Genomic DNA, 56768 nt, shown 5'->3' with positions numbered 1-56768 from the left:
CATGTCAGAAAATAATAATAATAATAATGAATAAACAGAATTGTGGTTATTTTAAAGGGTAGCTCACCCCATTCTGACCTTGCTCTATATTGTTGAGTGTTAAAACGCTACATTACAACATAATACCAAACCATGCATTAATGTATCTTGAATATAATGTATGCCTTCTCATGTAATAAAATATGAATGCCTGAGATTCACAATAGGTTATGAGAGATAAATTTCAGTTGTAAAACGTGTGTAGTATACAAATCTGACAAAAATATACACCATAAACCTATAAACATTTTTTTGCGTGCATCAATTTGCATTGATATGAGGATAAGACCATTGAGTTCACGTCTATATGCTAAAATAAAATACTTAAGCTTTCATTTAATTTTATGGTCACTAGATGGAGATGTTCTACAATGGGCTGTGGGATAGACTGCTAGAGGACCATATATATATATATATATATATTTTTTTTTTTTTTTTTTTGCTATTTCATGTTTATTATGTGTGGAACTCTTTTTGAAATTTGCTAGGGATTTTTTATGTATTTATTAAATAATCGGAGTCATGAGAATTTTGCGACATGTTGGATTCAAAAACGTGAAAAAATGATTTCAATAATTATTTTGAGCTTTTTGGACATTTAATCTGTTTCTTTTATGATCATTACTTTTAATTATTATTAGTATTAATTAATATAAGTTTTAATTTCGAGTTGTGTGTTTGTAGAATGTTTTGTGAAACTCTTTTGGAAGAGATTGTTACGGATTCACTTTTGGTGGCTCGTGGCCTTTCCAGTATCGCAGGAAATATATCAAGGTAACGGCAACATTTACATGTACGAACATATCGTTGGCTGCATCCGAATACTCCCCTATAGTAGAAACTGAAGAAGGTTTGAAATCGCATACTGTCTAGTAATACACTTGGTTTGAAAAGTAGTCTGTCTTCTATATGGCTGGTATTTGGATGCACTTCAGCTGCTATGTTGTCATTGTCACAGATACCAGCACTGCTTCTCTTCACTGCCCTTCACTTTCAACTCCTCCTCCATCCATGGGATAGTAGCACGAATACTATGAATTCAGCCAAACCATTCATTGCGTGTACTGTTTTTTTTTTTTTTTTTTTTTTTCATATTAAATAGTATGGAAGTAGACATTTAAATGACTGTTTTCAAGTTGTTGTCATATTAAGGATAATAGATCTGAGAGCAACTACTGAACCAATATTGGCTGGAAGGAATGGAAGTGAGATTGAAAATTGAGAGTTAGTTTTTGGCTAACAGTGTAGATCTCATCTTTAGAACACCTCTCTGATATCGAATACAGAGCAGGCTTTTTTTCACAGCTGCATGAGTACCTTTACCATATAACTCATTGTATGTGGCGTGTGAGAGAGAGAATGAGAACAGTTTTATCAGGGCGCACATTCACAAGACGTTCATTAGCAGAGCGTAGGTTGATTTTCATTGCCATGCAGGGCACAGAAGATAAGAGATGCCTTGTGCCACAGAGTGGATATCAGAGAAACCCAGGAGGAGAAGGGAGAGGAGACTGAGCTTAGGTCAGTGAAGCTATGATGAGTGATAGATTTTACCTCAACAAGCTGAGTACAAACAGTCTTCAAAATCAGAGAAGGGCCTATTTTTATATCTCTCCAGGCCTTGCTTGAGTTTTCGCACAGGAGGCCCTGTATCATCAGCATTTTAAATAAGCCCTTTGAGAGTCTTCAAAATAGTTCTCCCAACATTGGTGTCTCCTAATGCTTTCATAAACTTGCATGAGAATGACCGTTGTATTTGAAGCAAATCCTACATAAATCTAGAAAATTACATTAAAAAGTAACTAAATTACAGAGGAGGCATTCAATGAGGTGACAAATGTCTTATGTTGAACTTCATAAGTAATAAATTGATTCTAGGTATCAGTTATTATCATAAGTTGCTTTATAGACTATTATATTGAAGTGATGCATGACGCATATAGAACTCATTATAATTGATGATGCATTGAGCATGCTGTCACTGATGTTTATTATAGCATGCATATAACATATTGGATGTTTATTAGTACTTATAAAACACATATTAAAGGGATACTCCAACCCAAAATGAAAATGTTGTCATTAATCACTTACCCCCATGTCGTTCCAAACCCGTTACAGCTTTGTTCGTCTTCAGAACACAATTTAAGATATTTTAAATGAAAATTGGGAGGCTTGAGACTGTCCCATCGAAGTAAATAACACTGTAGGAGGAGACAGTTGACAAAGGAATTGTTGAATAAAGTCATTATTTTAGCTTTCTTTGCTTACAAAAATATTCTCGTCTCTTCATAAAATTCAGGTTGAACCACTGATGGCAGATGGACTATTCTGACGATGTCTTTCATACTTTTCTGGACCTTGGCACTGTTGTTTATTTGATAGTCTATGGGACAGTCTTAAAGGGTTAGTTCACCCAATAATCAAAATGATGTCATCAAAACATTGTCTTCTCTTTTTGGATTAGATTAGATTAGATTCAACTTTATGCAGACCTCTTCCGGGTCTGTTGTGAGCACGTTCACTGCAGTGTATGATATCCGGTTCGCGGACGAATCATTCGATGTAACCAGATTTTTTGAACCAGTTCACCAAATCGAACTGAATCGTTTTAAACGGTTCGCATCTCTAATATGCATTAATCCACAAATGACTTAAGCTGTTAACTTTTTTAATGTGGCTGACAATCCTTCCGAATTCAAACAAACCAATATCCCTGAGTTATTCATTTACTCAGTTGTCATCCAAAATATCTTAAATCGTATTCCGAAGATGTTAGTGATTAATGACAAAATTTTCATTTTGGGTTGGAGTAACCCTTTAATGCCTCTTTCTTCATGACAATATTTTAGATCCTTTAATCCAACCTCATAACTAAACTTAACTACCTTACTAAATATTAATAAGCAGCACGTTTGTTTTTTTATTGAGAGAAATATTTTTTGTGTTTACAGGATTACCAGAAATATATTTAGAAATGTTGATCCCCTAAAATTCACAGAATAGAACTAGTTTTGGTCAAACTGACCTAAAAGCGTAGTGTTTCAGTGTGTAAACATGGGTCTAAATCAGGGCAGGGTACTGCACATCTATTTTAGATGTTGTCTGAAATCTGAAAAATGAATGGCTGTCTTATCAGATCCTGTACCCTCTCTGTTTCTGTCTGGGTATTAAAACTGTGGCTGTTGCCTTGGAAGTATGCCCTAGCTGATGAACATCAACGTACTGTAAACAGAGAATTTTGTTAGGTTTACTGTAAGCATCCCAAACCATGTGTTTGCATAAAAACACAATCTGCATTCTATTCTTTTATAATGATTCAAATTTGGAACATCCATTGACAGCGTTTCTAGAAACAAATGAAAAGGTGCCGCTTGAAGTATAGGTCTCAACGATTAGGAATACTGGAAATAGAGAAGCATGTGACCTCAGTTTGGCTCGTGCTCAGAATGTCAGTATGTCAGTGAAATGTTATTTACACACAAACACTGACACGGATATAAAGATTTGGGCAAATGGAAAGGAATGCGGTGAGGTCAGCAGGGGTATTTACTGGAACAGCATTAAAAATTGGTTTCTTATATTCAGAACATGAAGGACACCCATGAGCTCTGCTCAGTTTGTAAGTGAGTATGGGGATGCATTTGCAGGTGGTTGTGCATCTGACCCGGAGTGGTTTGTATATGGGGCGGCCTGCTCGTGTGTGTTTCTGAGTAAAACCACATTGTCCTCACTGCTGTCTCAGAAAAGGGCCCAGGTATCTGTAGACCATGCCTCATGTGCTTTTCCTTTTAATTACTGGTTAAGAATAGTTGTAAATGTTCTTATATTTGTACACTTTGAGCTTCCCAGGCACTAGAAAAACCATGAAAATATAGCAGAACTCTAATACGAGTAACCCATGTTTTATACCTACTTCATCCAATTGATTAAGCATGTTATAAATAATTTTTTGATAAAGATAATTGGACTTAGACACCAGTTTTAACCAATACATGATACATCTTTTCATATAAGAAGTGGACAATACAAATCTCCTCAGATCACCCAAGACAGCCACAATGCTCACACTTGAACTAATACGCAGTTTTATACAAAAAGATACCTGAACATTTTCAATACACTCCACTGGTTCAAAACCTCTTATCTCAGATCCATAATAAAGTATAGGTGCAACCATGCGATCAAACAAACACAAAGATTGATTGCAGCTCATTTTATGTTTAAGAACAAACCATAGCATTGCTTTCTTGCCTTGGCTTGCTAAAAGTTGTCGGGGTTTCCACCATGACAATTTTGGTTTAAACCACATACCAAGATATTTGTAACAATGAACCACTTCAATCTGTTCACCAGCAAAATTCAATTTTTCATCTTTATTTAGAGAGCCCCCTCTTCTAAAAACCTGTTTTTTTTTTACTCAAATTCACTCTTTTTAAGTTTTCAATCTGTTTCTGTAACCCTCCAATTGTATCTGCTATATTAGTCATATCATCAGCATATAACAAGGTCTGTACTTCTGTCATACTTTCAAACTGAATACCTTTACAATTATTCTTCAACACTGTTATATATTCATTTAAGAAAAGATAACAAAAGCGGACTCATCAGGCAGCCCTGTCTTACACCAACGGGGTAATACTCTGTTAGACCATCGGTTCCTTTCACACATGATTTAAGTTTAGAAAACATAGATCTCAATACACTAAAAACTTTTCCACCAATGCCGTTCTTAATAAGCGCAAAATAAAAATATGATCTATTGTAGAATACCATGACCTATACCCTGCATGTTCTTCATAAAACATATTATTTACTTCTACAGAAGACACTAATCTCCCGTTCAAGACATTTGTAAAAAAAATTACAAAGCACATTAAGCAATGAGATCCCTCTATAATTTCACACATAATTTTTATCACCACTCTTGTATAGCGGAAAAATCATAGCCTCACACCAGATCTCTGGAAAGCTCCCTGTCTCTAATATTTTGTTATATAAAGAGAGCATTATAGGACATAACATATGTTATATGTAATGATGCCATCTGGTCCAGGCGCCTTTCCATTACTCATTGACATAATAGCTTTATAGATCTCATAAAATTTCATCTTCATTTAAAAATACAACTTCATGATTACTAAAACAAACTGTGACAAAGTTTTCAAAATCAGCATCTATATATTACATTTGGAATCGGATAATAACTTTTTAAAATATTCTAGCCACTTATCATGTGCTATATTATTAGACTGCAAATTATTAGACCTTCGATAACTTTTAATTTTCTTCCACAACTACTGTTTTCATATTTTCCTGTAGTATATTTCCTAAAACAATTAAATTATACTGTTTATTCTTTCTATTACATATTTTTTTTAAAATGTTAATTTCTCAAGAATTTAATTGTTCATAGTCCCCACCTGTTCTTCTGATTTAAAACACAATTTTTTTTGGTCACACTTTATTTTAGGGTCCAATTCTCACTATTAACTAACCATTAACTATGACTTTTGCCTCAATTAACTCCTTATTTGCTGCTTATTAGTAGTTTATAAGGTAGTTGTTAAGTTTAGGGTATTGGGTAGGATTATGGATGTCATGCATTATATGTACTTTATAAGCACTAATAAACAGCCAATATGTTAATAATAGACATGCTAATAAGCAACTAGTTATTAGTGTGAATTGGACCCTAAACTAAAGTGTTACCTTTTTTTTTTGTTTTTTGTTTTTTTTTACAGTTTTTTGCAATGAAATTCTTCAATATTGTGTTACTCCCTAAAAAAAGTAATTAATTATGTTACTTAATTACTTTTTATGAGAAATGTATTGCGCTACTTTTGCATTACTTTTTTTTCATTTGGGTTGGGCTCATTTTTCTCTTTTCAGCCAAAAAAAGAAAAAGCAAACACAAATATAATGTTTATCTGAAGTAATTATTGCTTATTCGTGTTGTTGAATTGGATCGTTTAAGGTCAGCAGCAAAGAAATAGTAAAATAAAATGAGATTAAATGAATAAAGAATATTTGTGTTATTTAACATATTTAAGTATTGCAGATTTGCCTCATATTCTGAGTTTGCATTTCACTGTTTTTTATTCATTTTGAGGAACACTACAACATATTCACACGGTGCACACAACACCTGGGCACCTGCTCCTGATTTCTCTCAACATGAGGACAGGAGAGCTCTCTGTCAGTACATGGGAAAACAAAGTAATTGAAAAACCTACTCAGATATCCCCTTGTAAATTAAAAAGTAATGCTTTACTAGTTATAATACACGTATATACTAGGTAATCTGATTACATAACTCATGTTACTTGTAATACTTTACCCCCAACACTGGTTATCTCTCTTATGAGAAGTTCATGAATCAGTCAAATTATGTTGTGCATTAAATCTTCTGATATCAAGTGGCTTGCGTGGGTTAGATGTGAGGTTGAGGTTTAGGCTTCGCAAATGTCATCACGGCTAAATATAAACCATTGCATCGATGAGATGTCCTTATTTACATAGAAACGAACATGTTTGTGTTGACGATTGATCGTGAAGACCGTCCAACGGAAATGCACAGCTAATCCTTGTTACAATTGCTACTTGCCCTACATTTAGTGATATTGTAAAAACTAGGGGATATCCATCATCTGCATGCACAACTTAGGGATTTCAAATGAAATCATTGATAAGTGCATTAGTAGAGAGAGGCAAACCACTGTTGATGTAGTGAGAAGAGAGGAAGTTCAGCAGGAGGGGCTTCAGGGAGGGCAGTGCGAACCTTAGTGTAGCTGGATGTCACTCGGCAAAATCACACTTTTGGAGTACGCTGTAGTGCAGGACCAGTGTTAAATGCAAGTGCTTTGAATCTAGATTTGTGTAGTTCTGCTTTTCATTGTGTGATGTGCACAGCCAGAGAGAGCAAATGCCATGTTTTCTGTCTTTTTCAGATGAGAATTTGATGCCTGGAAACATATGAGAGATAGAAAAAGCTATGCAGAGGTGACAGGTGAGAAATTCTTGTGTGTTTAAACTTTATTTGCTTTGTTCGGATACCATGTAGAGTTCTGGAATTTTGCATGAACTGCCACATCACTTTTACTGTAATATTATAGTAGTTTGGGGGATCAAATGCAATGACATATATTCATATAGCTAAAGAAAGATGTGTAATGAAGCAATCCTCATTATATTTAAATATTGGTCAGGTTAAAAATACAGACTTTGTGTCTTTTTGTGAATGTTTTTTTTTATTAGTTATTAGTCTTTCATCATGACAAACAAAAATATATCTAGAAACACACAAATCACCTAACCTGCTATATGTGACTTAACAAATGACTGAAAGACTAACTGTGAGTTTTGCACTTTTTAGACTTTCAACTAGTTGTACTCATTAAATTGTAAAGGAGGGATAAATAAAAGCTTGTAAGCTCCAGAACTTTTGGCATTTAGACATTTCTGTCCTTTGGTGGTTTTGGTAAAATGAGTTAGTTCTGCTTTGAATGATTTTGATTGAAATGTTTGCCAAGAGCTATTTAAACCAAATATAGGTCGGGCAAAATGTAGGATGAGAATAGCATACTAACCTTACATAAATCACCCCTAAATCAAACAAACAAAATCTAATTTTAGCTCCAGGAAGTGGACGGGTTTTAATAGAGCACTTCCTTGTCAGCTGGAGGGTTATAGTGATCCAGGCCAGATTGAGTGCAGCATGGTTTCTGCGGTAGAAGAAATGGTGATGATGTTTCGCTATGTGTTGAGTTCATAAGAAAAAATTAAAATGCGGAGGATGCCTTCTCACTTTAGGGGAAATTTTGTGAACTATTTTTAACTATATTGTTTTTTTTTTAAATAGTTTTTTTGGAATATAAGATAAGCCCTGCATTGCTCTCAAGGAAGGGATCCCATATGGCAAAAAAATATTGTAAATAGTGAAGCTCAATTAAATATATTTTAAAATTGAAAATATATTTACTTTCGACCTTCATATACCTTCATTTATTTCAATATGTATTTCAGGGTCAATACATTTACATTTTCACAGGAGCCTACATTTAGCGTTTATTCACTACATATTTTTATTTAAAAGTGTAATATATATTCACACGTTATAGACAAAATAAAGTTATTTTTCTTTAAATGTTACATGTGAATGTATTATATTTTCAGTGGAGGGCAATATTTATATTAAATGTCTTTAAAAAGTATATTTATTTGAAGTTAATTTTAGTAAATACAATTTGCCAATTTTTTTTTATTATTATTATTTATTTATGTATTTATTTTTGTCTGCTTTAAATGAAAGTGATATCGAACTCTTCAACTCCTAATTCAAAAATAATTTTATTTGAAAACAGCAAATAAGTTATTATAAAAATTAATTAGGTTGGATAATATCTGTGTGTGTTACATTCAAAAAGTACACTAATTGTTGTATAAATGTTATACTATATCTGCTGATCCAGATGAAAGCATTTCTGTCATTTAACATGCGCTAACATGAATTCAAATTAAAGGATTAAAAGTACAATCAAACACTAACCATAATATTACTGTATACTGTGTAATTGAGTGAGAAATATCGTTGTTCACTTGTGAGTCAAATGCATTTGGCATTCTTGACATCCAGACAGTGCCATTGATCCACATAATCCACTTGCAGCATCTGAATCTCAAACTCTATTTAAAATTTCAAATATGATATGGGTATCTTACAAAGACCCACACTGGTGTTAGCTCGCATACTGCAGTGTAATTCCAGAACACTCTGCTAGTCTTTCTGGAATCATTGATATACAATATTACAGTTTCAGAACTGACTCTTTTTTCTCATCCTCATTATGCAGATGTCTGAACATCAGCACAAGAAGCTTGAGAGAGAGAGGGAGAGCACACAAGAGGAAAAACATCCATTTAATCAGCTTTTGAATATAAAGAAGAGTCAACAGAGTACTCTCATTGCTCTCAAGTTTTTTGTTTTTTTTTTCATACAGTTTCAGAAATGAACTTTTTTTTATTAAGGGGTGGTGTGTGTGTGTGTGTGTGTGTGTGTGTGTGTATAACAGAGTGTGTTGTCCATTTATGTCAAAAACTAATTAAATTGTAACTGAAATTCTCACTATAATGTCTGAACTCATACAGGCCTAGAATATTATGAATTCAAATGTCATATTAAAAAAAAGCCTCTGACATCTGTGCATTTTTTCACCAAGCCTTGGTTCATTTCTGACCCTGTTGTATTCTATTATTTCATAGGGTGTTTCTAAAAACTCTGTCTGGACTGGTTTAATTGATAATTGTTGTGACTGGCAGGTTCCGGTGCCAGTGTCTGGGTGAAACGAAAGCTAAATCAGCATATTTGCAACAAACACAGGTTGGAAACGATAAAAACCTGCTTAAACTTGGATCTAAAGTTGCATTTTGATTGTAGCGTTAGAGTCATTTATATTTTCTGTTGTTCAGGAAATTTAAACCTCAGGATCCAACCCAAGTCCGTGAATATTTGGAGAAGGACAATCCATTAAGAAGAACATGTGAGCTTGTACACATACACAAGTGGAAATAAGTAGAAATCAGAAGAACTTTTACATGATTTAATCGATGGTGGTCTTCACATGTTTATACTTTAAGCACATTTGTGTTTGCGTATGCTTGTGAGAAGCCACAGATCCATTTCTGAAGCTAAGACCAAAGAGAATAGCATCGGGAAGACAGAACCCATTGCAGTGTGAAACCAGTGCGCCCCCTGCTGTCAGAGCATCTGACTCTATGGGTGTGTAATAACTTAACACCGTTGTAAAATGAAATAAAGCAAAGATATAATACATTTGTATTTAAATGTAAATATTTGTTATTTTGTGAATTGGGTGGTCATTTTGGTCATCTTTAAGACACTGTAGTGACCTGGTATGTGTATTTTGTAGGGGGATCTTCCAGTTCTACTTCACTATCCATAGTAAATTCATCACCAGATAAACAGATGAGCCGTCAAGAGCCACAGATCCACACATCAGCACCACACGAGGTCTGTAACTGGTTTCTCTCTGTCTCTCTCTTTATATACACTTTCTCATGTGAGTAAAAGATGGTTAAGGGGTCCAGGCAGAATATATTTTGTAGTTAATGATTCAAGACTGTATGTTTGTAAGGGAATTTTTTAATTTTAGTGACATTTTAGTTTTTGTATATATATATATATATATTTTTTTTTTTTCAGATTTTCAATTGATTTTCAATATATATATATATATATATATATATATATATATATATATATATATATATATATATTTTTTTTTTTTTTTTTTTTTTTTTCAATTTTCAGATCATTTAATGTACATTTATAATGCAATTTTTTTTTATTTGTCATTAATTTATAAAAACTAGTCAACACACTAGTGCTGCTGAGGGCATTACTGTCAATTTGAAATCTCTCTCTTTTCTAACTGATGCAATGCGTCTCTTTTTTTTGTGGAATAGTGAATTTTTTCTTTCTTTTGATATTTGAATGAATGACAATATTCTATAGTTTATTTCCATGCTCCTAACACTCAAGTGTGAAAAGGGTCCATTGCAATTGTTTAAGATTTTTTTAAAATGCTACATTAAACCTAAACCTTGCTCATTCCTGATTGCAATCACATTAATCTACTTTTCTTCAGGATGAATCTCCTCTACATGTTGGCATTCAGAACCCCATGCTCTGGAACAGCAAGGCACAGCCCGTCTTTACCTTGCCTCCAACTGTTGTTCCAGGTATCACACATTAACTAATCTGGAGACCAGAGATTACTGTAATTACTATAAAACTTAATTTGCTATTTCATTTTGTCTTTTCCAGCTTCTAGGCAGTGGACAGTGATGCATCATCGGCCTTTGAGCAAATCCCAGTCGGTACCTTCTTATATCCAGCACATCCAGACTCAGACTGTTATGATTACACACCAACAGCACTGGCCACAGGAGACATTCCAGCAACACACTGAGACAAATGCACATTTGCAAGCGATCACACAGAGTTCTTATTCACAGGCTCATTGTAAGGCACCTTCTCACATGGTGCGGCCCATGTCTTCTTCAGTGCTGACAAGAGACAGAGGGAGAGCAAGAGAGGACTTACGCATACGGTCCCAATCGGTGTATATAAACCGTCACAACAACGGATATCTGCCTTTACATGTTTCCTCCTCTCTAGCCCAAGATGTCAGGAGAAAACCAAACTATACCACAGGTAGGAGGAATGAGGGTGTCACAACAAAGTTGGCATGATGCTTTTGAGTGTAATAATAATAATAATAATAATAAAAAAACATAATTAAGTTTGATTTAGTTTTTTCAGTGCAAAAATTGTAATTAAATATGTTTGAGAACCTTTTTCACTAGTGGTCGTAGACCTTTTGGCTCCACTGTTCATATTTATATTTAAGGAATATCACAAGAAATGTCAAAGTGCAGTTTTTCATTAGTATCTCTTCTAAACAAAAGTTCCAAGTTGCACTATATATAAATACACAATGTGTCGATTAATTAATTGAATGAATCGCACATCAAATTTGACTGAGAAATTACCTGCAAACGATCATTTAAAGTCATTATTGAATTCAATGAGAAAAGCTTCAAAATAGCATTAAAATGTAGCTTTATAAAATAATTAATTAACTGTATAATATGTTCTGCTGTGGCTTTATACTAAATATTTTTATTTGCAAAATTGAGCAAAAACGCACAGTATTGTGTCTAAAACATGACATAATATTAACATTAACATGGTAACTCTGTAGACTTAATATATATTTATGTTTATTTTAAAGTGTATTTGTGTGTGTGTAGGTTTGGTGTTGGAATATAAGATGCTGCAACATGAGTGTAACGTTAGAGATGTGACCAGCTTTCATACGGAGTATGCTGGCAGAATTCAAAGTATCTGGTCAAGATTGCAGCAGTGTGGCCTCAAGAGTCAGTGTAAGGTAAACAATGAACAGCTCATAAAGCTCTGAATATTATTGCAGCGGTGAGAATTTACTTCCATGTGTGTGTGTGTGTGTGTGTGTGTGTGTGTGTGCTTGTCTCTTAGTTGGTTAAAGGCGGGCCGGCCACGTTGGAGGAACTACTGTCCGTCCATTCAAAACAGCTTATTTGTTCATACTCTGGATTTTCAGAAAGTACATCTTTCATGCCATATCAAAGTCAAACAGACCTTGATACAGTATTGAATAGTTCCTGCAGTGCAGCACTACTGAAGATGTCAGTGGGCAGTGTGATTGAGCTGGCTGTCCGTGTGGCTAGAGGAGAGCTAAAGGTGAGATTCCCAAAGTCCACGATTCCTCTCCTATAACCACAGAGCATTTACCAATTCAGATTCATACTTCTTCTTCTTACTCATCCTCAGAATGGGTTTGCTGTAGTCACACCTCCAGGACACCATGCATCACATTCTCAAACATTGTGAGTTTCACTTAAAACAATTGCAGACACGACTTTTACATTGTTACAAAAAATATATTTTATTTTATTCTAATCTACTGTATACTAAGCAGGGCAACTGTTTTCAAATTGATTAATTGATTGCTAAGCTCCAAATTAGCATTACATGATTTCTGAAGGATCATGTGACATTAAAGGCTGGTGTAATGGCTGCTGAAAATTCAGCTTTGAAATCACAGGAATAAATGACATTTAAAAAATATTTAAAAATAGAACTGTTATTAAAATTTCTCAATATTATAGTTTTACTGTATTATCAAATGAATGCAGCCTTGGTGAGCAAGAGTCTTTTTTTGAAAAACATAAAAAACACTTGGTAGTGGTAGTGTATGCAGGTAAATAATGCTGTGTATTTCTGTTTATTTATTTATTTATTTATTTCATGGTTTTTTTCTCTTACAGTGGTTTCAGTATCTTTAATTCTGTGGCCATTGCTGCTAAACAGCTTCAGGAGCGATTAAACGTTAAAAAGATCCTTATAGTAGATTGGGTAAGACACACACACACACAGTTTTTGCCTTACACATATTTGCAAATACTGATAAAGGGTATTGACCATAAGTTACAATTTGTATGGAGTGGAGATAGAATTTATATGGAGTGGGGACAGAGTCTTGTATAAACAGGCCAAATACACACTGACAAAGAAGATCAGAGTGGCTAAGAAAAACTATTCCGAAAAGCTGAAAAACCAGCCAGTGACCCTGCATCAGTGTGGAGAGGACTGAAAGACACCAGTTACAAGACACCAAACCCCAGCACTGTGTTGTATCAACAACTGGCCAGCGATTTGAAGGAGTTCTGTTGCAGGTTTGAAAACCCCTATCTCACAGCCCACATCCATTCTGACCTTCTCTCCTTGGATCTGTTAAGTCCTCCAGCAACCCCCCTCTCCCCCACTCCTGCACTTCTGGTTTGTGAAAGGGATTTGTGTCAGGCCTTCCGGAAATAAGATAAGAAAAGCACCAGGCCCAGATGCAGAGTTGCCAAATTTATGTATTTTACCCAACTTTTATTTTTTGTTAAGTCGTTTAATAAAATAGCGGGTTGCGTTTTTTTTTTTTTTAGCTTATCTAAAAAATATATGGTTGCTTGTTAGGAAAACCTGACAAGCAACTTTGTTTCTTTACATTTATGGTCGCTGTTTTTTTTTTTTCAGTATATTATTAACATTGTCCGCTCACAGATAATAGCCAATCAGTGTAATAATAAAAGTGCTGTAGCATGATTCTTCATCGCATTTAACATGCAGATGTGACATTGTAATCCAAGTGATGATGGTTAGTAGATATAAATAGACAAACAACGCCACCAAAATAGATGTACAGAGATGGAGAGTAAACATGGGAGCAGGTGAATGGTACAAGGGAGGAAAGGGACCTAATTCAATTTGTAAAATATTTTTATAATGCATTAATCATTAAATAAATAAATAAACAAGCAGTAGGACTAATAGTGGATACATGTGGTTCGAGTTTATTATCATCAATATGTGGCTATATTAAAGCTCTCCTTTAGTGCTCGTCTTATTCTCCTTTTCCATCTCCAAAACTATTCTGCTCGCAGGTGATCGGAGGACAGTGTGTGCACTCCCGCTTTGTTACAGTTTGATGATTTTTGTAAATCAACTTCTGTTTTTGCTCTTCAAACTGAAACTGGTTTCAGTTCACTATGTTGCAGGCTTTTTTATTGATAATAAATAATATTGATGACAATATAATAATATTGGGCTTGTTTTTGAAGCTGTGGTTGTTTATTTATCTTGGCAACACTGCCCAGACGTCGTTACACCAGCCTATCTGAAATCTTTTGCTGACCAGCTGGCCCCTATCTTCACACAGATCTTCAACAGATCACTGGAGCTGTGTGAAGTCCTTTTCTGCTTCAAGCCCTCCACCATCATCCCCATCCCAAAGAAATCCAAATTTCAGTCATTTGAAAGACTGGTGCTGCCCACCTGAAGGACATCATTGGACCTTTACTGGACCCCATGGAGTTTGCTTACCGAGCAAACAGGTCTGTGGATTATGCAGTCAACATGGGACTGCACTACATCTTGCAACATCTGGACAGACGAGGGACTTATGAAAGGATCCTGTTCATGGACTTCAGCTCGGCCTTTAACACTGTCATCCCAAACCTCCTCCTGTCCAGATTAACCCAGCTCTCTGTGGCCACCTCCATCAGTCAGTGGATCACCAGCTTTCTGACAGACAGGAACCTCACTCAGCTCTGGTGCCCCTCATGGATGTGTTCTCTCCCCGTTGCTCTTCTCCCTGTACACCAACAATTGCATCTTTATAATTTTTATTGCAAACATGTAATACACAACACTATTTATTCATTTATTTATTTAACACACCATACTTTACCTGTTCACACAAATACCATATTTTGTATATTTTTGTACATTGTGTATTTTTTTATTTTGTTTATTTGTTATATATTATTATTTCATATTTACTTATTCTATTTTTACTATCTGTCTTGTCACTGTAATCTGTTTGTGCTGTTGAAGCTTCTGGCACAAACATTAAAGGGTTAGTTAAAAAAAAAATATATTTGTCCATGTTTTACTCACCCTCGAAGCATCCTAGGTGTATGTGACTTTCTTCTTTCAGAATAATCTAATCTGAAGTATATAAAAATTGGTCCTTTCTCTTCCAAGCCTTTCAATGGGGGTAAGCAGGTGTTTGTTGTCAACAGTTTAGAAGAAGTGAAATAAAGTGCACGCATCTGTAATAATACATCCCTCACACGGCTCCAGGGGGACCTCTATATCGAATCAATGCTTTTTTGTGAGATAAATATCCAGATTTCAAATGTAATAAACACGAAAATGTAGGAGCAAAGGAAACAAAGTTTCCTTACTTTAGCAAAGGAAAACCAGTCTCCTCTTGGCTTATTTCGAATTCCTCCAATGTTTTTCTTTATAAAACCTTGTTTTGTGCTTCTAATCAGTGACCAGCTTTTTGTTTTGTTCTCTGTGAAAAGTGTTTATTACGTTTGAAATCATCTTACAATAATGCATGGATTCTCTTTAGGGGGTCTTCATTCACCCCATGGAGCCATGTGAGGGACATTTTATTACAATTGCGCTCACTTTATTTCACATCTTCTGAATTGTTGACAGCAAACACCTGCTTAGCCCCACTGAAAGACGCAAGAACAGTTTTTAATATCATTCCGATTAGATTATTCTGAAAGAAGGAAGTCACATACACCTAGGATGCTTCAAGGGTGAATAGATGAAGGACGAATTTTCATTCTCAAGTGAACTAACCCTTTAAACATTTTACCTTCAACCATTTTTTCCCCTATAAATTAGTAACATTTTGAAAGGTTTGTGTGTGTTTTTCATCACTTATCATTGCACTCTGCACTTTTGTCAGGATGTTCATCATGGTTCTGGAACTGAGGAGATATTCTACACAGATCCTAGTGTCCTCTATATATCCCTGCATCGCTATGACAATGGTTCTTTCTTCAATGGAAATGGAAAACCCACCAGGGTTAGTTTTGTGTACATCCCTTTATGAATGTGTGTGTTTGAGATTTGAGCATGACTGTGCATTCTTTAAGTGTCAAATGACTATATATGTAAATTGAAGCTTTATGTATGTTACAGGTAGGATCTGATGGAGGGGAAGGCTATAATGTAAACGTAGCTTGGTCAGGAGGCCTGAGTCCTCCAATGGGTGATGCAGAATACCTAGCTGCATTCAGGTACTATTCTGATGTCCTTTTAGTGTCTAGTGACATTTTAGTTTTACGTTAAAGGGATCATTCACTCAAAATAAAAATTAATTTATCGTTTACACACCGTCATGCCATTCCAAACCTGTTACTTTTGTTTTCTTCAGGGAACCTGTATGCAATTCTGTCTGGTGCCACTGTTAACTCTACATGAACTAAATAGCTAAATATTCTGTCTTTCTTTATAGAACGGTTGTTATGCCAATTGCTCATGAGTTTTCCCCAGATGTGGTCCTAGTTTCAGCTGGTTTTAATGCAACAGAGGGCCATAAAGAGGATCAGGGTGGATATAGAGTCTCAGCAGAATGTATGTATTAGTAATACAAACTGTGACAACAGAGTGTCTACAGTTTTCAAGTTATCTACAATATTTTCTAAATATTATTCATATTCAATAAGCACGAAGATAGAAAGCACATACAAATAATTACTGGTTAAAAATGCATTTTAAAAATGTATTTTTTGTTGATCATTTTCGATTTGCAAGAGCATTTAGTTATATTATCTGAGCCTGAGAGTGTTTCTGTTATTTCTGCAATTTTCTTGCTCTGTAGGGTTTCCCCTTAGAAAAGTCCTTAAAATACTGCAAATGGAAAGCAGAAGAGCTTTTAATGACTTGGCAATTTTGATGGGATTCAAAAATCATGGCCATGTTATAGTCATCGTGAACTGTTCAATCACTAAAATGCCTCCAGGACTTTTCTGCGAGTGAATGCCATTTGTGTCAGCATGGCGTGTGTCAATGACCAAATATGCAAATAATCATTCAACGTTTTTTTTTTTTTTTTACGAGGTTTTGGATTCTTGACCCGGAATTTAATGGAGTTGGCTGAAGGTCGAGTGATGATGGTGTTAGAGGGAGGTTGTAACCCCATAACCCTCTGCAACGCGTTGCAAGCCTGTCTCAGCGCTCTCGTGGGAAACGAGGTGTGTGTGTTTACAGATCCCTACATGCAAACTCCATCACCTTAAGTATTGTTTGAATGTTTGAATGTTTTTCAGCCTGAGCCTTTAGATGTGAAGGAATTAATGAGGAAACCCTGTGACAATGCAGTTGAGTCTCTGAAGACAGTTCTACATGTTCAGAGTGAGAATCGTTCTGTTGGCATTGTGCATGTCCATTTTCTTTGGTCTTTTTGATCGTTTCATAAATCTCTCTCTCTCTCAGGCAGGTACTGGTATTCAGTGAGGTCTATGGTAGACACTGTGTCTCTGTCCTATGTGAATGCGGAGATGAGATACTCACCAGCCAGTGAAGCTGCTTTAGACCTGGATAGCCTCCATATGACGGTTCCAAAAAGAAGCTGGTAAGACGACAGTATAGAGTTAAAAATCCCATCTATTTGTTTTATAGGGGAACTGATTTTTTTGTGACAAAAGAAAGACTTGCTGTGAGCTATGAGGTTGTTAATCGATGGTAATATGCTTTATGGTATAAAGCCATTAGTTCACATTGTGATCACATTGTGTTTAAGCATCAGAATACCTGGTGAAAATTGACATTACTCATGATTCTGCAAAAATACCCTACCAATGAGAGTGTCACGGCAAGAAAATTGTGCCAAAAAAGCTCTTCAGTGGTCACCCACTCCCATAAAACACTGCAAATGATGAAATCATCATCAAAAAAATAAAATGAAAAACATTTATAGCTTCAGTTTGTACTGAAGTTAAAGTTAAAGTTCAAAGTTTGTACTGTTCTAATTCACCTTGTAGCTGGTTGTCTTTTTCATGGTTTACAACATTTTAAGACCTTTTTTTTTTAATCCCAATGGGAAAAATTAGTTAAAAAAAATTTTAAAAAAAATCTTCCAGATCCAACATTGCAGAAATGTGGACTGCCACTGTTGCATCAGTATGCTAACAGTTTTCAGTATTAGCATATTGATGGACTAACGTGGCAAGATATGGACTGACATGACTATTTAATCCATATATGTTCTCTGCTCTAGTTTCCCAAATGAGCCAACGGAGCATGATGAAGCTGAATCGGTGTAGAAGCAAGTCTGTCTGTTTTTCTGAAGGACTTTATTTCATTCCAAGCAACGGTCGGACATCCAGTGCTGTAACAGACTGAAGTTACTATGTCTTTACACAGTCTCGTGTGAGACAGGAGACAGTTCTCAGGGACTAGGCTGAACAAGAGAACTTCACTGTCAATCTCATGTGATTTATTCAAATGCTTAGTCATTTGTTTGATAATAATTGATTTTAATTCTAGCTTGCACATGAAGCCTCTGGGCAATGTCAATGTTTTTTTTTACATTCAGCAAGGATGCATTGCTTTCGAACTTTACCATGATATCAGCATTTGCATATATTCCACTTTTTACATTGATGTTTTTATAGAATTTCATTTCATTTAATTGTCTTCCAAAGGTTTTGCTGTTCTCAAAATGTAATAAACCTGTATTTTTACTTGTTAAGTTTTGAAATTAAGAAACATGTGTCAGGTTATTTTATTCATGTTTCACTGACAATTACATAAAGTATTTTTTTTTTCTAACAATACAATGGCTATGCTCACAAAAGTGCAGGAAATGTCAGGCAAAAGCAAAAATCACATTCTGACAGTATAATTGTTTTTGAGTAAATATAAAAAAGTTCAACTTAATATAACAAGACAAATGCATGCTGTATTATCTGAATGAATTTATACTAACCAACACTCGGTCATATAACGGGTGGTGGTAAATCTTAAGATCTCTAACCATGTTTGTCTTGTGGGGAAGAAATGCTACAAATATAATTCTTCAAATGTGTGCTGGATGTTGTTATCTAATGCTTTAGGGTCATGAAAGTATAAACAAGTATATAGCATATCCCTCGCCAGTAAAGCCTCGAGATTCCCACAGGAACAAGGTTTGTGATTGGTTATACCACATTTTAAAGACAATAAAGTGCTTATTTAAAAATCAATCGAAAGTTACCTAAATACTATGCAACAGCAGGAGAAAACGTCCTTTGAGTTACATACACCAGCTTAATAAAAACCTGTCACTTTTCCATTTATCATAGTAAGACTGCAGAAAAACAGCAGCTGGAGAAAGACAAGACTTGATACTTCATTTAGAAATGCACAGTATAAACCATACATACCGAAAAGAGAAAATGCTCAGAAATGTTGATCAAACATATTAAAAAGTCCAAACATTTAAAATCACTGATGATGAAATCTAACATGATCCACAATAGACTGCCCAGACAGACAAGTAGTAGAAAGAAGAGAGAAGTGGTGCACTGATGTCTTCTTCTGATGCACTGAAAAGACTAAAGCTTCCTTGCTCTCCTCATTGAGTAGTCCTGCTCCATTATAAATGGTAACTGCTGCATGTTTGTCTGTGGGCACGAATTGTTGTTATTGTGTGTACATTTAAAAGTCACTGAGGATGGAGATGTCTGCAAATTCTTTGCGATATCGATGAGAATGGAGAGAAAGCAGGAACGCCCACTTTAAACTCATGAAGCTCCACACACATGACAGGTACAGACTGGTGGGATCTGTGAGGGCTGTACACACACACAAGGAAAAGGAAAACCGTTTTTAAAGTTCAAACAACCTAGTTTAATGACCTAAATGTTATAAATACAATTTCATTTCAAGCATTCATGAGTTTCAGAACAGATCTCTACTCACATTCTTTGCGGGAGACGGCGACACAGAGGAAACAGATGAATGCTACGATGGACAACACAGAGAAAATGACTCCCATAACCAGGAAAAACTTCAGTCCCTTTAACCATGTTCTCCAGTAGTCCTGAAGGTACATCAAGTGTGTGGCCAGAGCCCATAGAGCCAAAACTCCTGAAGAAATACATAAACACAATGAGCAATATGAAGTTCAAAACACATCACTGACCATTTTCATTCAGAAAAAAAAAAACATCAAGCAAACGGCAAGTAACTTTGAATTAAAGGAAATCTGAAACTGTATTTTCTGGTACATTATATATATATATATATGTGTGTGTTCTTGTTTTGCATGCAAGACTGAATCCATGACTCTGCATTCATTATTGCTTTGTCATTCTCACGTGCATGTAAACTGCTGTGTTCCTGTTTGATACTTTTGACAGCGCTGTTTTCTCTCAGTTCTGCATGTGCTGTTAGATTAGCAGAAGAGAATTTTGTGATATTACACAACAAAGTAAAATCTCCCTGACCAACACAACCATATTTCCACTTTAAACCCAGCGGTTTATATGGGTAGGGTGTTTACTAATACTAATGCTATAAATAAAAGGTTAGTTCATGTGAAATTATTGGCAGTGTGATGTGCTTTATAGTTCTTGTATAATTATTATCATCCATGCTGTTTTTGTGCCCTCACACATAGAGGAGTTTTTAAGTGAACTGAAAAAATGGTGATTTAAAGCAGTGAGCAGTCACAGCATCTGAAATATACTTTCATTTATCATTTTTAACTTAAAATGTGTTGAAATAGTTAATGGACATATGATTGGTCAACCAACAGACCAAAATTCTGCTAAATCTTGCCATTTATTTGTAGCAGAAAATAGCCTGACCAAAGTGTAAGACTCAAAGAACAGCACAGACTCTGCACAACTATATTGCTCTCTCTTGCACAACACAAACTCAAAGACTGTTGAAGATGACAGCGATGGGTCAAAGTGCACTGAAGAATGGATATTTAGTGAGGCCAGAATCTCAAAGCTTTTGCTTGTATTTGTAAAGGTAAAGATGTCATACCCTCTGCATCCCAAACACCATTATATTGGACAAATATGATTTAGATAGGGAAACAGTTATATTGTCAGACCAACTTCTAGGAAGGCAGCTTACCTGCATTTGAAACGCTACCAAAAAAATGTAACGTTACCTGATAATCCACCCATCGCGGCTGTCCACGGCTGTCTGTAAGCGATGTTCCACACTAGAAACGCCGAAAGTCCCACCAACATCCCAACACACGAGTAGCCCACGCTTATAAACGTTTTATTGATCGCCATTCTTGCCGTCAAATCTAAACCTGAATGAATAAGGACAAATATTATTTAGAAATCCCCAAAACAGCAAAGAACTATCAAATAGTTGTTGGAGCATCCGCTCTTTTGACCTGGAGACAGCGCTGATCCAGCTGCAGCAACAGCTGATGAAAGGTCATTCACCGCGGTTTTATGAAGGAAAGTAAGACCGCCTCAAACGATCAATACACATTTACTGCCCCATGACCCAAGGATAGACTCCCATAACCCGCCGTGTGTTATTATTGCTCTAGTTCGCCGAGGTAACGTTAAAGCACAAGAGAATTTATCCATGTTTAACAGCGACCTCTACGGGCATGGATGAAAATGACACGTCTTTTACGACAGATTGATGAGAGGATAAATGTGCAAACCCTAAAATACTATATTTATATTATCTAAGTCTATTTTTTATTTATTAGCCGTAGTTGTATCAGTGACAGAAATGCAGTAGTGTTAAAACTGAAAGTAGTAGTGGTATTAATATAATTTATAATAGGTGGGACTTGGAAATATAGCTAGTGGTGGAAAAAGCAGTATTTTTAAAAGAAACTTCAGGTTTATGGTAGTTTTTATTTATTCTATTAAATAATATATTTTTTTTACACTTTTTTTTCATATACTCAGTTTGCTAATACTATTATGCCCAAAACTTTGTCCTACTACGTCCAAAATGGATGTGTATATCATGTTTTTTCAGTAAATTTAATAGACCTATTCACTTCTTTAAGTCCCAGGCTCAACAAAAACTTTCTTAAGCTATTGCTACCATGAGACAACTATTGAAATTTAGTACTGTCATACACAGTTTCTCATTCTAATTTATTATGGTGGTACAGTAGTATCAGTACTAATACAGCAAGTAAATTTGACTTTACCTGTTACTTAAATAACCTAGCTTTTTTCCCCACTTTGAGCACTGGACAAACAGAAATCAATATATAACTTTTTTTTTTTTTCATCGATCAACTTTATTGTAGAAAAACAATAGATTTTCTCTGTACATTTAAAAAAACGGTTTCACAGTAATACTCAACACTTTTTTTTGGTTCTGTAAACATTGTGAAAACCTTGGTAGTCAATCTTTAACACTGAGATATGTGAGAAACACAGACATCAACATTGGCTGACACACATAGAGAAGAGACTATTAGAACAGCCACACTAAAAAGTGTTTTAATACTCATTGCTTAGAAAATGTTTTTTAAAATATTATAATAAACACTATTTTTCTTCCCTGATACACAATATGTGGCTACATTCATGTGAAGGAAAGTTAGGACACAACTGCAGAACTATGAACAATGTATAAATCTAGTGATCAATATTAAGATCTATAAAAGCCAGAATGACACAGAAAATCTGAAAACAGAACTAAGACTGTGCAGCTGTCAGGAGTCTTGTGGCTGCATCAGGAAATTTTAAAGACATTGTATACTAAAAAAGTCAGAATGTCCTTCATGTCTAATGAAAAGGGCAGACAGAGAGTGCATATTACAACATCCAGTAACAAGGGCATTCAGACAGGCACGTAAGGGACATCTGGTTCACATGCCATCCTGCGTCCCCCACTTCATGACATGTCTTAATCAGAGGTGATGCGCTGGATCAAGGCTTCCTCAACAACACCAGAGAGAAGTGTTAGATCCTTGTACTGGATCCAGTCCTGCTCTCTCACGCCCCATACAGAGTCCTTCGGCTGCAATATAATATTTCCACAACATTACCAGAATGATGATGAGCACTAGATTACAGACTGGTTCATTAGAACGAACAATGAATTATTCATAAAAGCTAATAATAATAATAAAAAATGAAGAAATAATAAGAACAAATTCATTAAAAAAAAGGACAGAGAAAGCAATAATGTCGTCCATATGAGCTATACATTGATAAACTTCCTCACATCCACAAATAACTGTCTCAAATCATATTTCAACATTGCACAGCACACTAGGTTTGAAGGCAAAGCCTAACACAACTAGTTTTTTTTTAGATTGAACGTGACTTGCCAAGTGTGAATATACGAAAGCATGAATGAGCCATAATGGAAAGCAATTAATCGGGTAATAAACCTGGAAAGAGAAAATATATTATCTATCTATCTATCTATCTATCTATCTATCTATGTATGTACACGCACACACACACACACAAAAGGATTTCAGGATTCCCTGGTGTATAAAAGGTCCAAAAGATCAGTATTACACATAAATATAAATAAAACAGTTAAAAAATAATTAAATAACACTGAAAACTCTCTGTACTGCCACTTTTGACCAATTCACCCATGCTGAACAAAAATATAATTTCTTAAAAAAAAAAACAAAAAAACCTTACACAGTGGTTTACTTAATGGTGTTAGAACCACCATCCTTCTTATTTCAAGCTCTGTTCCCAGCTGCAAGTAACTCCTTAAGTTAAGAAAACCCTTAGACTGCTATGCCTTACATCCTTATATTGCAAACTTTATATATAACTCACCTTTTCTTCTTCTTCATCGATGTATATAAGGATCACATCTCCCTTTTCAAACTGCAGGAGCACACCTTCATCGGAGTCCTGACTCTGCAGAGCAACAGCCTAAAACAAAATCAACACAGACACATAGGATCACCAACACAAATACAAATCAATGACGGTCTCAACCTTTCCAAAGACACTGTACCTTATAGAGGAAACCAGGAGGATTTTCATACTCTGTCTTTTGGACTTTCACATCTTCGCTGCATCCCGTGGTATTTTGATCAGTCTCTCCTTCCTTTTTCTTGGAGGTGCTAGATCTCCGAGGGTTTGGAACAGGTGGAGTTTTGTCTGTGGTGTCTGATAAGGACTTTCCCTCGTTGTCTCCATCTGTAGATGCTTGGTGGGTTTCTTCTGACGATGCTGCTGATTTAGTTTCCTCCTCTTCTCCGTGCTCAGCGGACACTGAATCTTGACGTACCAGGCCGTTCGCGTGCACAGACTCATCCTTGGTTGTTTCTGATGTGTTTTCAGTGGCTCCCTCAGACCGAACCCCTTCACCCTCGGAACACAAAGACTGCCGCTTGGGTGTGTTGGGCTCACTGTCAAAAGAGTTTGACTCAAAGTCTGATATTTCAGACGCTGTGCTTCCGGTGCTCTTTGAGGGAGTGTCTGAGCATGTGTCCGTGTGCGTGAGGGTGCTGGGAATGCTGGGCATGCTGAGCTTGCTCATGGCAGGATGATCAGGAGGGAAGGCGGTGTTACAGGGGATGGGTGCAGAGATCGTAACGGACTTTCTCTTCTTTGATTTAGAGCTAGACACAAGAAGAATAAAACAAAAGCACATAAAAAGACAATACAAACCATGAAAATTCTTAGATTTGCCTTTAATCAGTATAACATCTTCCTGCTTTTGAGTACATGCAATATTCAGTAGTCAGAAAAAGTATTTATTAATTTTACGCAGGGCTCAATAGTCTAAACTTTGGGGCCACTGTAGGTCTTTATAGAAATGAAGTACTTGCAAATACATTACCTGTCAAGGCCTTTGATGATGAAGGGTTTGGTGGAGTGCTGATCCTCAAGCTTCTTCATCATATTATAAATGTTATGATTCAACTGAAACATGACATTCAATTTTCAGTCAGCAACAATGTATTCATTAAACGCTGTTACTTGAAAAGCAATATCATGAGTCACTTTGAGGTATAGTTTTTAAGTTAAATCCATCCAGGAAGTACAGCTGTTGTGATGGAAAGGAATGAGCATCACAGTAAAATAATTCACAATCACAAATGATATATTCATACCATACTCATTTCTTTGTAGAAGACATCGCGTAGGTTTGAGATGTTCTGGAACATGGTGACATAGCAGCTGATACGGCTGAAAGCAGGAAGGGAGTGTAGCCAAATTAAGATACATAATCATTAGTACCACCAGGAATTTTTTTTTCTGGTGGAGACCTCAGTGACAGGAAGGAGCTGTCTTAATGCATTTATCTCCTTCATTTCATTTTTGTTAATAAAGCTGTACTAACCTCTGATAAAGAACAGGCAGCTCCTCTCTCAACTCTTTGTTAATGTCTTCAAATACCTCCTGCGCTTTATTGAACTCCTCCTCAGCCTGAAAATAATCAGCATCAATAGTCATACAATTTAGTTCAGCTCTAACCATAATCCATTTCTAAAATGGGATATTTAAATGATCAAATGTTGGCTGACTTTTGATATTTTGGCCTCATCTCTCTTTTTGGAGTTCTGTAGCGCCTCCAGATGATGTCGAGCTGAATCATAGTCAACCAGCTTCCTTCCTCGTTTAGCCACTCTTTCCTGCAAGATCACAATATTAGAAAAAAATTTAAAGCAACAGTAACTTTTTCAAAATTACATTTCAAGTACCATGTAAAAACCATGTGAATTTGCTATTAATTTAACACACTGATAACAAGATGACATGGCTGTAAAGCTGTAACTAATTAATATATAACTTAAGTATTTTCAGTATCAAAAGGCATGAGAAAACTTCAGCTAACACCTAACTTGTCAACGCTAAAACTGTCATTAAATACTAACCCTGACAATCTTGCAAAAACACACTGAACAGATCAAGACTATAGATAGTGAATAAATAATTGCAATCATTCTAGCTTATTCAGGTCTGTAAATAAGCAATTGCACAAACTTTGACATCATTGAACTGTCCGGTATAATTCTCCATTGTTCGAACAACTTGATCGCTCAGCTTCTCCTCGTAGTCATTCCACAGGAGATCCTCACTCTGTAATATAAAACCAGAGATATGGTGAAGACAAGGAGGGCAGAGATTATTACTATTAAAGGTCACAAAAGAGGCCTGGTTACCTCCATTATGACAGTCAGATCTTCTACACCGTGCCAGTCCGGTTCATAGATTTCTTTAAGAGTCTGGGACAGGCGCTTGGACGATTCATGCATCACTGAGAAACAAGTAGTGTACAACAAATTCTTTTTAAACCGTTACACATTCTGGCAGTAGTGCATCTACCCCTGACAAGTCATTACAAGTTACAGAGATGTGACTCTATTAGCAAGAAATTATGAAATCAACCCAAGAGTATCAACAGCATTTTACAGTAGAATCATAGAGCACTGAAAAGCATACACCATTTCATTGAGATTCCTTAGATTAATAATTCTATTCAATTAATAGTCTAAATTTGATCTTTATACACATTCTACGAGAATCGAATCTTTAGCATTAATATTACCATGTTCTACCAGTTTAGATACAGAAAGATACTCTATACTTCCAGAAACACTATTCCATGGTTTAGTATATGGATGAATAATAAATTAAGTTCTCTAGTAGTTCCTTTTAAACTTTTTAGATAGCAAAATTCAGAGAGGTAGCACTGATTTTAGATGTTGACAACCAATTCCTCCATTGAGAACACCTGGGGGGTAAAAACACAAGCGGTGACTTTGGATTCCATGGTTTTGAGCAACAAGACCACAAACTTCTTGAGTCTTCCTCAATCTCAGTCTCTCCTTCATGTTTGTTTAAACCTCTGCAAACTGACATCTGGGCAGTGCGCCCACAATTCAAGTAGGAGCATCGACTATTATTATAGACATTTACACAATAAGCATTTTCAGTTCCATTAATATGAGACATTCACTTCCCCAAATGCTGAATCAGAAAAACCCAACCAGAGCTATCTTTGTCGATTTATCTTCTCATGCTCAGAACAAGACACCATCTCACTTTTACTTTCACCCTGCAGCGAACAGGCCAACCACAATGATTTCTGAGGAAATTGTTAAATGTGCTTTTCACTGAATCTGAATCGGTTTTTAGAACAAGGATCAAGATTCAAAACAAAATTCCATTTAAAAAATAAATTTCAGCATATTTATTAAAATAAATGGCTGTGCTTGATCAGTTAATAGTGAAGTACCTTTAACAGCATTGTGGTAAGCTTTAACATCCTTATAGAGTCGGATGCCATCTCCCTGGGAAGAGAAAAGAAATCACTTGTTGCCTAAAGGCAAAAGGTTTAAGTCTTATTATTTTAAATATTTTTTGATGAAAGCAAAATATGCATTAAAGACCTTTAATAGGCATATTTGGGAAACGGAACATTTTCAGAATCAAAATAGAAAATGTGTAGGTGGTTAGGAAATGAAAGCTGTTGTAAATGGTTCTTTAAAAATCTAAATATATTCTGTATACTTCTAAAAATAAATTTGTATTTTTTTTATTTATGGTTTAAAAAGTAAGAAAGTTCTTTAATTATTAGGTTCATTAAAATGCACCTATAGAGTGTAAACCCATCTACCATCATTAAACAAATACAATATATTCTCAGTGAAGCAACGCATTCAGGACATGGAATAGAATGCAATGTTGCCAAGTGATAAACTAGGTCAACGCTAGGCTAATATGATAAACGTTTGTTAGTGTTAATAATGAAATGTGCTAGCAATCCAAAATAGCATTTGAAAAGGTCTTCCTGGGGTTGGTTGAAAGTATAAACAGTATCAGAAAAGAGCCAGAAAAAGTCAGCTTCTGCTACTATACATGCGAAGAGCAGCAGTAACATAAACATTTTCTAAAGGTGGAGTTTCCTGTGCTGTTTTCAATGATGATTCTGTCAGCGTTCATACAACACAGTTCACCCAATGCAGTCCTGTTAAATTAAAATCTAGGTGGGTGTATGTTTGCCTTTCTCTCAGACATATACTGCTGGAGTACCTGCTGTTTGTTCAAGTTGGCAGAGCACTCCTCAAACTGCTCATCTTTTGTCTCCATGGTTTTCCCCAGTTTCTGCAGGACCTACAACCCACACCATCATGCTGAGAAGACTCACGACTGGTCAATCATTTTAAATGAACAATCAAACATGATATCAGGCAGAGGAACAGGAGTTGTCACTGCATGGCCACTGAAATATGACTCGCCAAGCGGTTCCACATTTATTCTTGAAATATCAGTTGCAGGAAAGGTCAGAAATGCACAAGTGAAGTATTTAGCAAACATCAAAAAACAGAGTGATTTGAAGTTAGGAAATACTACTAAAGTGTGCATTCTACTAAACAGTAAAATCTAGAAGAGGAGGTGAGCCTAGAGAGGAAGTGAATGAGGGCAGGAAGTGGCAATCTTTGTGTTCACACCAATGCATTTCAGACAGCTCTACAACTCAGAATATTGACCGATCTTGTGAACATTTGTAGCAGTTTTCTTTAGGGCACTAAACATTTTGGAGCAAATGTATTGGATACTCACACACAAAATACACATTAAGTGCAGCATGACATGAGAGCCAAGGTCCTGAACTCACAAACCCCCCACCTACCTTCTCTTGTGCTCGGTTCATTGATTTCTGAAAGCGTTTGGCCAGGATGCCTGCTCCAGTGCCAATGTTGCCCCCAATGTTGGCCCCTTTTCCCTCTGCCATGTTCTCTTCTGATCTGCTGTCACACGAGCGATCCTTCTCTTCTCTGTGATGTCTCAGTGCTTCCTTCTATAAACTTACGGTTCCTGGGCGGGGTGAGCAGAGCGAGCGGAGTGGGTGTGTAAACCACAGTTTATGGTGTAAACGCGTGATACAGTTAGTTTGCCCTTGAGCAAAGTAGTTACACTAGACGCTGCGTTCTGGTTTTAAAGACTAAAACTTATGAAACCCCACGTCACGGCGGTAACAGTTACATTAACTGATTGTGCAACATAATTCATTCCCCATCTGCTCAAACGTGTTTGTTAATAGTCATCGACATGCGACGGCATCATCAAGAGGTCAACTAGTCGCCAGTGTTTCCTAATAAAAGTGACGGCTACGTTTGGATAAATTCATGTCAAACTAAAAACCTCTTCCTGCAAACATAGTGCTTCTATCTATGAGTGCTGGAGACTTTGAAACAGTTAATGTTATCACACCCGCTATTTATACAACAATATAAACCTCCATATTAATTGACTAACGTATATACAGCCTTGTTTCTAGAGTGTATCTTGCACGAGTTTAAAATAGAATTCGGAAAAGCATATTTTTACCATATACATTTATAGCAGTTAGTTTAGGATGTTAGTACGCAGTTTGTAAAATATAGAAAATAAATAATTAAATATGTTATAGTTAACAATATAAAAAGAAGACCCGGACAGTATGTTTGGTTTATATTCTTTCTTTCAAGTTCTCCTGTTTTTGTTGTAGCCTACGAGAACACTACTCTGTTGCATTACAAATCCCATAATTACCACTCCGTATGCAAATGACAAGCCAAAGCTGACATGATGTCTATATTAAACTATTTGTTGTAGCCTAATCTACAAGAAGTATAGAATTTCAGCTGTCATTTAGGCTAAGGAACTCTCTTGTTCTCTGTTTCACTGAGCTGAAACATCATTCTGATTTCACACTATATCCCAGGAGAACAATATTTGTAAACATAGACTCAATAAATATTAGCAAACATAGACTCAAATTTTACCATATCAGTACAAATAAATATTTATTTGTTTGAAAGTGGCTATTAATAGTGGCTGAGCATTCTGGGTCTCAGAATTACATAAGCAGTATTATATAAGCCTTAAACATAGTCAGCTTTTATTTAAACTGCTCAGGGCTTACATTTTAAATTCAATTTGATACAGTATAGCAGCTCTATATTTACCCTTTATTCTACCTATTTACATTTACTGCTACTGGGGCTCTTAAAAATACTGTATTGAAATATTTCAAATTCACAGGATCAAGTACTGTTCTAAAGCCACCACAAGGTGGCAGTGATGGACATCTTTAATCGAATAATTTTAATAATTTGGGTGCTTAATTGACAAATCACACACTCTTACTCTGGTGTACTCTCTCTTTAACTATTCTCTGGCTGCGTGTTTGGTTGTATTTAACATTTGATTCAACAGTACAGTGTCCATCAACTGTTTAATTTTCCACTTGGTAATAAGAAAACCTGTTCCTGTTACCTAGAAGCATTCAAGATACGAGACAGAGAGAATGATGAGTCGGGTTGGTGTATCAGATATTTCACTTGGCACAGCTTGTTTTTCTCCTTTATGTTTTCTTGAGCCTTAAAGGGTTAGTTTCAATGGAGGGACAGAAAGCTCTCGGACTAAATCTAAAATATCTTAAACTGTGTTCCCAAGATGAACGGAGGTCTTACGGGTTTAGAACGACATAAGGGTGAGTCATTAATGACATCATTTTCCTTTTTGGGTGAACCCTTTAAGCTCTAAATAGCAGACAGATCATTCTTTGCCTCAAACAATCCCATCTGCCCCGATTACTCCTGCTCTTCAATATCACGTGCAACTGACAATGAAATGTCTTTATTGTGAGATTGGACACTAGGTTAGACTCAAAATCAGCAGAACTGATATTGTCAAGCTAGACACCCAGGTGTTTGGGTGCTGGTGTGAACAAAATGTCCTCTCACACATGACTGCCTAATACAATAGAAAACAGGAGTCTATGGAGGGTGATTGTTTTGTTTTAAGAGGGATTTATCTTGTCTGAACTGATTAGAGTAATGTTGCTGTTTGTGGTATCAGATGACAAGTTTTTAGTAGGTGGACTTTGGTAATCAAACTGATGTTTTGTCTGTCAAGACTGAATGTTATGACTAAGCTTAAACAAATACATCTAGTATTACTGAAACGCTTCAACAACAAATACATTTAGATAAAAACAACTATTTCCAAATGTAAATATCCTGGAAAGCATTGATAGCAGTCTGAAAAATGATCATCCCATTCTTATAAAACCTGTAAATAAAACAGAGTTGGGTACGTTACAAGGAAATACTAGCTTCAGTCTTACTTTTGTAATTATTTGTGAAATTTACTAGCAATTTCTGAGTAAAAACTTCAGTGTCACAAACATTAAAACACATGTAGTTTATGTTTTTACATGGTTTATTGAACAAAATCAACATCAAAACAATGAAGGATGACACCCAAATGAGTGAAGCATCCGACAGCTCTACTGTGCTTTATGCCAAGTCAGTTCAAAAAAAATATTCAACATTTGCACAACAAAAAATGAGCACAAAAAAGTCAAAGTCTGTAGAAGCTAGTTTAGCAGAGCAGCATCATACAGTGTCAGAAAAGGAGAGGTTGCATAGCGTGCGCTGTATGGTCAAAGTTGGAAAACAAGGAATACAAAGAAAAACACAGACCTTGAGTAAAAGAAATTATAGAACAGGAAGTGAGCTTCTAATTAAACTCAGTTCACTCTACTCAGTGCAAGTGCAATCTAATACTATGGTCTGAATGACTGCTATGACAAAATTCTCTGTGTTTATGCTCTCTGAAACATTCAAACTGAAAAGAGCCCCAATTAAGAGGAATAAAAAGCAAATGCAAAAACATTAACAAACTCTCTCCAGGATTAACGGACACTCATAAAAGATACAATCATTTAAATTAGGGGGAAAACGAAAGTGGATTTAAAAGAATCACAATGAATGTTCACAATAAAAATGAAAATAATTAGCTGAAAAGTTGAAAACATAACAGAACATAAAAAGTAACAACACTTATTGTTCCCAAGGGAAGAACCATGCGGTCCAGAATATTACAGCTCAAAACACCTTAAACCTGAGGGTGATTTAATCTTAGAATAAAAAAAGATCTTGATCTCACCAGCCTCAAGTTTCTTCTACAGTAGACAGCAAAAAGCGGTCACAAATGGAAAAAAGGAAATAAAAAAGTACAAAAAATGCTTGACACTGCAGATTACTACTACTACTACTAATAAAAAAAAAACATTAATAAATAAATCCATTTGAAAAATATTAACTAGTCTCTCCAAAAAACAGAAAAAACTGTTAGTTAATTTAGTGAATTAGTAACTAAAACACAAGAATGCTGAGGTAGAACTATAGCACACACAGACTGTCCGGCAAAATCACATCTGGAAACACACACCAATTACTTTTCTATGAAGAATTCAGACAAGAGATGAAAAGCAAAGGTACCACTATTGAGCTCCCATCCTGCTTTTGAGAGGATCAAGGAGTCATTTAACAAAAAGGAAATGTTGGCTTTTAAGTGGAAATGCATTAGTAGAATTTATTATGTAAAACACAGAGCACTCACAGTCTTTAACTTCTCCCTTCAGTCAGAACTAAATCAATATCTTAATTTGTCAGATTCGAAAACAACTAAACCATGAAACTGTATGAGTGTGCATCTGTGCACAAGGGTTGTTCACACCATTTTTTCATTAGTGACAGCAGCATTGTAAATGGGGCACCAGAATAAATCATTTTTTGGCCAAACGGTAATCTCACACAATGTAAATACAAGCACCTGAATGGGTAAACTGCACATGGCTAATTTATAAAGTGTTTAAAGATTAAAAGCTTGGAAAATGTACTGCATTTTTTAAAGATTAAGCTTTAAAACAAAACAAAAACATACAAGAGATCTCACTTATATCACTAGACTTCAAGGCACCAGGATATATCTGCATTCAAGGAGAAAAAAATCTCTCAATATTGGTTTTAGGCTTAAGATCACGAGCATTTTCACGGCAAATGAAAACCAAGTTCTAAAAGTTGGTCTTGAAATTTCAGTTATTGTACTGTGTAAGAGGAATTTCTAAGGAGTTTTATGTTTAACTCAAGTAAGATTATGTTAATTACATGATTTATGACATGTGATGAGTGTATGTTGTAAAAATGCAGAAGCTCAAAATGTAGTCATTATCTTGTGTATGTCTTTGTACTGTAAACAATGTTTATACGTGTAAAAGCAGTTTTCAAAAAAAGAAGCCTAATGTGAACTGCTTGCTTACTAGAACTGAAAGCTTCACTTCTCATAAAACTATATAAAATAAATAACTAGAATACATTTCTTTGTTCGTTATGGCAAGAGATTGTTTTGAGAAGATGAACAAGTAAGTCTCCATGAACAGAATTTGAAAGTCCCAGTCCCTCAGTAGGACTAATGAAGAGCTTGCTTGTTTTAGCTTGATTGTACTCACTGCATCAGAACATTGTTCACTCTTAGTGATGTAACTGCTGATTGAGTTAGGCTGAACACTTCTGGACTTGCTGAATGATTTATGTAAATTACTACTGTGAACAAAAACAAAAAAAGTGAACGATCAGATGAAAATCTTATTTGTGGCAAACTTTGTATTGGTCTTCAAGTTGAGAACTTTATACTCTCCACGTTAAATCAGCAATGGAAGATTCACAGTTTTCCAAGCAATGTGGTCCCTTCTGGTCTGGTATGGAAAGGGAAAACCTAAAACAAAATAAAAAGTCATTAGAGTTAGTACCTGAAATTTGTTTTAAACACATTTGACTACATTTAGTGAGAACATTAAAACACTTAAAAATGCAATTTATAGCTAATTTAAAAATAAATCAATTCATTTTCAAAAATCTATTTCCAAGCCTTTTCATGATTTTTCCAGGTTTTCCACTGACCGTGGGATCCCAGAAGAGAAAAAGCAACACTGAATGCAAAAAAAAGAAAAGAGGGGCCATGTATTTTCTAGCATTTTGAGTGACGGTCTGAAATGATGTCATGCGGCTGGCGCGGTTATATAATGCTTGCCTTAAATGAGTCCAAATCTCAGATTGCTTGATAAGTAATCAGATTTACATGCTCTCAAACACAACACAAATAGAAAAAAAAAACATTTGCAGGCTATGTCATTATTCTGCATGACTGCTGCTTGATCTCAGCTGCATACTGTATTAAGAGCTCACCCCTCCTCCTCGTATCCTGCGGCTGAAACTATGTGCTGAGTCAAGAAGAGCTGCTAACGCCCCTCTGCAGTCACTCAAACTACACAACGCACGCTGCAAACCCACCCTCTTTCACGTCCCATACATCCACACCAGAGAGAGAGAGCAAGTAGTCAGTAGTTTAAGGGTAAGTAATAGAGCGCAAGTAATTTATGAAAATTATCATTTTTGGTTAAACTATACCTTTAAATATTCTATAATCTATTAAATATTGATATATATATAAACAAATCTAGTTTTGGTTGATAACTGAAATTGAGAAAATACATTACCCACCCCAAAAGCAGTAATACTTTTAGACTAAACTAATCTTTGCAAGGAACTGTCAGTTATGTGTGGCATGCCAAAACAAAAAATCTTTCCATTTCAGGACTAGGAAGAACTCCCAGTCACCTTGTCTGCCTGATGAGAGTTGTCCCCTGGAGCAAAGGGTATGGAAAAGAGAAAGAGGCAAAGGGATGGGGAGTGTTACAGGAGGGGTGGTGGTGAATGTGTGCGGTTGTATAACAGCTATCCCAGCATGCACTTTTAAAAACAAGAGAGGCTGTTACAGCACGCAAACAGAAGCACTCTGTAAGTCATGTCATTAAACAAATCATATGATGATAGAGTCCTAGCAGAGCACTCATAATAACCATGAAACTGATATGGTCAAATAAGACACTAGCAATAACACGATAATATCAATTTGTCCTTTACTGCAGTGGTAAAGATAATGACGCTGTTATCCAATACTGATAATAGAATGAACTTGAACTATTTATGCAAAAAAAGTGCATGGTTTCACTTGGATTTAAAGCTTTATGTTCAATCTCGTGTCATATTGTTTTCCACTCGCCACCCATAAGCTTCCTCAAAATAATCAACACCCCTGGGACGGCTGTATTGAAAAACACATGATGACTAATGTAACTATGGATGCACGGATATTGAAATTCTGGCTGATATGTAGCGGGTAATAATAAATGTTATAAATGTATACTGCTTTGTTAAAAACAACAACTTTAAAACACTCAAAATTAAATTGCACACTTCAAGAAGTAGTGCTTTGTCGATAACAATTTCAATATCACGGCAAAAACTAATACTATAAAAAAAATTCTGCAAGTAAACTTCGAAAACAAGTAAACTGTAATAAGAATGAAACCATTTCAAACAGTAGGACAAACAAAAAAAGTTTCTAAAAGCGGTCAGATTTCTACTGCGAATGTGCTTGTCTTTCAGAGATATTGAATTGCACCCTTATCTGTTACCAGCTGCTATTACGATCACTGAAAACATGAGCCTTCACATAAAAAACAACCAGATCTGTACATTTATGGAAGGTTCCCTGACAAAGGCTCACCTGTGTGGGCATTTAGGTCAGAGTTCACGCTGCGTAAGTGACCCGTCCCATCCTGCTGTGCAGTTCTAGTGCGTCTGGTCGGTCCTGAGGATTGACTGCCAGCATGTCCTGCAAAAGTTTCCGGATTGCCTCAGGCATATGCGAGCGCCTGCGCTGGGGAATACTCAACACCATCTTTGGGTTCTCCAGAAGTGCCTCTCCAACGGGGACGATGTCAGAACCCTGCCGTACATACGTCCCGAGAAGCTCCCGTTTTGAGTCGGCGTCAACGAATGTGATTCTCTCTATCATGGCCCAGATGATAATGCCTAAAGCAAAAATGTCTGCTTTGGCTGTGTAATGTCCTTCCCAAACCTCCGGTGCCATGTAAAAGTCAGAGCCGCAAGCCGAGGAAAGCCAGAACTTATTGATGTTAACGCTGTTCTTTTTTTCGTCCCGTCCCTCCTCTGTGTCCTGTACTCCGGCAGACAGACCAGCACACACTTTACTAAGTCCAAAATCTGCCACTTTCAACACAGGCATGCCAGAACGCTCCGAGATGAGGATATTATCTGGTTTAAGGTCTCTGTGAACAATATTGTTTTCATGCAGGAATGCCACAGCACTACTGAGCTGCATCATGAAGCTGGCATTGGTGTGAGGATCGGGCCGTCGTGACAGGATGAACTGATTCAGATCCCCTCCCTCGCAAAACTCCATAACAAACCACAGGTAACAGGGCTCATCAGGACACGACAATATACGTTCACCTAAAAATACACACACAAAAACAGATGCAGATATGAATATAGTTTCATTTGAATGTTTTGGAGGTGTTAGGATTAGTATGAAATATTAATAAAACAATAACTAATAATTATAAACTGTCTCTGCTAAATTGGATCTGACAGTAATGGTGCACCACAAAAGTGTAAGAATTTTTTTTTTTTTATGTGGTTACCATTGCTCTGTTATTACAGATAATTTGCTATGTTCTGAATATTTATGTTTTTTACCTAAATCACAGCAGCGTCCATCTATGAAGGATACAGGCTATCAAACATACACAACTTTTAGCCAATCATTGCAATGGGTGTTTACTTCAGAGTCTACAATCCGCCTCTCCTACTCAAACAGAGCATTCAGATGAGGGCGGTCAAAACAAAAATAGTGTATTACTTCTAAATTATGATGTTTTTCTAGTAAAAAAATCTTGATAACATTATAAGTGGACCTCAGAGAACAGTATGAAATAAAGACATGACCCCTTTAACTGACCCAAGTTAGATTACAGTATATATGATGTTTAAAGTAGGCATGAAATCCGAATATGAGATCTGATTTTTGGCTTTGATGTCATTGATATGCTAGTGCACTCATACAAGTCGCATGACAGCCTATCTGAAGAAAAAAAACAAACAAACAGATGAAATAAAACTCTCTATAAAAAGAGAATGTCTTTTGCCCTGATATTAACTTGCCTCTGACTAATATCAATGAATAAATCATGGCTATGATAATAAATCATGCCTGGGATTAGCTGCTAGGGGTGTTAAAAATACGGCTGTCAAGTGAACCAACTTGCCTTAAGCGGACTGTGAGGTAAACTAAAGTATTTTTTTATAAAGGGTTTGGCCCTTCAATATGCCATTCCCTAACCTTCAGCTTTAGGAAAAAAAAGAATCCCTGACAAAACCTGTTGCATGTAACATTTTTGTGTTATAGCTGGTAAACATACAAGATTAGAGAATGAGAGCAACCAGAAAACCAGTGGAGTAAATGGAAAGAATTGTGTTTGTTTTTTTAAAAAAGGGGTGCTGCTCTGATCACAAACCACACAGACAGACAGTGTCTAAAGCTATATCAAGTTGAAGATTTTTTTCAGACTATGAAAAATACTTTAACTAATGTTAACATCAAGGAAATTGCTTGAAAACCATTTAAATCTGCGACAAAGTAGTTTCCTTTTCATACAAAGTAACCTAAAGTGTGCAACATTTTTTGTTTAGTTTTAGCTGCCTCTAATTCCATTGGTTTTAAGCGTTATGCTAACACCCATTGGCCCGGATGTATGATGTTTGTTTAGTGTTTTTGCCATGTAAACATCACTGAGTAGTGAGTACTGTCCGGAAGCACTACATTAAGTTATTTTGCCATTATTGTGTTCAGTTACTGTGTCAATGCATCACACAGTCGCTCAGATTTTGTCAACATGTTTGATTGAAGAGATTGGACTTTTCAGCTATTTCCACATAACCAGATACTTAAAACCCCACATTTCCAGATATAAATTTACACAAAAATTGTTCACTATTACAACATCATTTTATATCAGCTTTCAAGCAAATGCCTCTAGCAACACTTTGAATATCATACAGTAGAAAAATGATGATCTGGAAGATGCGAAAGCAGTCACACAAACACCAACACTTTGAGATTAATGAGATCAGATTGGCCTCGATTATCTGCCCTAAATCATCACGGTCTCTTTTTCATGTTACGATAATTTACACAGTTGCCATGTAACGTTAATGAATGACAATCTTTCTTCATTGTTATCATCACTTAGTATAGCTGGTTTGGAGGAGGTTTGACCCCAAAACCATCAACCGAAGGAGGGCGGGGGAGAGCAAATCTGACCGACATGTGTCACAATTCTTACATAAAATGTAAACAATCTTAATGTAGAACACAGTCATGCGCAGTATCAACGTCCGGTGTCATCGGTGAAACGCCACATGACTTACTGCCAAGCAATGGATTCTCGCAGTTTTGTTTCAGATTACAACTAAAAACAACATTACGTAGATTTTGAGTAACCAATATGTCATTGTTACCAAATGAGTGAACTGTCACACACACAAAAAAAAATCATAGAAAAATAACGTTTTATTTTAGTTCATGACAAAGCATTCTTCCACCGCTGACCTTCCAGAAACAAATGCCAGTGCTTGAATAAAGACATCTTACCTTTTAACGAGGTCTCCACCAACCTCAAATACTGCTTTGAACGCTTATTGCCATGGCTCATTTTCTGGGCCATCCCGTTTCTTTGGAGCACACACTCCTCCAACTGCACCACATTCTCATGGCGTTTCTCCAGACTGGTCAAAGCCCAAAACTCCGCCAGCGCCAGCTCCACATTCTCTGGCGCGTCACAGCGCAGCTTCTTCACCGCCACTCTCGCACCTGATTTACGGGCAATGGCTTCATACACAACGCCATAACTGCCCCTGCCAATTTCACGGAGCAAACTGTATCGCGGTGCAATGAGTCGCCGTCCAAGAGTACCATGTTTAACCAGGTCCAACTCGCCTGCCATTGTCTCATTATCGTCTATATTGTCGACGCCGAGCGAGCGCAGGACACTGGTGCCTTCGGTTCTTTTGCAAGCGCTCCGTGTCCGTTGCCGCTCTCTATCCTTTGCATCCATCGTGCCCTCTCACGTTTTGTGCATGCGTTTGGAAACACCTTCCGCGTTCATATTCCTCTAGACTAGAGCTTGAGGAAGTTCAGCAGCGCTTGCATATTCGTTGACATCTGCATTTGTTTTCATTCAGCGGGGTATAGTTATTCTGTTAACGTCGAGCTTCTAGTCTGAACTGAACAAACCTTGAATGAAGTGAAAACTTTAATGGATCATCCCACTTCCCTGTACAAGGGGGACTTACCTATGAGGACACGCGTACACAACAAACGCCTCTTGGGACCTTATTAAGTTATGTTAAATTAGTGTTGTTAAAATGGTGAGGTGAACCAAATATGAGAAATGAACTTCTTGTGTAATCATGTTTTTAAATAAAAATAACTTAATTTGCTTTATCTATTTGTAACATTCGAAAATGCACGCCTGTTTGTACCAATTACACATGAAATCATTGTTTTAAAATAACAATTGTTTTCAAACATATTTTAACGGTCTATTTATTTATTTATTTCAAATATCATGATTCTTTGACTATTAAGAAGCTGACCTGAACACCAACAAACAATCAGTAACAGATAATGACAATAAATATTACATGAATAAATGTACATTTAGGAATTAAAAACACATTCATCATAAAAAATTATAAATCATAAAAAGAGTTGCACTTTTTTTACGTATTTTGAAATATAGAGGGATAATGCTTGTATACATGTAGGCCTAGACTACTGCCTCCTATGTTCTGTACTAGAATGGTTTAGTCCTTTCACCATGAGCGTGCATGTGCGCGCACACGTGTCCTGATGTTTATACAGTCTATGGTTCTGACACGACGGAGAGCATCTGTGGCTTTTGAGGTTACTCATTAGTGGAGCATTAATGAGAAATGTTGTAATTTTAATATTGTAATTATTTTTTTTTTCACCGTCCTATCTCTGATTCATATACACATTAAAATTATTATTTTTTATTTACATTTTATATTTAACCATAAAAAAGTGTTCATTAAAAATGTGCGACCAGTGAGGGAGAATAAGTACAAAACCAATATTATCCGGACCACAACTTTTCAAAGTTTATAATTTTATTATTCTTTGCTGGTTATTAGAAGAGGGTATGCTTAGAGAAGACATCAACATTCAAATAGACTGGATTATTCATGGATTATGTAAAATGACAGCATTTGAAGCAGCTGTTACTGCTCACTATCTCCCTTTAGAATAAAAAAAGCAACACGGCCTTTATTCAGTGATAAATTATGCATATGTTTGTACAGTTAGGTATTTCTATGCACCTGCACATAACAGTGATTTGATAAAAAAAAAAGACCATCCTGAAACTTCTAAAATGACCCCAATTGTCATCATCCATCCACATTCACAAACAGGCATGAGGGCATGTCTGAATATGCTGCCAACATCAGTGGCTCACTGCTTACATGGGTCAGTGTTTTGTTTGTTTCCATACAGTGAGGAAAGTATGAAACTGCACTTTGTGTGGGCTAGCTAGTTAAACAAAGCCGTTTCTTTCTTTTGGCAGCTCTGCTTAAAACTTGCAGCTTGCCTCTAAGGAGAATGCATGTTTTTCACTAAATGTTTTCACAATTTAAATTTTGTAAGTGTTCTTCACACACTTTTAATGTGCACCAATTAAACATATAATATAACTTAGGTTCCTGACCAGCTGGCATGCCCTATTTGGTTATCCCTGATCTGACCATCCCAAACCATTTCTGAAGAAGAGGCAGAGAGTAGTGAGAAGTAAAGTAAAGATCATGTTCCATGAAGATATTTTGTGAATTTTCTACCGTAAATATATGAAAACTTCATTTTTGATTAGTAATATGCATTGAAAAGGACTTAATTTGGACAACTTTAAAGGCGATTTTTTAAGTATTTTGATTTTTTTTTTTTTTTGCACTCTCAGATTCCAGATATTCAAATAGTTGTATATCAGCCAATAATGTCAAATCCTAACCATAGGCTATATAATTGGAAAGCTTATTTATTCAGTATAAATGTATAAATCTGAATTTTGAAAATTTGACACTTAAAATTGGTTTTGTGGTCCAGTGTCATATATACATAGAGACTATCACTATTGAGACACTATTAAGACATCATAATTTTTTTTTTTTTTTTTTTTTTTATCACATAAGTGATAACTTACCTAACTGTACACAGGGTTGCCAATTTTGTTTGCAAAGTTTGTTTACCTGGCTTGAGTGAGATAATTTACAGCTGTGCAATATAATTCAATTTAAAGATCTTTTTTTTTTTCTTTCAAATGTGCCAAAAATAGTGTATGTGTGCGTGTGTGTGTGTGTGTGCATGTGTGTGTGTGTGCATGTTTTTGTGACATATCAGGACACAACTTTGTATAATGACATGGGTATGACACAGGTATTACAAGGAGAGGGTGACTTATAAGGACATAACCCTTTAAGTACTTATGTACTTTTAAATAAGGTACAAAGGTATTTTCATTACAAAGGCTTTTGTCTTTTTTGTACTTTAGGATAACCACTCCAGTGAGAGTTTTGTACCTTTTTCTTTTCTTAGAGTCTAGCTATTGTTTTTGACCATTTTTATTTTTTATTTTTCATAAATAAAATTAAAATTTCACTATTAATGAAAAGGTTATCAAATATGACGTCGTATGATTTAATGGTTGGAACTTTTATAAAGACTGGTAATCTGGAATGGCTTCAATAATAAATAAAAATCTGTATGTACTGCATCAACACAAGTTGTTAATCTTTTTTGCAGATCATCCTGTAGATGGCAGTGATGTTATTTTTGTATTGGTCCTTCTGAAAAAGTGCTGCGGTCACTGAATGAGTAAACATTGAATAAACCTTGAATCCTGTTCATGTGATAAATAAATATTTGTAGGATTACACGAAACATTTTTAAAGTGAATACATTTTTAAAGTCCAGAGCAGGATTAAACGATATACCGTAGTTAAAACAACTGACATTCCTGTTTACTGAACCTTATTTTTTTTGTGAAGGATCTTGTCCTTCACCAGTAACAAAAGATCCAAGGTTGTATCTTGTATCCTTTTTTATACACAGATACAGCTAATATCTATTATACTTATATGTAAATATGCAAAGCAAAAACAGCTCTAAGTTATTACAACCTTACTGCATTGCATCTCTACAGGAAAGAACATATTGCATCACATTATGGCTGAAGACAGAGACCCGAACAAGTGGTGTAGTAAATTAATGAGTGGTACAATAGGATTTTGTATGCTGCTCTGAAGTGGGCAATAGGGTGCAGTGCTCCTGCTTTTGTGTGGCTGCCATGGAAACTTAACAATTATAAAGGCCTGCTACATTTCTGCATGTTTTTGTGAATACTAACCTCTTGAGAAAAAAATAAAAAAATAAATTAAACAATAGTTTATTCTAATAATCGAATATAATGGCCAAGTCCCGTTTTAATTATTCCTTCAAAAATAATTAATTTGAATACATTAAAATTATTTTTAAACCAATTGAGCCTTGCCCTGTCATTGGGACTTCATACTATAGTATAGGCAACAAGCTTGTGCTTTACACACTCACTTGATATCAAGCTGTTAAGAGAATACCCAGATTCATACCCCCCCCCCCCCCCCCCCAACACACACACACAGCTCTCATTCTGATGGCACCCATTCACTTAACAGGATCCATTAGTGAGCGTGTGAGGTAATGCTACATTTCTCAAAATCAGTTCTGATAAAGAAAAAAATTCATCTGACCTGAGGGTTAGGACATTTTCATTTTTGGACGAACTATTGCTTTAACATATTACTCGGAGAAGTAAAAAAAGAATCACCTTTAACTCTGAAGTGCCTAATTTCCCCATTTTATTTATGTAAATGAGGGTTATTATTTGAAAGATTTCTGTGATAATGGAAAGACACGTTGCTGTGCGGATGTTAACGGATCTGACTTTGCTCTCGCCTCTGTCCACCCCTTCAGCGCTCCTCTAAGAGATTGTTCAAAACACAATCACCAAAGGAGTAATCAAGACACAAGAAGAAGAGAGAGGCTTGATGCTGATGTCTAGGATTAGGGTTACACACCCACCCACCTCCACACACACATCACTTCACTGCAATTACTGTCCTCTTGAATTTGAAATGCAGAGCGATTGGCCTGATTACATTCATTCCTTCGTAATTTTACCTGTATCATTACTGGAGGAGGGTCGGGGTTCTTGTTGGCCTCAAAAAGAGTTAAAGACCTCTGAGTTATAGAGACATCTTTTATGTCTGTATAAATCATCTCCTTTGGCAACTAAAGTTACGATTATATTGTGTAGCTTGTGTGAATACACAATGAATGTCTGAAACAGTCTCCCCATCCCCCTGCCCATTTTTAATATTTCAATATAATGTGACATTTCAATGCTATATTTCTTAGACACACACACACACAGGATGACATTTGTTAGAAAACACAATCCATTCATGCTCTCCTAAATCTCATTCTAATTTAGATATTCATTCTCTGTGTTGTGAAATCCAATTGATTTTCAAAGCCTTAACTGCCGGCTAACTCTTATGGGCTCCTTTTTGCTTCTGTGGGAAGGTTAAAGCAGATGAGCATCCAAGCCTTATGGTTGCTATAGCAACCTCTCATCACCCTAAGAACGCTGTTGTCGTAATCAGCAAGTCCATCAAATGAGGGAAAGCTGTCAGACTGAGGTTTGCATGGAAATGGCAAACGCCAAAACACACAGGTGTCCCATTGCAACAAAAATAATATTAGATCTCCTAATTCTATTAAAGAATGAATAGTTCTTGAAATGAAATAGTTTAACCAAAAATGAAAATATGCTGAAAATGTACTAATGTTCCAAAAATACATTATCAAACTGAATACACACGTTCAGTTTACATGGGGTTTTAAATCTGTTGATTGCAGCCGGTATGTGGGTATTGCTATCATTTGTCATAATTTGGAGTGAAGCTTGTAACACAAATCTGATTCTGGTTTCAGGTTTGCATAGAGCACACTGGAAAAAAGTTTTAGTAGTGCACAAGATGAAAGCCACTTTATAGCTATGATGAGTGAGTGAGCAAAAGAGAGAGACAAAGATAGGCCGACCGAGGAGAAAGATGTGTTTAGAGATAGTGATTACCTTCTTGGTAAGAGGCTTTTAACTGAGCTGAACGTTTCTGTACATGATTTCCAAACAAACACTGTGAGACTATGTAATAGTTTTATTATCATCATTAGATAAATTACCTATAAAGATATAATTCACCCAAAAATTAAATTCTGTCATTTACCACCCCTAATGTCGTTTCAAACATGTATGCATTTCTTTGTACTGTTGAACACAAAAGAAGACATTTTGAAGGATGTTTAGTTTTGGTTCCCATCGATTTCTAATGCATTTTTTTTTAAATGTCAGGAAACACTGGCATCTAAGAATGCCTTGAAAAAATAAAGCTATGGAATAAAGTTATCAAATAAGCATGTGTCCTATTTTGTGTCCTAAACTTCATAAAGGGATAGTTCACCCAAAAAATGGATGTTTATCTGCTTACCCCAAGGGCATACAAGTTGCAGTTGACTTTGTTTCTTCAGTAGAACAAAAACCAAGATTTTTAGCCCAAACTGTTGCAGTCTATCACTCTTATAATGTAAGTGGATGCTATCACGGCTAAAACATAAAAAATAATAATACACAGGCAAAACCAAATTAAAACCTGTGGCTTGGGATGATGCACTGATTTGTAAAGACACGAAACGATCGGTCTGTTTAAGAAACTGAACAGTATCTTTATTGTTTTTTTACAGCTGATTCATGCAATGGCTGAACTGTTAGAACTGTCCTGTTTTTTTATGTTCTAGCGATGCATATACAGTATATACAGTATACATACATATATATACCCCTGAACCTACCCCTTTAGATACATGCAAAACACTAGAGTAAAATATAAAAATAAATTTAAAAAACATTTATTTAAATGTTTTTTTTTAATTTAAATCTAGTGTTATCTGTGAGGGGTAGGTTTAGAGGTTGGGTTAGCTGATAGAAAATACAATTAACCTAAAATAAAATCAACAGTCTATGAAGCATCTTCACTAAGATAGCAAAAAAGTTTGTATGCGTGTGAAAATATTCAGATGTATGTATGATATGACTGGCTTCTACAGTGAGATGAAACTAAAAAAAATTAGCTTTTTAACAGCAAACACTCAAGATGGGTTTGATGAACACAGAGATAAAAGTACCCCATGTGTACAATGAAACGCACTGCTGTATTTTTAATGTTGTGCGCCTATATTTCTTGTTTAGACACATGGCATCATGGATTCCATCAAATACCTAAAGATAAAAAATCAGTACGTTACTGACTCTTATAATTGGCCATGTTTAGATCTTCCAACTGTACAATAATAAAAAAACTCAAAAACAACACAGAAGTGGGTCACTGAGCTCAAAAACAAGCTTCTGCTATGGCGATTCCAGTCCTCTGACCTGAACCCTATAGAAAATGAGAGGAGTGAACTGAAGAGGAGAAGCACCAACATGGAGCTGGGGATCTAAAGGGTCTGGAGTGATTCTGGATGAAGGAATGGTCTCTGATCTCTTGTCCGGTGTTCTCTAACCTCATCAAGCATTATTTAGAAGAAAATTTAGACCTGTTAAACTGGCAAATGGAGGTTTCAAAAAGTATTAAATAAAAGGGTGCCATTAGTTGTGGCCAGTGAGTATTTGAGAAAAACATTTATTTAATAATGATATTTCCCCCCATTTTAAATTCTTATAATCCAATGAAAGGATTAATTTTTGTGAATGTCTTAAATAAAAGATCAGAAGCATTAACAATGCAGATGAATTTTCACAGCCTTCTCTGATCATATTTACCAAGGGTGCCAATATATATATATATATATATATATATATATATATATAGAAAGTAATCAATGGACAAAATGTGTATTTTAGATCAGTTACACACTACTTAATACAGGCATCCACTAATGAATAAATAGGTCCCAACAGTGACTGGAATAGGTGTTGACTTAATCTGTGTGTAAATACCGGCTGCACTAGCAACATTGCATTAAGCATCTCCAGAAATGACTTCAGCAGGGTTTATTTAGAGGTATTATGCAAACAGTTATCCAGCTAATTATGGAACCTGTGTGAAAAGCAAATCAGCATTCGTCCACTCTATGACATCGTAGTCATAGTTGCGTGTTTATAGACAGATTTTATTAATGCAATTTATTTATTTTTGTAGGTTTGTATTACAATAGGTTACATCACGGTGTTTCCCCAAAAGCTGCAGCAGAGACATGCTAACTCTATCATTGGATGAAAAGCTTTGCTACAGCTGAGCTGAAGACACTTGAGATGGAAGAAAAAATGACTAGGCTACAAGGGCTGCATTGCAGTAAACAGATTGGTGGAAATTGATTAGTTTCTGACTGAAGCCTGTGCCAGATATTATTTTATATTCTATTTGTCTTCCTCTTGTGAATAAAAGAAGTGTGGAAAAGTGTAGTTAGTGTAGTACAGTTTACTTGCTTGTACAAAATTGGTTTCATGGTGTGAATACATTAATACATTAATAAAAATGGAAAATACACAATCACTCAGAACTCAAAAGTGTGTCTTTCTAGATTTTCATGATGTTAGAACAATCACTGATATAGTATTTTATTTAAAGTTATGAATTACAAGGATCTACCATAATGCTTCTGTGATACCAAATATCTGATTTTCATATTCCAAATATAAATATATAAAACATACAGATATTCAGTGTTATCTTTAGTACAAATTTTATAAACAAACGTGTAAATGTGGGGATAATAATGTGAGACAATTACAGTTATTATTTAATGAAACTAACTACAACTACAGCTTGAATTCAGATGTTGTATTTTGTATTTACTTAAGATTAGATCTTATGGAGATCTGTGACAGATGGCAGATGTTAAAGGGCAGCTTAGGTCTTATTAGAAAAATTTAGAAATATGCCTTTGGCAGGTGACATGGTGTTGAAAATTATGTTATCATTGCAAATGCTACTATATATTATATTGTTTGTTTATTTGATATATCGGTTTCTCTCTCGCTCTCTCTCTCTCTTTCTCTCACTCTCTCTCTCATCAGGTCTGGGTTTTCATTCTGTAATTAGCTATGGTCCTCTTTGGTCCCAGTCCAGTTCAGTTTAAATAAAAAAATAAAAAAATTAAAAAAGTAAACCCATGTATGAAACAGGCGCTATGTGAGGTCAGTTCAGTTTAACTGGTGAATACAAAGTACTTCAATGGCTAAGGCCAAGAAAGAGTATTAGGTGGCTCAGATAGGTGTTCAGGCCTAATCTGGGATTAACAATGGAGCTCCGCAGATTGCCTCAAGGATTTCTCAGGTCTCATTAGCATGGCTGGGACGACCATATGATGTCAGAGCTGGTGATATCAGTACAGTGCCACCAATGCTTGCCACTTTTCAGTGGATCACTTATATCTGAAAGTGCTGGTTCATCAGGACAAATATACTGCCTGGCAGAATAGAAAAGGTGTTCTCACAATGCAGTTGTACACTCGTAAATAAATTAAGATAATAAATAACATATTTTAACATTATTTTCAGAATAAAAATGTGAAATATAGAATGTCAATTTTTTTTTAATGATTCATATAAAAAGAAAGGAAAAAAGTGCTATTTAGAAATAAATATGTCCTAAAGACAAAAATAGAAATTATATGCATAAACGTAACGTTCCAGTCTGTTTTAAAAATTACCATTTGTCATTGCTAATGAATATTAATGAGGAGACGAACACTACGCTCCGCCCACGTCCACACTGAAGCTCGGAGCTGTCAGTCATCTGAGGAGCTGAGGACTCCTGGACGCATCCTTTAGCTGTCTAATAAAAATTGGGACATCTAAGAATCACACATCTCAGTCTAACGAAGATTGGTAATGACAGCAAAAGTGGGTGAAACCTGACGGCCAAAAATGCAAAGTCGATATAGTTCTTTAAAGATGGGATTTTACAGGTTAATACTGAGAAGGATCATCAACTGCTTCAACCAAAGAGCAACTTGAACAGGAATTTTGTCTGATCTGGTGCCCAAAATCTGTTGGATTACTAAATATTGTTGCTTCACAGGTAAGTTTAATACATTGAATGGTTACTAGATAAATAGTGTAACGGATATAAATATATAAATTATATGAAAGTGTAAGTTTCCCATACGAAGGCTTAGTTGTTTCACTGTTGTTTATATTTGCGTAAATTGATCGATGAGACGATAATAAGTTGTCAAGATTCTGAAATATTGTATAGTGTATTAATTACTAAGGCTCGTGACATATGTAAATAAGTGAACAGGTTTCTATCTAGTCAGAGCGTTTCACTGCGCACGTGCAGCAGTGCTCAGCTTTCCAACTAAACCGTTTAGTGAAAATAAACCAGTCCAGATTGTTATTTGGGGAAAGAATGATGCAATAGTGATGCTTTACATTACAGTGGCAACAATATATTTACTGTAAAAAACTGCCACCTTGACCATTAGGTACTTTTTTTTTTTTTTTTTACATTTCTGTAACATTTTAAAACAAGAAGTAAAAAGACTATATATTTATACTTCACGAAGAAAATACATTACATTATTGTAGCCTACGATTCATTTAACAATAAATACGCAGTTAATTTCCCCTATGATTTAGCATAAACACTGAACATTCACAACAAAAGGATGAACAGAGCTGTGTTAAATGATAACAGTACAAATGATTGAAAGAAAGACCACACTTTAGGGTGGGCATTGGGGCCTTCAGTTCCTCAGATAGCAGAACCCTGGTGGGTAGAAATCAGGCAAGAAGTTGCTTGGTGCCCTCAGCATAAGCATCGTTCTGGATTTGGAATAGATTACACAAATAGCATTGGTGAGTTAGTCTAATTACATTAATCTTCCTCCAACAATACGATAAAACTAAACATCATTAGATAGAGAAAGCGCAGCATCGTCCTTTTAGACAAAGACGCTGAAACCACCAAGCAATAGTTTGGTGTATAACCGAATTGGGAAATTTCTTGCCACATGATAAAATAAACTTTTTTTTTTCACTCAGTTTAACCGAAAATCTGTATAATGCCAATCCCTGCTATATGCAGTCACACTTTTATTTAAGAGTTCTTGATATCAGGTGGCTTTAAAGTACATCTGGGTCATGATCTACCAGAGAGATGGGCCGCTGATCTTGTTTAGTGTTTAAGCAGCGAGTATTTTTAGGCGATGTGTTCAGCTGGCAATGCTGTCAGTGTGAAAATGAGTTTGCAGAGGTTAAATCAAAAACAGGTTCTTGTAATCTCTTCAGATTTTAATCCCACTGGTTCAGCTGATACAACATTATCATCAGCAATAATTGTAGCCCACTGAAAGCCTCATTACATTAAGGATCAAAAACATGCTTTGAATTTTTAATAATTCATGGCCTTTTGTTATGGTGTTGTCCTTTGTTTGACATGTATTGTCAAGCGCTGGATGGATGGATGAGAGAAGAAAGACAATGGCGAAGATTTGTACAGAGCAGTCCTACCCATCCCAACACAGGCTTTCGGTCCGAGCCTCTGAAGATGAACTGGACCGGACTGAAAATGGCGCAAGCAGGTTAGAATAACAGGAGGATCTTAAAAGGGTCATGTTGTACATTTTTATCTTTTGAGCATCACATAAAATGTTCATGATTTTGTACTTAAGTCAACAATGAAAATGGATTTTCAGACTTTATTTTTTTTTACTTTTTCCTGAAAGCTGCCAAGTCTGTCATATATATTTTTGACTCCTCCAATTAGTTTATAACACCTTTTTAAAAGATTAGATTGAAATGGTCTGTTATTTTGTTAAAAAATAGACTTAGCTAAAAATCTGAATGCTTGGATTCTTCAGGAAGATATGTGGAGCTGCAAGTGCTACACTTTGTTTTGTCTGGAGAACTCTCTTGCATTTTATTCTAAGTTCTGGTGCTTTGCTGCTTTGTTTCAATAGATGGTCTTTTTGTAAAAAAAAAAGTAAACATAATTTACCCCCAACTTTTCCCAGGGCACATTCTCTATGTGAGGACACTTCCTCTGACATGCAGGGGATCATTTCTTCTGCAGCCAGCCAGTTTCAGGAATCCAGGAGAAGCTCTTTCACAGGTGCTGGGGCTATGGCAAGGTAACATCAAATCAATCCAAACCAAAGCTTTAATGTAGTTTACCATGTGAACCATGATTACAACTAAGTGAAGTCAAATGCACACTCAGCATCGGTCATTAACACATTTGATTTGACCATACAAGCTTTATGAAGGGAAGTGAAACAACAAAACTTGAAACTTAAAAATGTTAAGTGTGGATTTGACATGGCTTGAACAGAAAGCTACATACTGTCTAAAGAGTTTGGAAGTGTTTCTGTTTGACATCTTTCGGTCTCCCAGGCTCACCCAGTTTCTGGTAATGCTGAGGAGCTGGGCATCACACAGGCTTCACAGAGAGGTTGAGCGTCCCGACTCCTTCTTGGAGCGATTCCGTGGACCTGACCTCAAAGACTTATCTAGTCGAGGAAGTAATGCCCGATCCTCTATAGGCCTTCCTGACAGGACTCATAAGAGGAAGTAAGTCAAGAAAAAGATTTTCTGTATACAGGCAGAAATGCCTTTGGTATGGTGTCCTTGAAAATGAAAGGATCATGCAGAGAATCATACAGCATCTGTGCAAAAATACAGTAAATCCGTACTGTGTGCATATGATTCATAAAACAGATCACAGAGCTGAGGATTGATTTAATAATAATAATAATAATCAAGAAAACTGGGTTGGATCAGAGGTTAAAATCCAAAAACAGTATGTAGATTTCCATGTAGAAACCCCATTTAACTAAAACAGTATCATAATAAATTGTAGAATATAAACAGATGTTCATTATAGATAATAAATCAGCAGTAATTAATTCTCCCAGAATCAGATCCCTCAAAATGTACTCCACGATCACAACAAAAACGAATGCCTTTTGCTCCTTAAGAAAAGCCAATCACTGGCCGCTGGCAGCTTACAATATGAACAACTGCAACAACACAGATGAGTAAGTACCATGTAGAAACAGCTCCTTCAGATATAAACCCCTATATAGTGCATTCTAAATTGCATAATAGTGTGGATATGATAGATGCTAGACTGTAGAATCCTAAATAATAAACTTATCTCAAATATGAAATTTATAACAACAGATGATAGTCGGATATGTTTAGTGCATTGCCTTATTAGTGTTCAGTGAATATTGGTGCTGCCCTCTGCAGGATAACATGAGAGTTTACTAGAAGTAGTTCCCACTAGTGATTTTTAGATAGCGGGCTAGTTTACTAGCTAATTCAAATAAAAACAACCCCAAATGTTACCTTAAGCAAAAAGGAGGACAAAAAGGAAGAAATAAAAAAGATGAAGACAAAAAGGAAGAGAAAATAGATGAAAAACAGGACGAGAAAAAAGATGAGAAAAAGGATGAGAAAAAAGACGAAAAGAAGGATGATAAGAAAGACGATAAAAAGAAAGATGCTCCTCCTCCGCCGTGAGTATGCCACAAATTTGATTTTTAACGATAGTGTAGTTTTAGTATTATTAATCAGACGGTGAAATTGATTACTCATGGATGAATGCTGGGATTAAGTACGTGTTCATTTTTGAAAGTGGCCAGACGATAATCTAATGTGTGTTTTAGGAAAGAAGTGTGGATCATGGATCCAGCCTCAGACAAGTATTACAGATGGCTTTCAGTCATAGCAGCCCCAGTGTTTTACAACCTGATGATGCTGGTGACAAGGTCTGAATCTCTCATGGAATCAATAACTTTAGATGTGGAGAGAGATGTGGCACGTGCTTCATTGTTTCTATTTCTTCAGGGCCTGTTTCAATGAGCTTCAGAACTCTTACACAGTGCTTTGGATCATCATGGACTATACTTCAGATGCAATCTATTATGCAGACACGTTTGTCAGATCAAGAACAGGTAGGGTGACTTTTCAGAAAGAATGAAAATATTGTATGAATAACATATTTGATATTTACTATAAATGTTAATGTTAATAATATTGATTTAATATACCCAACATATAAAAATATTAAATAAATATATAATACAATAACATATAAATGCAGTTCTTGACATTTCTATTTCACAAAGAACCCTGAAAAAATAAAAAAGTATCACATTTCCAACATACTGCGGAAGCAGTACTGTTTTCAAAGCTGATACTCAGCATATTAGAATGAACACTGAATACTTAAAGAGTAAAGGCTCCTGAAAATTAAGGTTTGCATCACAGGACTATATATCATATTAAAATGTATTATTATAGAAAATATTGTAGTAATATTTTAAGCTAACTCTACTAGATACTACAAGCTTGTCAAAATTGTATTCTTTTTATTTTTACATTTTTATTCGGTCTTTTTCAGGCTTCTTGGAGCAGGGTCTCCTCGTCAAAGACGCGAAGAAGTTGATGGATCATTACAGGCAAATCCCCCAGTTTAAATACGACATGATTTCAATGATCCCGACGGATTTGTTAATGCTGAAAGTGGGATTCAACAATCCTGAACTTCGCTTCAACCGCCTTTTCAAAATGGCACGTCTCTTCGAGTTCTTCGACCGCACAGAGACCCGAACAAACTATCCGAACATTTTCCGTATCAGTAACCTTGTACTTTACATCCTGATTATTATTCACTGGAACGCTTGCATTTTCTTTGCTATTTCCAAAACGATTGGCTTTGGGACTGACACATGGGTATATCCAAACATCAGCCACCCTGAATACGGCCGCTTGGCCAGAAAATACATCTACTGTCTGTACTGGTCCACTCTGACTCTCACCACCATCGGAGAAACGCCGCCTCCTGTTAAAGACTTCGAATACTTGTTTGTCGTTATGGACTTCCTCATCGGAGTGTTGATTTTCGCTACCATCGTCGGTAATGTCGGCGCCATGATCTCCAACATGAACGCTTCCCGTGCTGAATTTCAGGCTAAGATCGACTCCATCAAGCAGTACATGCAGTTCCGGAAGGTCAGCAAAGATCTGGAGGCCAGGGTCATCAAATGGTTTGACTACCTTTGGACGGAGAAGAAAACTTGCGATGAGAAGGAAGTCTTGAAGAATCTCCCAGACAAGCTCAAAGCTGAGATAGCCATCAACGTCCATTTAGATACCCTGAAGAAGGTGCGGATCTTCCAGGATTGTGAAGCTGGACTTCTCATCGAGTTGGTGTTGAAGCTCCAGCCTCAGGTGTTCAGTCCTGGAGACTACATATGTAAAAAGGGTGACATTGGCCGAGAAATGTACATCATCAAAGAAGGAAAGCTTGCCGTAGTTGCCGATGATGGCGTCACGCAGTTTGTGGTGCTCAGTGACGGTGCTTACTTCGGAGAGATCAGTATCCTTGGAATCAAAGGCAGTAAAGCCGGAAACAGAAGAACGGCCAACATTCGTAGCGTCGGCTATTCGGACCTCTTCGCACTGTCTAAAGATGACCTGGTGGAAGCGCTTACTGAATACCCAGATGCCAAAAAAGCCCTGGAGGAGAAGGGAAAGGCCATCTTAAGGAAAGACAACCTTCTTGATGAGGCAGTTGCAGGTGCTGGTGCTGATCCCAAAGATCTGGAAGAGAAGATTCACCGTCTAGAGCACAACCTTGAAGTCATGACTGGTAAATTTGCCAAGCTTATGGCTGAATACACATCCCATCAGAGCAAGATGAAACAGCGGATCACCAACATGGAGAACAAAGTGAAAACACTACGGGTAGAAGATCTGTCGGAAGTTGTCGAGGACAAAAAAGAAGAGGAGAAGACGACAAAATAGTCAATAACATAAATAACATAGAGACTGGGCTTAATGGGGTTTCCTACCCATGTACATATACAATACCTTTAAACTGTTTATACTTATCGATTTATACATTTTACATGACATTGTACCTATTGCCATATATATGTGTTAAAATGTAAAGCTGATGTTGTATTTATGCAATATGTGCAGTAAGAACAGCTCAGATTACAGAAAGCAGGGCATTCAAAAGCATGGGGTCAGAATTATTTTTGAAACCGTAATATCCAGAAATATTATCTGTTTTAAAATGTACTTCTTGTGATGCAAAACTGAATTTTCAGCATCATTACTCCAATCTTCTGTGTCACATGATCCTTCAGAAATCATTCTAATATGCTGATTTGGTGTGCAAGAAAGATTTCTTATTATGATCAGCATAACCAAAAAAAGTCACTTAATCACACTGTATGAGGTCTACATTTGTAGTTCAGAAGAGGAGGAATAATACTCCAATTGTTCATTTGGCACAAGTATGAGAACATCAATTCTAAATTAATATTTAGTTCCTTTGATGATGTTCTGATCCTGCTTATTAAACATTACATTATTTAAATATGACTAATAGCGTTGCTCAAAAAAAACAACTTGATAAAATCATTCCATCCAGACACAAGCCAAAACATTTTACTATACTATCCAAAATTACCCAAATGTGTTCTTTAATAAACATTCTAACAAATGTTGCTTGTTGAAAGTGTTTTAAATTGTTTAATTTTAGTAAACCAGAAGATGAACTAGAAATGCTCAACAGAGTATGTATTGTGTGTGTGTGTGTCATGTTAAGGGACCACAAACTGTACTTGTAGATATCATCTGGCATAGAAAAGGTGAAACTGTGCATTTATAAATTACAAAAAATTTCAGGCAAACAAATCCTAAAGTGTGTAAAATCTGTTAGTTAATCTTAGAGATTAATGTAAAAAATATTAATGCCTTTGATATGGTGTTGAATGTAGGCCTTTCATGATAACATTTTGTTGTTCGATATATTGCCCCAGAAATAATTACGCCAATCGATATTATTGTGATTTTAAAAACCATTTTATGCCATGAATATAAAATTATAATGTAACAGCATAAAATGCAAGAGGTCTTACACACTTCTAAATGACAACAAACTTTTCATTTTTGAAAATATTTAGATTGTAGAAATTATCTAATTATTAGTTACCTTAATAAATAGTAAATAAACCTTTTTTTATTTTTAACCCAAAAGTGCAAAGTAACGAGTAGAAAAAAAAAAAAAAAAAAAAAAACTTTTATGGAGATTTTTCCATCTACAGATTTTTCCTGGATATTCTTTTCTCTGCACATTAATGTTGAAAAACACAATCACTACTTAACAGTCAGATGTCAGTATGCACAAAAGCACAGTTCCCCTAAACAAGCCAAATCTGCAGTTTAAACTTTTTTTTGTGGAAGCATGTTTTAAATTTTAACTAGCTCTTCACAACTACACCACATTATGAACGAGAAGCTGGAAAAGACACAGGCGCAAGCGGAATTTATAAAACATGATGACACATTTAAGTAAATATAATGGGCAATATATTGCAACACTAAAAATGGTTGAGGTCATGTACATATATTGCATGATAAGTCGATATATTGATTATTGTGACAGGCTAAGCTGTATTTGTTCAAATGGACATGTTTGTAAAATTTGTATGCATTTTACATTATAAATGGTTTGGTGTAAACTCCTGAATTGGGACACCACACAAGATCCAGAGGTTGAAACCACACAATCTCTTCATCACATTTGGTTTGTTTTTCAGTTTTGAATTTATTTAAGAATAACTTGAAACAATCAAATGATGTCATTCTCAATATCAAGTTCTGTTTCCCCCTTTTATGTTAGCGCCATCAGCAGTGGAACAAACCACAGTCACATTTAATAAGCAAGAGGGGAAAAAGGAAAAACTAAAAAATGTAGAGGGCATCACTAAAGTGGGTTTCCAGCTATGCCTGGACAAACCGGAGCGGCGATTCTCAGCATATACGTTTGGCACGACAAGATAGTGGTACAATCTGTGCCAATTTTTCCATCATTTTCATTATAGGGCCAGACACTGTACGGATCACAAGAAGAAGAAAAAAAAGCTACTAAAACAGAAACAGTTTCTTCATGGGGCACTGTCAATTAGCATTCACTGACTAAAAGTCTGCCATCTTGAATTAAAACAAGACAGATAACAAAAGAAAACACTTGTAGGAAGCCTTCGAGAGAGGTTTATGGGAAGGTTAGATCTCTTTTTTTGTAACACTACTTGTTTTTGTCAGCAGTGCACCATGAAAATGGACTGATTTTAACAAACAGATCAATTCTGTGTAAGAGAGAAAGAGCAGGCTCTGAAGCGAAATGCAGAACACTGGCCATAAAAGAGCAGCACAACTTGCCAAGCAGCATTACAAACAACGCACTTCTTCAATAAATACAGATTCCTGTACATGAAATTGTGACTGGAGCTGCTCTGTACCTTTGAAAGCATTGCTGCAAATGCAAATGGACTAGGGAAGACCTATGAAACACAAGCCAAAAAAATGTCAAAGGGGACACCTCCAACCCCACCATAAAAAAAAAACAAAACAAAAAAAACACCAAGAGACATTCTGAATATTGAGTTAAGTGCACTTTCACAGTTCAGCCATAACACATCAATAAAGTTCCACTTTCTCCTTTTGATCTTATTAAGTGAAGATGGTGATCAGTCCTGCAGGTGTTGAAAACTTCTAACCGTCTCTCCTTTTCATGACTACAAAAGCAAAAAGTGAGTGGACTTCCTGGCAGACATGACAAGAGATTTCATCCCCTTAAAATAAATAATGCTATATCTCAGTGCATACAAAAAGGGAACCTTAACACTTACATAAGAGGGACAGAGAGAGCCAAGAGTCCAGTGTGGTTTAATCTACTGTTTAGGCATAGGCACACGGTCACCAGAACTTTCCCATTTTACCCCATTTCATCTTGCCTTACATTTAAACTTGATATTTACTTTTAGTTGTTGATGTAGCTGAATTCTCCTTTGACACACAAATGAGACCTCTGAGGACGAGTGAGTTCTTTTGTGGATCCCGGTGGCTCAGAGCATGCCGAAGCCTTTGGCGT

General features: G+C 36.0%; 6 protein-coding genes across 17 annotated transcripts in view; 2 read left to right on the top strand and 4 right to left on the bottom strand.

The window, feature by feature from the left end:
* The first annotated feature begins 6576 nt into the window (after window positions 1-6576).
* On the top strand, window positions 6577-18723 carry LOC113050346 (histone deacetylase 7-like). 4 transcript variants are annotated; one of them, XM_026213220.1, is made up of 20 exons: window positions 6577-6893; window positions 6990-7048; window positions 8892-8994; window positions 9358-9418; window positions 9508-9578; window positions 9707-9817; window positions 9969-10069; window positions 10707-10800; window positions 10886-11275; window positions 11875-12011; window positions 12119-12343; window positions 12434-12489; window positions 12931-13018; window positions 15921-16040; window positions 16157-16254; window positions 16473-16591; window positions 17078-17211; window positions 17287-17371; window positions 17453-17591; window positions 18237-18723. In XM_026213220.1, the coding sequence occupies exons 3-20, from the start codon at window positions 8892-8894 to the stop codon at window positions 18280-18282; spliced, it is 2178 nt and encodes a 725-aa protein (XP_026069005.1). In that variant the 5' UTR covers window positions 6577-6893; window positions 6990-7048; the 3' UTR covers window positions 18283-18723. The 4 variants fall into 4 exon arrangements, with proteins under 4 accessions (XP_026069005.1, XP_026069006.1, XP_026069009.1 ...); XM_026213221.1 differs by lacking the exon at window positions 6577-6893 and having other exon boundaries at window positions 6917-7048; XM_026213224.1 differs by lacking the exons at window positions 6577-6893; window positions 8892-8994 and having other exon boundaries at window positions 6922-7041.
* A 4-nt stretch (window positions 18724-18727) lies between these two features.
* Window positions 18728-21547, bottom strand: LOC113050347 (heme transporter hrg1-A-like). Its single transcript, XM_026213225.1, has 4 exons — window positions 21363-21547; window positions 21126-21275; window positions 19922-20089; window positions 18728-19794 (listed from the first exon to the last, which is right to left on the bottom strand). The coding sequence occupies exons 2-4, from the start codon at window positions 21253-21255 to the stop codon at window positions 19658-19660; spliced, it is 435 nt and encodes a 144-aa protein (XP_026069010.1). The 5' UTR covers window positions 21256-21275; window positions 21363-21547; the 3' UTR covers window positions 18728-19657.
* Window positions 21548-22216: 669 nt separating this feature from the next.
* On the bottom strand, window positions 22217-28993 carry LOC113050345 (bridging integrator 2-like). Its single transcript, XM_026213219.1, has 12 exons — window positions 28571-28993; window positions 27970-28050; window positions 27173-27227; window positions 26097-26191; window positions 25918-26013; window positions 25458-25565; window positions 25274-25359; window positions 25044-25119; window positions 24770-24852; window positions 23939-24548; window positions 23755-23853; window positions 22217-22969 (listed from the first exon to the last, which is right to left on the bottom strand). Exons 1-12 carry the CDS (start codon window positions 28670-28672, stop codon window positions 22856-22858), a joined length of 1605 nt encoding a protein of 534 aa, XP_026069004.1. The 5' UTR covers window positions 28673-28993; the 3' UTR covers window positions 22217-22855.
* A 3006-nt stretch (window positions 28994-31999) lies between these two features.
* Window positions 32000-38968, bottom strand: LOC113050344 (serine/threonine-protein kinase 35-like). 2 transcript variants are annotated; one of them, XR_003276758.1, is made up of 4 exons: window positions 38290-38968; window positions 35341-36089; window positions 33412-33486; window positions 32000-33314 (listed from the first exon to the last, which is right to left on the bottom strand). XR_003276758.1 is itself a non-coding variant. In XM_026213218.1 (3 exons), exons 1-2 carry the CDS (start codon window positions 38750-38752, stop codon window positions 35365-35367), a joined length of 1188 nt encoding a protein of 395 aa, XP_026069003.1. In that variant the 5' UTR covers window positions 38753-38968; the 3' UTR covers window positions 32000-33486; window positions 35341-35364. The 2 variants fall into 2 exon arrangements, 1 of the variants encoding a protein (XP_026069003.1); XM_026213218.1 differs by having other exon boundaries at window positions 32000-33486.
* Window positions 38969-49254: 10286 nt separating this feature from the next.
* LOC113050343 (cyclic nucleotide-gated channel cone photoreceptor subunit alpha-like) lies at window positions 49255-55309 on the top strand. The gene is given in 9 exon segments (XM_026213217.1): window positions 49255-49398; window positions 49831-49947; window positions 50210-50386; window positions 50794-50853; window positions 51173-51204; window positions 51207-51336; window positions 51487-51588; window positions 51668-51774; window positions 52224-55309. Coding segments are annotated over 9 exon segments (2253 nt in total). The 5' UTR covers window positions 49255-49276; the 3' UTR covers window positions 53630-55309.
* A 113-nt stretch (window positions 55310-55422) lies between these two features.
* Window positions 55423-56768, bottom strand: part of LOC113050342 (ubiquitin-protein ligase E3A) — a 12675-nt gene continuing 11329 nt past the window's right edge. For all 8 annotated transcript variants that reach the window (XM_026213208.1, XM_026213212.1, XM_026213210.1 and 5 more), the window contains exon 11: window positions 55423-56768. This exon is cut by the window's right edge and continues 95 nt beyond it. In XM_026213208.1, the coding sequence (XP_026068993.1) occupies window positions 56743-56768 (26 nt within the window). In that variant the 3' untranslated portion in view covers window positions 55423-56742.

Source organism: Carassius auratus, chromosome 31, assembly GCF_003368295.1.
Source record: "Carassius auratus strain Wakin chromosome 31, ASM336829v1, whole genome shotgun sequence".
NCBI lineage: Eukaryota > Metazoa > Chordata > Actinopteri > Cypriniformes > Cyprinidae > Carassius > Carassius auratus.
Note: the sequence above shows the minus strand (reverse complement) of the source record. Positions and strands in the feature narration are given on the sequence as shown.

Excerpts from the sequence above, each read along its gene's own strand:
- LOC113050346 (XM_026213220.1), top strand. The coding sequence starts at position 8,892 with ATGTCTGAACATCAGCACAAGAAGCTTGAGAGAGAGAGGGAGAGCACA. Across the intron at positions 11,276-11,874 it reads AAAACCAAACTATACCACAG|GTTTGGTGTTGGAATATAAG; the intron begins GTAGGAGGAATG and ends GTGTGTGTGTAG. Across the intron at positions 12,490-12,930 it reads GCATCACATTCTCAAACATT|TGGTTTCAGTATCTTTAATT; the intron begins GTGAGTTTCACT and ends TTTCTCTTACAG.
- LOC113050347 (XM_026213225.1), bottom strand. The coding sequence starts at position 21,255 with ATGGCGATCAATAAAACGTTTATAAGCGTGGGCTACTCGTGTGTTGGG. Across the intron at positions 20,090-21,125 it reads CGCGATGGGTGGATTATCAG|GAGTTTTGGCTCTATGGGCT; the intron begins GTAACGTTACAT and ends GTATTTCTTCAG. Across the intron at positions 19,795-19,921 it reads CGCCGTCTCCCGCAAAGAAT|CCCTCACAGATCCCACCAGT; the intron begins GTGAGTAGAGAT and ends GTGTGTGTACAG.
- LOC113050345 (XM_026213219.1), bottom strand. The coding sequence starts at position 28,672 with ATGGCAGAGGGAAAAGGGGCCAACATTGGGGGCAACATTGGCACTGGA. Across the intron at positions 25,360-25,457 it reads ATGAGGCCAAAATATCAAAA|GCTGAGGAGGAGTTCAATAA; the intron begins GTCAGCCAACAT and ends GATTATTTTCAG. Across the intron at positions 23,854-23,938 it reads CTCCTGGTTTCCTCTATAAG|GCTGTTGCTCTGCAGAGTCA; the intron begins GTACAGTGTCTT and ends ATTTTGTTTTAG.
- LOC113050344 (XM_026213218.1), bottom strand. The coding sequence starts at position 38,752 with ATGGATGCAAAGGATAGAGAGCGGCAACGGACACGGAGCGCTTGCAAA. Across the intron at positions 36,090-38,289 it reads GGTGGAGACCTCGTTAAAAG|GTGAACGTATATTGTCGTGT; the intron begins GTAAGATGTCTT and ends GTGTATTTTTAG.